This window comes from Nicotiana tabacum, chromosome 20, assembly GCF_000715075.1.
Source record: "Nicotiana tabacum cultivar K326 chromosome 20, ASM71507v2, whole genome shotgun sequence".
Classification (NCBI taxonomy): Eukaryota; Viridiplantae; Streptophyta; class Magnoliopsida; order Solanales; family Solanaceae; genus Nicotiana; species Nicotiana tabacum.
Window position 1 is genome coordinate 150,944,150 of NC_134099.1, and position 72,089 is coordinate 151,016,238.

Consider the following 72,089-nt stretch of genomic DNA (forward strand, 5'->3'; position numbering starts at 1 on the left):
AGGATATTTTGGGTTGAGAATCATGTTTTACTATTGCCCAAGTGACTTGTGAGGATTTTGACTGGGTAAGGCCGAGGGCCTATGTTGTGAGGAAACAATTGATATTGATTATGAGGCAGAGGACCTGAGATATGTACACCACGAGGTGGCTTGTTGATATGAGGCTGAGAGCCTAGTGATGATGCCACGAGATGGCTTGATATATCGATTGGGCCGTAAAGGGCCCCTCCAGGAGTCTACACACCCCCAATGAATGCGGGTACCCATTGTGATGTGAGATATAGCCCGAGGGGCTGGTATTGTTCTGAGATATAGCCCGAGGAAGTAGTATTGTTCTGAGATATAGCCCGAGGGGCTGGTATTGTTATGAGATATTGCCCGAGGGGCTGGTATTGTTCTGAGATATTGCCCGATGGGCGGATTTATTGATACTGTGCCCGAGGGGCGAACCTTTATGTGTTTATTTTCCTTAATTGCCTGTCATTTACCTGCTTAAATTGTTGAAAAAGGTTTTCGTGAAGTTTAATTCGAGTTAAATGACTTTCACATATCTTTCACTGGTTTTACTGCTTCATTATAATCTGCAAATGTGCTTTACGTGATTTCCTACTTTCAGTCCTTATTTATGATTATTACTCACTGAGTTGGAGTACACGTTTTACTCCTTGCACCCCGTGTGTATATTTAGGCACATTTGGTCCCGCTCCCGAGTGCTGATCTTTCCAGCTCAGGCGGATCCGAGGAGTCTCTAGGTAGTTATCGGCGTTCGCAGCCCGGAGCTTCTTCTCTATCTTACTCTCCATGTTCTTAGTTACTGTATTAAACTCTATAGATTTCTCTGAGTATTTTGGATTGTTTAGATGCTCATGACTAGTGACACCCCGGTATCGAGCTATTTTGGGTTGTATTCCGTAAATTATGCTATTATCTGCTTAAACTTTGGATTATTTTATCATGCCTAGACTGTTTCTTACTATTTAACTATTAAATACCGAAATGGAAAGTGTCGGCTGGCCTTGTCTTCACGAGAAGTGCCATCACGACCGGGTCCGGGTTTAGGGTCGTGACAAAATGTGGGCTTAAATGGGTGGCCTGGTCAAGAACCACTCCAATGGGTCTGGACCTTCTTCTCATGGGCTGGGTCCGACTTCCGGGTTCAAATAATGCCAAGGTATTTTTTTCTGCTGAATGCAATTAATTGGGTTCTTGATCTTTCTGCCTAATTTTTGGAACCAAAAGCATGTTGTATGAAGTTGGGCCTGTTATTGACCTAGTCAAAGTTGTTGGACCGCCTGCTCTTTGCAATCTTATCTGGGCTCAATTTCGAGCCCATGTTCTATTTTTTCCTAAAAGATATTTTTCTTTATATAACAATTTGGGTCTGTCGCTGGCCCATCTCTTTTTAAACAGTTAAATGCTTAGTACATTGTTCAGCGCCTCCTTACAAGTTGCAACTAGTAATTTTAGAATTGAGCTTTAAATAGATTAAGCTGGTAAATCCATAGTTCACTTTAATTAAATATAGCTCTTTAAAATAAAGTGAGGTGAGCCATCCTAATTAAATCACTTATGGCCCTCATAAATGTCATAACTTAGGTGCTAAAGAATGAATATCATAGTTGTTTTAGGCGCGTTAATTAATTAATTATCATGGCTACGGGTATGGTTCTCATGAGGTAGTTGTGAGTTGTAATTACTAAAATCTGGGTGTACATTTCATGTGACCCGATTCTATCTCCAACAAGGTTAAGTAGAACATGTCATGAATCACGGGTGCATTTCATGTAGCGTGGCTTATGATGTGTTTTAAATAACCTTGAATTTTCCTAAAAATATTAAAAGCGGTTAGGAAGTTAAAAATGCACGTAGGTTTTAAAATGTGTAATTAATCAGATAATTAGGCCAATATTAATAGTTAAGCGACCGTGCTAAAACTACGGAACCCGGGAATGCCTAATACCTTCTCTCGGGTTAATAGAATTCCCTACCCGGATTTCTGTGTTCGCAGACCATAAATAAGAGTCAATTTCCTCGATTCGAGATTTTAAACCGGTGACTTGGAACACCATAAATTATCCCAAGTGGCAACTCTGATTTAATATAAATAATCTCGTTTCGATTGACACTTAAAATAAAAAAAACTCCCTTATACCTTTTTCGGGGGTAGAAAAAGGAGGTGTGACAGCTCTGGCGACTCTGTTGGGGAAAAGAACCCAGAACTTCTGGTTCAGGGTTTAGAATTCGAGCTTAGAATATTTGTTATAATTGGCTTTATTATCTGATTTTTTATATGTTTGAACCGACTCTGAATTTTAAATAAATAATCCCGCTTTGATATTGTTGAACTGTATATAAATTGTTACGAAACCCTCCTCTCACTTAGTCTTCTAAATCATCTGGGAAGGGTGCACTTCGTGTGACTTCTCTTCTGTTAGAGTCATATCCCAATTTTAGAACGAGGTTCGGACAAGTTGCAAAGCCGGTGAAGCTTCTGTATTCCCGGTACGCTGCCCTTCCTCGGCTCCAACTGTTCGCCCGGGTAAGCCAGGTATAGAACAAATAAAACCAGGTTTTAAACATAGTATAACATAGCCTCATGCCGGATCCCTAGTAGAAACGCTTGTTTGTATCACATGCATTTGACTTTGGGGACTAAACACAAGGGTTGAGTTCGTTTAGGACAGGTGTACCCGAAATCAAAAGACCATCCTGATGCATTTTACCTGCTACTTGTACATTTATTTGACTCGGATTGCATGTTGTCCGGCTTCTAGAATAGGTAAGAAAATTGAGAAAAACCAAATTGAGGTAAGAGAGGGGAAATTACCCGCCTGTGAAAAAACCAGGTGTCCAAATATCCCGAAACTTTGTCGAAAGTTTTGAAGAAAAAAAGGGGAAAAAGCTATTTCAATATGTTTATGTTTTCTGTTGCATCAAAATTGATCAAACTACACAAGTTTGATTCTCACCGGGTGTGTGATACATAGGCAATCCTCACCTGGTCCAACTCCATTTTTTGCAAAAATAACCCAAAAATATGAAGTGTTGTTATTTTGTCATAAATAAAATTAGGTAACGCCATTCTTGTCCAAAATAGCCAAAATGCCCCAAAAGGGCGCCAGAAGGCTGCTTTTGCAAGAATAGCCACCTAAGGTCCTCTCAAATTTTTGGTTGATTAGCAAACACAGGCCCAAAATCTTCTTTCCTGAGGTGCTGAAGGGCTGTATTCGCAAAGGTTTTTGTTTTAAATTGCAATTTTTGAAAATTGATAATTTTCTCTTGAGTCAAAATAAATCATGGTCTTTTAACCTATCACTTTAAATAAATGTGCAGGATAAGCACTATTGAAAATAAACCTTTCACAATCCTCGAGGAAATCCCGTTAGAACTCGATATGTGGTGGAATAATTTAGCAATAGTCAGTAGAGATACTGTGATAAAAGCTTTGGGCGGTCTTGTTGGTCTCTGAAGATTAAGCCGAGGATGGATATAATTGAGGCTTTGATACCCTTTTGGGACCCAGCGCATAATGTGTTCTGATTTTGAGCTAACCCTTACGCTTGAACAAATAGCGCGCTACGCTGGTTTTATTGGGAATATCATAAATCAATACTCAGTGGCACCTAGAACGGGGAATCCTCATAAGTTTCTGGATCTTTTAAGCATCAGTTGGGAAGTTAAAGATGGAAATTTGCTGAGGGATTCTGCACATTCTACTTCTTGTACCGACGTTATGAGGATCCCCATGGTTTTGAGACTCCAGATACCGGTCTAACTCATTCAGGGAACAAAGGTAAATGGGAAGTTCGGCGGGGACTAGCTTTTATAGTGGCATTCCTGGGCGTCTTAATTTTCCCAAGAAAGGATGGAAACATAGAGTTGGGGCTTGTGGGAATAGCCAACTTCATGACTAAAAAGGCTAATGGCACCATTGCACCGATGATCCTAGCGGAGATTTATCAAGATCTAACTGTTTGCCGAGAAGGAGGAAAGTTTTTTGAGGGATGCAATACACTTCTACAACTCTGGATGGAGGAACACCTTTGCCACCGTCCGGGGTACATGAACTGTGGTATGACTGATCTTAAATGCATTGAAGAACATGAAAACCGGGTGGAGGGCCATGAGTTTCCGGAAGGTACGGAAGCATGGTTCGCACATTTGATCCCCCTAACTGCAAGCAAAATTGAGTGGACATTCGGGTGGCTCCCGGTCAGTGAAGTCATTTACATGTCGATCGAAGTATGTTTTCTTCTACTAATGGGTCTCCGGAGCATTTAGCCTTATGCCACACATAGGGTTCTACGCCAGCTAGGTAGGTACCAGACTATCCGGCATGATGAGGATTTGAGTCGACAGGTCATCGAACTAGGACCAAAAGCTGCTTTCCTAGAAGAAAAGGTGCGCCGAATTTAGCATCAATGTAGGTTCCTAGAGCAAAAGACTCAGATACGGGATCTGTCCAAAGGCAAGTTGGAGCCTAGTTACACAACTTGGTATGGTAAAAGGTATCAAGTCCATCAAGAGCCCGAACAGCCCGCCAAAAGGCCCCATGTCCAACAATTCACTGATGGGGCACATGAACAATGGGATTGGTTGGCAAAAGAGACAAGCTACAGAGCCACAATAAGCAAATTGGAGGGGCAAATCCGAGATCTTAAATTTGACAAAAGTGTACAGGCCACTGCTGATGAAGGGGAGAAGAAGAAATTGGCCCAAGAAAACAAGGCCCTTCGAGCCCAGATCCAAAAAATGAAGATAGCTGTTGAGAATCAGGAAAGGAGCCGAAAGGATGAAAGACTCATAAATGGTCTTAGGAGAAAAATAGATGAGTATGAGGATGATTTGGAAAAATTCAAGGGTAATCTTGCGAGAGCCCGGTCACAATTAGTGAAGAACGCAGAGGGACGGGCAGAGTTTGTCTGGCAATTAAAAAGGAAATATGAGGGATAAGCCACCAACTTGAAGAAAAAACTAACTACCATCGAGAACGAGATGGCCAAACAAACAAAGAGATTCAAAGCAGAAAGAAAACACTACTACGCCTTAATGTCGCAGCTAGAAAAAGACCTGCAGCAGCTTCAAGAGCAAAATCATACAGCCGAACAAGTTTTGGGGGCCAGATCTCAGCAGATCAGATGGTTGTTATAAGAGAAGGGTATTATCAGAGAAGGGGTTAGGAGGATTGCGGACTACATTGTGATGAAGTGCAACGAATGTGAAGACATGACCAGGTCCATGTTCTTTGCTTCCGTTATGATTTTTGTCCGACAAATCATGGATGACCTATTTTGCCTTCAAGAAGATATGGCACATAGGCCCGCGGCGAGACCGACTGATGTCCCTAGGGCCCCTAGAACAGTAATTGAGGCACTTATGTATTCATGATTTTTATTCGAGTCTGTATTTTCATCTTTATTCCGGAGTTTGTTAGTCCATTTTCGAGTTTGTATTTTCATTTTTCTTTTGGAGTCTGTTAGTCCACCTTTCGAATCTGTTAGTTTTTATGATTAATTATGTAGGAGAAGTCGTTGTAATCAGGATGTTTTGCTTTTATTTTATTTTATGAAAAATTGAAAACCCAAAAAATGTATCTTTCTTTTATTTTACACTTATCCCCTGAAATACGTAATGATCTGATTCATGCGGCTCTATGATACGTAGGGAATCCCCATAGGATTTGACCATAACCATAAAATGAAAAAAAGAGGGAAAAGAAGAGAGAAAGAAAAATCAAGTGGAAAGGAAATAATGGCAAAACAAGAGAGAAAAATGAGTGCAAAATAAAAGGGAGGCAACAAAAACAAGTGGAAAAGGGCAATAGTGATTAAAGAGGGTTTGGAGTGAAAAGAGAAAGGAGAGAGAAGAGAAAGCGCAAAATGCGAAGAGTTAGTTAAAAGCTAGGATGATGCATACAGCCGTTCAAATGCACGATAGAAGCTTTAATTGTCTAGGTGCATTGCATCCCAAATGTGCGGTTGTTTATCTGTTAAATCTTTAACACTGACAAGTTCGCTGTTGTCATTGAGTACAGGAAGGTGGTTAGTTTGTGTGGCATTCTGGTAGCTCACCCGTACAATACCAGGTCCAAAGACAAGTTGATCATAACTGGCCAAGAATTGGATGCAAGCATTATTGATCCACCGAGGGAGGTGGAGGAAATTGAATCTGGTCTGAAAGAGAAGTTGCATAAGTTGAAACACCAAATGGCAGAGATGTACCAGGCATGGATGAAAAGGCATCCCCCAACATCATACCCCGCCAACCCTGCTTTCATCCCACCGCTAGCTCAGTCCCAAGAACCTCTCACTATAGATTCATCCCCACAACATGCACAAAACTTCACCCCATACCACCACTACCATGGCACCACCTCCCAAACTATACAAGCTCTACCAGCCAAAATAACTACATACCCTTCTCCACCAGCTACTCCTGTTTTCGTAGCACCTCCACCGGCTACACTCTATCGATCTTCCAGTTAGCCATTATTCCAGACCCAAGATAATCGGTACTACCCCCCCAGAGCCTACTTTCAAGGCCCCAGATCATTACTCATACACTCCTCATTTTGACCTCCTTGTTGAGACTGAGAAACCACTTAAAAACTTGGAACAAGAGGATATGTTTAGGAAGATGAGAAGCCTGGAACAATCGCTCCGAAACATGCAAGGGTTGAGAGGTCAAGTAAGTGTATTCTACAAAGATTTGTGTTTGTTCCCTGACGTACAGCTACCTGTTGGGTTCAAAATGCCCAAATTTGATTTGTATGACGGGCACGGAGATCTCGTGGCCCACTTAAGGGGATTCTACAGTAAAATGAGAGGAGCCAGTGGGAAAGATGAGTTGTTAATGGCATACTTTAGCCAGAGTCTGAGTGGCGCGGCATTGGAGTGGTACACTCGTCAGGATCATAGCAGATGGTATACCTGGGATGATTTGGCCCAAGCATTTGCTCGTCATTTCCAATACAACATCAAGATTATTCTAGATCATTTGTCTTTGACTAATATTGAGAACAAGCCTTTTGAAAGTTTCAGGGAATATGGATTCCGTTGGAGAGAACAGGCAGCAAGGGTTAACCCTCCAATGGAGGAGAACAAAATGGTGGAATACTTTCTTCAGGCCTTGGAGCCTACTTACTTTGGTCATCTGATTTCGACCATAGGTAAGTCTTTTAACAAAGTAGTAAAAATGGGAGGAATGATAGATAAAGGGCTCAAATCAAGCAAGATCATGAGCTACTCCGCCATCAAAGCAACTACGCAGGCAATCCAAAATGACACCGGAGGCGTGCTTGGGAAAAAGAAGAAAGAGGATGTCGCTATGGTCGTTTCAGGATCATGGCACGGACCAGGGGATTCTCCTACCCACTACACCCAACCTCGACCCCAGTTTCAAGACTATACCTCAACTCCATATAGTCCACCCCAGCATTACTTCCTACCACCAGAGCCTCAATACTCAGTCAGGCCACCCCAATATCATGTCCATCATGCACAGTCATATGCTCAACCCCCTCCTCACCCGCAATAGCGTGCACCAGCCCCACGAAACCCTTACCCACCACCACAAACATACCGAAGCCCCACTGGTCCAACTTTTCGAGCCAAGCCAGAATTCAGGAATGAAAGTTTGCAATGGAAGAAAACCTTCACCCCGCTTGAGGAATCTTATACCAGCTTATTTCAAAGATTGAGGCAATTGGATGTTCTGAGGCCAATTGAATTAAAACTACTAAACCCCCCTCCAAAGAACCTAGATTATTCTCTCAGGTGTGCGTATTGTTCTGATACTCCGAGGCATGACACAGAAAAATGTTAGCATCTGAAGAACGCCATCCAAAAGCTCATTGATAGGAACCAGATCGTAGGCTAGAGCGCCGAAGAACCCAATATCAACCAGAACCCATTTCTAGCCCATGCTGAAACGCACATGATTGAGATATACATAAAGATGGGAAGCCCAAGAAACATTCACAATCTGTCATGATGATCCGGTCTAGTGAAAGCAAGTCGGTCAAGGACTCGGTTGTCATAAAAGGAACCTCTTTGATAGCTGAAGAATCGATGGACAAGTTGAGCATGCCAAATGATAAGCCAGTTGTGGTAGTTGAAAAGAGGTCCACAAGTGATGTTGCAACAAAGCAAGAAAAGCCAAAGGTTATCGTGTCAGGGGTTGCAAGTAAACCAGTCATAATTGTGGAGGGTGCTCGCACAGACCCTATCATTATCAAACCTGTGACCCAACTGTCGGTAGCTGACACCAAGACTGTTCTATGGAACGATGAGCGAGTGATAGTGACCTATAAGGGAAAGGAAGTGAAAGAGGAAGTTAACGAGGCCTAAGGATTAACTCGTTCGAGGAGATGCTTTACCCCGGAAGAGTTAAGGAAAGCTAAAACACTTAGAAACAATCCAGTTATAGTGAAGAAACCGGTCACTAAAGAAAAAACGGAGGAGTTTTTGAGAAAAATAAAGGTACAAAATTACTCCATCATAGAATAGTTGAGAAAGACTCCTGCTCAGATTTCCCTGTTATCATTGTTGATTCATTCAGATGAGCATCGTCGGGCCCTGATGAAGATTCTGAACGAAGCTCATGTCCCCGACAAAATCACTGTGAACCATCTGGAGAAGATTGCTAATAAGATATTTGAGTCAATCGGTTCACATTCTCTGATGATGATTTGCCTCTGGAGGGTACGGAACACACTCGAGCCCTCTATCTCATAGTGAAATACGAAGAGACTATGGTCACCAGGGTGTTAGTTGACAATGGTTCCAGTGCAAACATCTGCCCTCTCTTTACTCTGAACAAGTTAAAAGTTGATGATGAGAGGATTCACAAGAACAACATATGCGTCCGAGGTTTTGACGGAGGAGGAAAAGACTCTATTGGCGACATCATTCTCGAGTTGACAATAGGACCAGTCGAACTCACCATGGAGTTCTAGGTACTGGAGGTGGCTGTTTCTTACAATTTACTATTGGTTAGGCCTTGGATACATGTTGCCAAGGTAGTTTCGTCCTCTTTACATCAGATGGTGAAGTTCGAATGGGATAAACAAGAAATCGCCATGCATGGCGATGAGAATTTATGTGCTTTCAATGATACCTCCGTCCCGTTTATTGAAGCTGAAGAGGATAAAGGGACATAGGTCTATCAAGTGTCTGAGACGTTATCAGTTGAAAAGGTTCCGGAAGGGGAATACATCCCAGGTCCAAAGTTAGCGTCTACAATCGTCATGGTAGCAACCGAGATGTTGAAAAATGGTTTTATGTCGGGCAAGGGTCTAGGTGCATCTCTGCAAGGTATCGTGTAGCCAGTGTCCTTGCGTGAAAATCTGGGCACATTTGGTCTGGGGTTCAAGCCTACAGGGGATGATGTAAAGTAGTCTCGAAAGCTGAAAAAGAAGGCATGGTCGCTCCCTAAGCCAGTCCCATGTCTCTCCAGGTCTTTCATCAAGGCAGGGGTGGTGAAGCATCCAATTATAATAGTTCCAAGGCTTGTGGTTGATTTTGATGAGGAATTGGTTAAAAGGTTCCAGAATCTGTTTGATGAAGTAAACATGATAGAAACTAGGGAAGGTTCTAGCAAGGCGGATGTGCAGTTTGTTAGGCCAAAAGTGAAGATTAACAATAACACTCCTCTCCCTACCCGGAAGGAGTTTTGGTAGTCTGCTTTGTTTTCCTTTCAGTTTATCTGGATTATTCTAGGGTTGTAATTAAGATTTTATTTTTCGTATATTTTTGATGTACAAACCCTTCTATCCTTTATTTTAATGAAATGCAATTTCTCTTTTCCATTACTCCTGATAGTATCATTTTCTTTTCTTTCTTTGTACAGTTCTTTTTATGTTGGTTTCAATGACATGACATGCATGAGGAATCTTCAACCCAGTCTTAAAAGCCAATCTAACTCTAAAATAATAATCCAAGAAATAGAGTGTGATGACGAAATATAATATTATGAAGATGAAGTATTTGAAGAAATTAGTAAAGAGCTAAGTCACTTTGAAGAGAAACCCAAGCTTAATTTGAATGAAACTGAGGTAATCAATTTAGGGGATCTGGATAATATCAGGGAAACCAAGATAAGTGTACACTTGGAACCACAAATCAGGGAGGAAATAATCAAAGCACTGTTTGAATATAAAGATATTTTTGCATGGTCATACGATGACATGTCGGGTCTAAGTACTGACTTGGTGGTTCATAAATTGCACACTGACCCGGCATTCCCTCCTGTTAACCAAAAGTTGAGAAAGTTCAAAACTGACATGAGTGTGAATATCAAGGAGGAAATCACAAAGCAATTAAGCGCAAAGGTCATTCGAGTCACGCGATACCCCATTTGGTTAGCTAATGTTGTGCCAGTGCCAAAAAAGGACGGTAAGACCAGGGTGTGTGTTGATTACCGCAATCTCAACAAAGCAAGCCCAAAGGATAATTTTCCATTGCAAAATATCCACATCTTGATTGACAACGGTTCCAAGCATGAGATTGGTTCTTTTATGGATTGCTATGCGGGGTACCACCAGATCTTGATGGATGAGGAGGATGTAGAAAAGACAACATTCATCACACCATGGGGGACTTATTGCTACCGGGTAATGCCATTTGGTTTGAAAAATGATGGGACAACTTACACGAGGGCAATGACTACTGTGTTCCATGACATGATACACAAGGAAATTGAGGTTTATGTGGATGACGTGATTGTAAAGTCAAAGCAATAGGTCGACCATGTCGGAGATTTGAGGAAGTTTTTCCAAAGGCTCCACAGGTACAATCTTAAGCTTAACCTTGCCAAGTGTGTATTTGGTGTTCCATCTGGAAAACTGTTGGGATTCATAGTTAGTTGTCGAGGCATTGAGTTGAACCCATCAAAGATCAAAGCTATCCAAGAATTGCCACCTCCAAGGAACAAGACTGAGGTGATGAGTTTGCTCGGGCGATTGAACTACATCAGCAGGTTTATTGCTCAACTGAGGACAACTTGTAAGCCCATCTTTAAGTTGCTGAAGAAGGATGCTGCAGTCAAATGGACTAATGAGTGACAGGAGGCATTTGATAAGATCAAGGGGTACTTGTCAAACCCACATGTGTTGGTCCCACCAAAACCAGGGAGGCCTTTAATTCTTTATCTGGTGGTCCTGGATAATTCATTCGGTTGTGTGTTGGGTCAACATAACATCACTGGTAGGAAGGAGCAAGCCATCTATTATCTCAGCAAGAAGTTCACATCATATGAGGTTAAGTATACTCCCCTTGAAAGGACATGTTGCGCACTGACTTGGGTGGCACAGAAGTTGAAGCATTATCTGTTGTCCTACACTAATTACCTCATTTCTCGTCTGGACCCTCTAAAGTAAAATGTTTAGAAGCCTATGCCCACTGGAAGACTTGCAAAGTGGCTGATTTTGCTCATAGAGTTTGACATTATCTATGTGACTCTGACCGCGATGAAAGCCCAAGCATTGGCCGATCATTTGGCTGACAATCCAGTGGATGAAGAGTATGAACCATTAAGAACATATTTTCCTAATGAAGAGGTGATGCATATTAATGAGTTGGATCAGGTTGAAAAACCGGGTTGGAAACTCTTCTTCGATGGAGCCGCTAACATGAAAGGTGTCGGAATAGGGTTCGTGCTTATTTCTGAAACATGACATCACTTCCTTGTTACGGCCCAGCTTCGTTTCTATTGTACCAACAACATGGCTGAGTACGAGGCATGCATTTTGGGATTGAGGCTAGCTGTATATATGGGAGTTCTGGAAGTCTTGGTCTTGGGAGACTCGGATCTTTTGGTGCACCAGATTCAAGGAGAATGGGAGACTCGGGATTTAAAGTTCATACCGTATCGGCAATGTTTACATGATCTTTGTCAACGGTTCCAATCAATAGAATTCAGGCATATTCCAAGGATCCATAATGAGGTTGCCGATGCTTTGGCTACCTTGGCATCAATGTTGCACCATCCGGACAAAGCTTATGTTGACCCTCTGCATATACAAGTTCGTGATCAGCATGCCTATTGTAATGTGGTTGAGGAAGAACTTGATGATGAACCTTGGTCCCATGATATCAGGGAATACATCAGGATGGGGGTATATCTGGTACAAGCCACAGGTGATCAAAAGAGAACAATTCGACGTTTGGCTAGTGGATTTTTTTTGAGTATGAGAGTTTTGTACAAAAGAACTCTAGATCTTGGGCAACTGAGGTGCATAGATGCTAAACAAGCCACGACTATCATGACAGAAGTGCATTTCGGGGTTTGCGAGTCACATATGAGTGGTTATGTTCTGGCAAAGAAAGTTCTTCGTATAGGGTATTATTGGCTCACCATGGAACGAGATTACATTATCTTTGTGCGCAAGTGTCATCAATGCCAGGTACACGGAGACTTGATTCATTCTCCGCCATCTGAGTTGCATACAATGTCCGCACAATGGCCCTTTGTTGCTTGGGGCATGGATGTCATTGGACCAATCGAGCCCGTGGCATCAAACTAGCACAGGTTCATTCTGGTGGCCATCGATTATTTCACTAAGTGGGTTGAAGCTAAGACTTTCAAATCTGTAACCAAGAAGGCGATGGTCGATTTTGTTCATTCAAATATCATTTGTCGGTTCGGAATCCCAGAGGTGATCATCACAGATAATGGTGCTAATCTTAACAGTCATCTGATGAAAGAAGTATGCCAACAATTTAAGATTAAACATCAAAATTCTACCCCGTACCGCCCCAAGGCGAACGGAGCAGTCGAGGCAGCCAACAAGAACATAAAGAAGATACTTCGGAAAATGGTGCAAGGTTCCAGGCAATGGCATGAAAAGCTGCCTTTTGCTTTGCTGGGTTATCGCACTATTGTTCGCACTTCAGTAGGTGCAACTACTTATTTGTTGGTATATGGCACTGAAGCAGTGATACCCGCGGAAGTTGAAATTCCATCCCTTCGGATTGTTGCTGAAGCCGAAATTGATGATGATGAGTGGGTCAAAACCCGTTTGGAGCAATTGAGTCTGATTGACGAGAAAAGACTGGCAGCAGTGTGCATGACCAGTTGTATCAAAATAGAATGGCAAGAGCATACAACAAGAAGGTGCGTCCCATAAATTTGAAGTGGATCAACAAGTATTGAAATGCATCCTTCCACATTAGGCTGAAGCAAAAGGCAAGTTCGCCCCAAATTGGCAAGGGTCGTTCATCGTGACGAGATGTTGTCCAATGGTGCTTTGTATTTAATAGATATAGAAAGCAAATGTGTAGATATGGCTATCAATTCTGATGCAGTCAAAAGATATTACGTATGATTTCTTTGGTTTAAATTGTGTTGTTTGTACTTGGCATGTTTTGAAGATTGTAATGACGAAGGCATTTTATTCTGCTACTTTATCCTTTGTTACCCCTTTGAGCCTTATTTATTTTCTTTCATACCCCTCTTTTGGAATCAGTAGCAAAGTTCAGAAACACGGACAAAAAAGGTAAATAAAGAAGGAAAAGAGGAAAAGAGGAAAAGATAAGAGGAAAAGATAAGAGAAAAAGAGAAAGAAAAAAATGAAAAGAGTGAAAAGAATGAAAAAAAGGAAAAAAAAGAAAGAAAGAGAAAAGTAACAACAACAAAGCAATTCCTATGACATGAACTACGTTCGACCTGATTCCTTTTAAGGATATGTAGACAGCCTCACGGTTCGGTCCCATCAAAATAAAAATTCAAAAGTCCCCAGGCAAAGAAATTGGGGTAGAAATTGTGGTTACGCAAAAGATTTGATTTCAAAAGTTGTAATTGTGAACCCACTCAAGTTGTTTTGAGCCTTTATCCTTTCTTTCTAACTCCATCCAAAAGCCCACATTACAGTCCAAAGAAAGACCTTCCGACCAATATTTGAGGGTGCCAAGTTGAGCGACATAGAGGTATGATTCGCATCAGAGGCAACACTCCGTGCTGCACAAGGGAAAATGAATAAATGAGAGAGTCCTATTAGTGAAAACCTCCACGGGCACTGTAGGGCAATGGAAAGATGAGAGAAATTAAAATGAGAGAGTCTTATAGGTGAAAACCTTCACGGGCACCGTAAGGTGACAATGGGTTTAGAGATGAACAAATGAGAGAGGTTTGTTGGTGAAAACCCTCTAGGGCACCGCAAGCCAAACAAGGTTAGTGACTTGGCAAAGAAATTGGGTTATGGAGATCCCGGGGCACAAAGTATGACAACTGAGAGGTGTTTGGTCGAATAGGTTAGGCTGGTCAATCCGAAATGCATGTCATGATCATTGGCACCAGCTGGCCTCACTTAGATAAGTTTCTTTTCCTTTTCTCCCTCTAACAGTCATCTTGTTTCAAGTTTTCTTCTTTATTTCTTTACCCTCGAAGTCATTGCATTTCATTTCTTTTGGGTTTATTTCTCTAAGGTTTTTCCAATGTCAACCTTGTTAAGCAAGTAAGAAGGGATTTCAAAGCTTAATACCAACTTCTAAATTGCACAAAGCAAAGTGCAGCCAAAACATACCAGAAATAGCATGATACAAAGTGGAAAATAAGGTGTTAGTAAAAGTTCCATTGGTCGAGTGGTTTGGGAATTTTGTGGAGGATATAGAGGTTCAAGTATGAAGGACAAAAATGTAAAATAGCGGGTTGAGTGTAGAGCACTCGGGTCATTCAAGGTTCTGTGGTTGAAATTCAGTCAGAAAGGCAAACAATTTTTGGCCAGTTCAAGGCAGCCAGTCAGAGCAAAGCACGGCAGTGAAAAGGTCACCTTTAGCAAGAATGCCGCAAACTAACCACCACATTTTTAAAATTGATAAAATTTTCTTTGATTAAAACAGGGGCAGGAAGTTTCGTTTATTGCGGAGAAATCCTCCGTGGGGAAAGCATGCACCGGACAGGTTCAACCGTAAATCTTCAGGACCCTCCTAGATAATGAGATTTAGTTTAAAATTTCCAGGACCCTCCTAGATAATGGATGTAGTTTAAAAATTTTCAGGGCCCTCCTGGATAATGGGATTTAATCTAAAAGTTCTCAGGACCTTCCTGGATAATGGGACTTAGTTGAACTCCATGACCTTCATAGATAACAAGATTTAGCGTAAGTTCTACCTTAAGGAAATGTAGTTTAGCTTTAAAGTTGTCACTCTTAAGATGATATTTAATTTGAAGTTTTCAGGGCCCGCCTAGATATTGAGATTTAACTTTTGAGTTCTTATAGCTCTTTTGATAACAAGATTCGATTAACACTCACAGATGTTCCCAGTACCAAACTAGGGCAGAAAAGTTTATTTTGTTTTGTTTGTTTTGTTGTAATGGCAGACGCCCTCATGGAGAACAAGGGAATACAGTTCAAGTTTTGGCAATCAGGCGCCCACCTGGAGAACAAGGGAATACAGTTCGAGTTTTGGCAATCAGGCGCCCACCTGGAGAACAAGGGAATACAGTTCAAGTTTTGGCAATCAGGCGCCCACCTGGAGAACAAGGGAATAAAGTTCGTGTTTTGGCAATCAGGCGCCCACCTGGAGAACAAGGGAATACAATTCAAGTTTTGGTAATAAGGTGCCCACCTGGAGAACAAGGGGATACATTTCAAGTTTTGGTAATCAGGCGCCCACCTGGAGAACAAGGGAATACAGTTTAAGTTTTGGCAACCAAGCGCCCACCTGGAGAACAAGGGTATCCAAGTTTTGGCAATCAGGCGCCCACCTGGAGAATAAGGGAATACAATTCGAGTTTTGGCAATCATGCGCCCACCTGGAGAACAAGGGAATATAGTTCAAGTTTTAGCAATCAGGCGCCCACCTGGAGAATAAGGGAATACAGTTCGAGTTTTGGCAATCAGGCGCCCACCTGGAGAACAAGGGTATACAGCTCAAGTTTTAGCAATCAGGCACCTACCTGGAGAACAAGAGAATACAACTCAAGTTTTGTCAATCAGGCGCCCACCTAGAGAACAAGGGAATACAACTCAAGTTTTGGCAATCAGGCGCCCACCTGGAGAACAAGGGAATACAGTTTCAAGTTTTGGTAATCAGGCGCCCACACGGAGAATAAGGGAATATAATTCAAGTTTTGGTAATCAGGCGCCCACAGAGAGAACAAGGGAATACAACTTCAAGTTTTGGTAATCAGGCGCCCACTTGGAGAACAAGGGAATACAATTCAAGTTTTGGTAATCATGCGCTCACTTGGAGAAAAAGGGAATACAGTTTCAAGTTTTGGTAATTAGGCGCCCACTTGGAGAACAAGAGAATACAATTCAAGTTTTGGTAATCAGGCACCCACCTGGAGAACAAGGGGATACAGTTCAAGTTTTGGCAATCAGGCACCCACCTGGAAAACAAAGGAATACAATTCAAGTTTTGGCAACCAGGCGCCCACCTGGAGAACAAGGGAATACAGTTCAAGTTTCGGCAATCAGGCGCCTCACCTGGAGAATAAGGGAATATAGTTCAAGTTTTTGTAATCAGGCGCCCACCTGGAGAACAAGGGAATATATTCAAGTTTTTAGCAATCAGGCGCCCACCTGGAGAACAAGGGAACTCATTTCAGAATTCAATTCGAGTTAAAAACAACATAAATTCGCCTTGAGAGTGTAGATCAACAGTTCAAGATGCGCAACAGAGCCGCAGAAACTGCAAGATCAAGTTTGAAGATATGTACATAGGATTTTTATAATTCATAGATCATAGTTTAGTCTAGCTTCTTTTATTTTGTCTTGGTGTAATAAGGAGTTTAGCAAGCAGTAGCAGCAGCAACAGCAGTGAAATCACAGCTTCCCGGTAGTCCCAGCTACCAAAATTTCCCGAACTACACTGACCTGATTCTTTTATATCCAAGGATATGTAGGCAACCTCGGAAGCAAGGTACGGTCAAATCTTTAAAAATTCTTCCCACGGAGTATTCAAACGAGCAAAAAAATCGCTCGTATCCGCTCACTTTATCTTTGCACGAAAACTCTTCGTGTTTCCGAGCAAAGAGGGGCAGCTGTCAGCACGTGATTTTTGCCATATGTGAAATACTCCTACAAATTAAAGAAAAAATTCTTTTTTTCAATTATTTGCAATTTTATAGGATATTTGAAGGAATTTGTATTAATTGTTTGTATTTTCTGTGCATATTTACTTTTATTAAAATCATCAAAAATACCATACATTGCATTTAGATTTTATTTTCATGTTGTTAGGATTAATTAATTAATTAATCACTTTATTAAAAAAAATGAAAATCACAAAAAATGGTTCATTTTTGCATTCTTAGCTTTTAATTTTGGATTATTAATTTTTCTTTTTTAATTTAGGATCAATTGAGTTTTTGTAATTTGATAATTAGCTTAATTTCACAATTTAGATTAATGTACGATTTTAATTTAGAATTTTTAATTAAATAAAAAAAAAAAGAAAAACAAAAAGGAAACAAAAGAAAAAAAAAATAGAATTGAAAGGAAGCTTTGTCTTGAATATTATTGGGTCAAATAATGCTGGAGCCCAAACATTTTACCCCAAACCTACCCCAAAATCTCCTCCAATCTAAGCCCAAGTCGGAACACCCGGTCCAGCCTTACCTCACACCAAACGACACCGTTTTGGAGCCCTTATCATTACAGTCGTTGATCTTATGTGATCCAACAGTTTCGAACTAGGCATCAGTGTTATATTTAACTGTCCAAACACAATCCCCCCAAACCCTAACTCACAACCCACTTCGTCTCTCTCTCATCTCGTTGAACTCTAGCCGCTCCTAAAACCTCCATCAACCAACCATCGTTCCAACCCCACCAAATGACTTCCAAATCCATTTAAATCCACACCCCATACTATTCACACCCACCTCACTGCCGAGCCACCATTAAACTCCTGAAAAATCAAACCAAGTGCTCTTAATTTTAGATCTAGGGATTCCAGGTTTAGCCCTATTTTTTTCCCTTTTCGATTTTCTTCATAAATCCGATTTGTTTTGACTAAAAACTTACGTTAGTAGATTGCTATCTACAAGAGCAATCGATTGACGGTAGTTGTTAGTCATTTCGAGACTACCGGATTTGGATTAGGCTCGTCAGATTCCGGTCAGAATTCATCATCTGTATTTTCTTGGGGCAGGTTCGGGGTAAGATCTCTCACTGTTCGTCTTTTTATCATCACCTTGACTTGCATGATTCTGATTTTTAGATTAATTTAAGATTGATTGATTGAAAATCTTCTAACTCCGGATTTGTTCCTTCATGATTTTCGTTAGCTTCCTGGTTAATTTTTCCTTTTCGTATTTGTTTTCTTTATTTAGTTTGCATGTTTAGTTTAGATTAATTTTAGTGTCTGTATTTATGTTTATTAGATTTCTGTCAGGTCTTTGATCTTAGTAAACAGTTTCAATAAGTTTAAACAATTTTCGTTTGAGACTCATTTTGGTTTTAGGTGAATGTTTCTGTTTTCGTTTCTTTTCTGAGTTGGATCTTGTTAAAATGTATTTAGGGTTAGCTTAAAGGTCCAATGGCTTGATGATTTTGTTCTTTTGATCTATGTTTCGTATTGTTCTTTGCCTGATGTATTAGTCCTGGTTTGGGAATAGCAAAAACTTATGAGGGGTTAATGGAACAATTGGGAAAACTTAAGGGGGTTTGGGAAGGGTATGAAATAAGTTTTAGATAAGGCTAGTATAGGAAGTTTTTAGAACCCGGGGCAGCTATCCCCATTTGGTTAGCACAAAATGCTGAGCAAATAAAGGACAACCAGTTGTCCATATGATTAAAAAAGATGTCTTTTCAAGCTGAGAGAATTATTCCCTAATTCTATTTTCAGCACATGGCCTTAGAGGTCTATAAATAGTGTCTTTCTTTCACTCTAAATTCAGACTTTTCAACATTATTCTCTGCACAAAAATCCTGAAAAATCCATCAGATTGATACCCTAAAAATACAAAAAAGGGTTTTTTGCATCTATCAAGTTGGCTAAAATTGCTTTCTGAGTTGTCTTTTAGAATTGAAAGGTTTTCTTATGAAAAATGGTTGGTTTTCCATGCTGAAAATAGTTGGTCATTGAAGCTGTTTGTTTTTTATTCTCACTGCTGATGTTCATTCTGCTGGTTTAAGTTGCAATTTTGAAGTCCAGGCTGCTCCTGGTTTCCCTGTTGCTATCTTTCTCTACAAGTAGGTGTACTTATCAATCTGGTTAGTCTCTATTTGGTTTATAAATGAAATTAGATTGTTTATGCTATATTCGTGTAATGTTTTATCATCATTTCAGCATGCGTTCAATTTGAATATGTTTTGGTTTCATCTTTGTTAATCTGGACAATTGTTGGAGTGTTAAGATTATGTGGATGCTTTGCTGAAGGTCAATAGTTGACTGAACAGTTTTGAGTGCCAGTATGTTCCTTTGTTTTCTTTTGCTTTCTTTCTTTTTTGGAGTATGTGTGAGTTCCCTTAGGTTTACTTCATGGTAAAGTGGTCTGGGAATTTGGTTCATAAAATGGCTTTCGTTTCTGGTTGTGTAATTCTTAAGCTGAAGTTTTTGTAGCAATTCATAGGTTAGCAAAGTTTGATTCAAGTTTGCCTACATGCCTTGTGACTTAACTATGATGTCTTGAATGGTTGTTGGCTATTGATGCTTGTCAATATAGATTCAAGTTCGGTTTCTTTGAAATAACAATTGAAAGAAGTTTAGAAGGCCTTTTTCTCATGTTTTGAAAGTCATGAAAGGCCGTAATAGTCCTGATTGCTTGTTCTTGTATTTTCAACTGTAACATGTTGGATGCAGATTTGCAAGATAGCTCTGTAGCTATCTGTGTAAATGCAAATGTTGTTCCTTTTATCAAGTTACATAATCTGGAGTCATTACGCCTTTGCAGAAGATGGGAATGCTTTGGAGAAGCTTTCAATGATAGCTAGTTAGACCTTAGGACTGCTGAGTTATTATTAAAATTTCTTACAAATTCATTTATAATGATCCTATTTGTACAACTTAATTTAATTAATTTTGTTCATTAACTAGTCAGAAGTTCATTTCCATGATTTATGTGATTATCATTGAGTACTTTCGTTAAAGTCAGTTGGTTTTAGTAATAACTGGGCCAAATGTGGACCTAAATGAGTAGCCTGGTCAGGAACCACTCCAATGGGTCTGGACCTTCTCCTCATGGGCTGGGTTCGACTTCAGGGTTCAAATAATGCCAGCGTATTTTTGTTTTTTTTGTTTTTGATAAATGCGATCAATTGGGTTCTTGATCTTTCTGCCTAATTTCTGGAACCAAAAGCATGTTGTATGAAGTTGGGCCTGTTATTGGCCTAGTCAAAGTTGTTGGACCGCCTGCTCTTTGCAATCTCATATGGGCTCCATTTCGAGCCCAGGTTCTATTTTTTCCTAAAAAATATTTTTCTTTATATAACAATTTGGGTCTGTCGTTGGCCAATCTCTTTTTAAACAGTTAAATGCTTAGTATATTATTCAATGCCTACTTACAAGTTGCAACTAGTAATTTTAGAATTGAGCTTTAAATAGATTAAGCTGGTAAATCCATAGTTCACTTTAATTAAATATAGTGAGGTGAGTCATCCTAATTAAATTACTTATGGCCCTCACTAATGTCATAACTTAGGTGCTAAAGAATGAATTTCGTAGTTGCTTTAGGTACGTTAATTAATTAATTATCATGGCTACGGGTATGGTTCCCATGACGTAGTTGTGAGTTGTAATTACTAAAATCCGGGTGTACATTTCATGTGACCCGATTCTAATCTCCAACAAGGTTAAGTAGAACGTGTCGTGAATTATGAGTGCATTTACGATGTGTTTTAAATAACCTTGAATTTTCCTAAAAACATTAAAAATGGTTAGGAAGTTTAAAATGCACGTAGGTTTTAAAATGTGTAATTAATCAGATAATTAGGCCAATATTATTAGTTAAGCGACCGTGCTAAAACCACGGAACCTGGGAATGTCTAACACCTTCTCCCGGGTTAACAAAATTCCTTACCCGGATTTCTGTGTTCACAGACCATAAATAAGTATCAATTTCCTCGATTCGGAATTTTAAACCGGTAACTTGGGACACCATAAATTATCCCAAGTGGCGACTTTGATTTAATATAAATAATCTCGTTTCGATTGTCACTTAAATTGATAAAAACTCCCTTATATCCTTTTCGAGGGTAGAAAAAGGAGGTGTGACAGGTATTGTATAATAGTTTTTATCTAGTCTAAATGTTATGTTAAAATATTTTTAAACAAGTATTTTTCATAATTAGTTAGTTTTGGTATATTGAATGAAGACTACTCTTTATAGGGCATGGGGAAATTACCTTGTATTTCTTATTTGAAAGTCTTTTTGATTCTTAGGTAAGCATTTCATTTGTGATTTTAATCTCTTGGCCCTTGATTTGATTTCTAATTGTTGAATTTTAATTAATATGCCTAAGTTTGCTTTTAGGCGAATTAATTGTAGCTTTTATTAGATTCTAGTATTTCTTTTTTTAATTTTTCAATATCTTATTTTATATTTAAAATTTGGTTTTGTTTGATTTTTATTTTTGCGGTGGTATCAAATTGGTATCAATCTAGAGGGAAGAAGCATAACGTGAAACGCTGATAAAGATAAGAAATTTAAAATAAAACATTTGGTGATCCTTAACCAATTACCAATTAGAAAAATGTGTACTTGCTAACTATCTCAGTTCTCAAAGTCAACAAAAGAAATAAGTTAGTGGGAGTAATTAATAAGATATTCAACAATCTAATCTTACTAACTATTTGAGTAGCGGAGGGACATAATTCACTAGAAAATGGTAAAACCCTAATCTCATAAATGCTAAAGACTCATTGCAACAAAAAATAATAATTAGAAATACTAAATTTTTTTATCAATTCATTCTTTAAAAGTTTGAAACTACAATTTTGAACAGCAGAATGAAAATAAAATATTCATAATAGTAAAACTTACCCTAAGGAGTAAGGAATAAAGATGAAAGTGAGGACCAAAATAATTAAGAGAATGAGGGAATGAAGCCACAAGATAGCTTTATATACCTAAAGGTAAATTATACTTTTGATAAAGCTTATGGGTTTTACGGTCAAAATCGTTAGTAAAATTGGACAAAATGAGATCCGAATTGATAACCTAATAGTCAAATAACATTAAATTATTATAGAACCATTAACCCAATAATCCGATATCAATAACTCAATAATATGTTTTTGATTCAAATTATTGATTTTAGCCGATATAGCGCAACCCTAGACGAAGGGTAAAAGCTCTCTTAAACAAAATCCATAATTTGTTTACTTATAATTTTTTTAGCTATTCGATAATTGCATTGTCACCCTTATTTTTATAATCTTCTTTGCAAATTTGAAAGCATAATTACATAAATGACGTGGCCGCCTTTATTTACTGTAGGTCCACACAAAGGTCACCCATTTGAATGAGCTTGTTTTAAGTGACTTTTAAGCCAAAAGCCATAAGTTAAAAATTTTAATTTTTGATTTTTGGCTTATTTTTATCATTTTAGCTTAAAAATAAGTCTTGAAATACTTACACAAATATCCCAAATAAGTCTCAACTTATCAACTTCTAGCCATTAGTCATAGACTTACCAAAACTAGCCAAACACTTATAAAGATTGAAAAAAAACAAATAAATAGGATTCGTTCTCTCAAAGAATCATATGCACAAATCTCCTTCCATATTTTTAATCGTGATTAGCAACATTAGATGCAAGACGGAAAATAAACTTCATGGATGAGGTAGCAAATAAGGTGATGAAATACAAAAAAAAATACAATATTCCAAAAATCTAAGCAAAAAAGGAACTTTTTCAATGGGTATAGTTAAAATTTACAGAAAACATATAGATAAGTCAATATACAAAATTTGAGAAAGATTTGAGGTGATTTGGACTGGTTTTGTATCAAAATTCATAATTAAATTGAGTTTAAAATATTCTTATGTGGCACATGTATCAAACATGTATCACACATGGATCAAACATGTATCACATGTATCTCATGCACAAGTATACATGGATATACATGTGATACACAATTGATACAAATATGATACATATGTGATACACAAATGATACATAGTGTGATTTACATATTGTTTTTTCAAGTTCAGTTTTTAATTCACACCACCTCAAAACTTTACCAAATCATTCCAAAACTGAGATTCAAGCTCCTTAAGATGTACCTAATCTACTCTAATAACATCCACTTAAAAGAAAGCAAAAATTTAATATTTTTTTTAAAAATAGCTAATTGGCTAATAATAATAGTATTTAGCTAATATTAGTAATATTTTGTGAATTGACCAATTTTTGTAATGAGCTACTTATAAATGTACATAGCTGGTAGTTTCTCATAAGTGCTTAAAAGTACTTTTTGACTTTATCCAAACACTACAAAATGACTTACAAAAATGTTGGCTTAAAAGCACTTAAAATAAGCCAATCCAAAGGGACTCAAACTCAAACTACGAGCCCGTTTGGACATAAAAAAAGTTTACTTTTTTTCGAAAAATTTTCACTTTTTTCGAAATCAGTGTTTGACCATAAAATTTCCAATTTTCACTTGAAGATGGATTTTGAAATTTTTCAAAAATTTGAAAAACTCCAAAAAGTTATTTTTCAAAATTTTCACTCACAAAACTTTAAAAACAACCCAAAATAATATTTATATCCAAACACAACTCTAATTTTCAAAGACCATTTTCACTTGGAATTTCTTTTCGCTTTTTTTTTTTGGAATTTTACAATTCCTATGTCCAAACGCCCACTACAATTGTATAGGGCCAAATTAACAATTTGACCCGACACACAACCCGGTTTCCCGTCAAAAGCCCAGCTAAAGCCCTCGCGACTTGTATAGAGAATTTCACTGAAGCAGCAAACAATCAATGTCCGAATTCGAATCACTGAATCATGTACGGCGGTGGCGAGTACCAGTTACTTCCTTTCTCGAGTGTTAAATACTTCTATTTACGGCTTTAACATTTTTCTTAGTATAAGCACAAGAATTCAGCGCGTTTTTTTGTTTGCATTTTTATTTTTTGGGTCTACAGATGAAGTATCAGCAATTGTGATAGATTTGGGTAGCCATACTTGCAAAGCTGGTTACGCTGGTGAAGATGCTCCCAAAGCCGTTTTCCCTTCTGTAAGTTATAAAGTTTTTGTCCTTTTTAGGTTGCAAATTAATAATGCAGCTTTCAGTAAGATGTTCCAAATCGTTCTTTCGGTCCAAAGTTCAAATTTTTTGAAAGCATAATTACAAAACAGTAGCTTTTTATAGTTACGTGTACCAGCATTTTAAACGTTATATACATTATCAGGTTATTTAATAGACAATTACAGGTAACTTTCATCTGTCTATAGCAAGTTTGAGGTGGTAACCTCGAAAAGAAAGTACATAGCTTGTTACAACTGGTGAAATTGTGGAAATAATGTAAAAGAATTTTACACTGATAGAGTGATAGTTTAAATCCATGGAATTTTGGGAAATGCAAGCCTGAACACCAGATTTGACTGCTAAAGATGAAGCTTCTAAAGTTTAGAACTTTGGTCATAGGCAGCAACTTTGAACTTTCATGGCATTTAAGATGCAATTGAGGTGTATAGGGTAGTAGTAAATATGGATTGACATGGCTTTAGCACGCTACTATTTGCCTGGCATTCAATTTTTATTATTATTTTGGGGATTAATGATTTTAATATAGATCATGAACTTTTTTTAATTATTTTTTTATTTTTCTTGAAGAAATTAGAATATTTAGAAATGAAACTCATTAACTAGAATACCAAAAGACTGAAATTGGGAGATTCCACCAACTTTCCCTTCAGCATTTATAAAATTTATCAGGTATAATTTGAGAAAATAGGAAACTTTACATTGTTTTCTCATCTACATGGTGGAGAAACTTGAGGACTATTAGACTCAAAGGCTAGAGAATCCCATAGCCCATGTGATGTTTTTTCCCCTGGAGTGCATCAACGCGTGGATTATTTGTTATCAAATAAATTCTTACGGTAGCTGTATGCTCTTTGTCAGGTCCTCAAGAACAATCCCTTCAAACAAATTTATACCTTCTTTTAGGTTGAATAGTTGTTGAATATGATTTGGGAATGTGATACTTGTAATGGATTTACATGGGAACTTTTACCACATTTAAATGCCAACTCTATGTTATTACCATGAGACCGCTATTATAGATTATCCTGCAAGGTGTTGTAGCTCTAACATCTAAGTAGCTTCTATGCTTGGGGATTTAATACAAGACTTACACATCTCAATCCGTTATGTTTTTTTTTTGGGTCATGGGGAAGCAATCTTGTAATTTGTAAATGCTTGCCCTTAATCTATGTCAAGTGTTTCCTTGGGATAAAAGTCAAGCTGCTACCAGAAGGTTTTGGTTCCTTGACTTGAAATATTTGGCTATCCATTGAAAGAGAGGAATCCATTTGCCATCTATAGCTATTTAATTGCGGCATGTGGTTGATATGAATGTTATGGCCACTTGTGCTGCTATTGTCATATTTTTCCAGCTAAGCGGCTACTAGTAATATTGCAATGTGTTCTATTTACAACAAATGACTTATTATTCTTTTACTAAAAATGGATCTCAGTGTTCTACGTTTTGCTGTATGCATCCCATGTCAAGGTTTCTTTCTTTATTCCAAAGCCTGCTAATGGCTTTCTTCTTTTCAACTCATACACGAACAAATATCAAAGGAACCAAGTACAGGTTGTCCATTCTCTATCAATCTTATTATAAAGAAATGATGCAGTTCATCACATAGTTAATGGAGGTAAAATTAGTTAAGAAAACTAATGGTGCAGTAGATGAATACTGAGAAATACTTTTTTTTTGTTTTTTTGATGAAGTAAGGTGTTCCATTAAAAAAGCATCAAGAAGATGCATAGTTACATAGTTACAGGAGGCCTAGTTACAAAGGCAAAAACAAAAAGGAGAAGTTAGGCCCTATACAAAGTGTCAATCTAGGACAAGAGTACTAACAAAGTCCAAAAAATGAGTAGTACTAATTACAGGGGACAATTTTGTCCAGCAAAAAAGTTCAAATAGGCATTTTGCCTTGAGAGAGTGATTTGAAGTTGAGATGCCATCAAAACATCTTCTATTTCTCTTTGTCCAAAAATAGCTGCAGGAATTATCAACAAGATTTTCTTGATGGCCTTATCAACTTTTCACAAACTCCAACTAATGTGTGCATGTCTCATATTTTGAGGCATAACCCAGCTCAGACCAAAAATACTGTAGAACATATTCCATATATCAGTGGCAACTGGGCAGTGCAGGAACAAATGACTGACAGTTTCCTGATTCCTCCTACAAAGGTAGCATCCGTTGACCAGCTGGAATCCTCTCCTGTTAAGGTTGTAGGTTGTCTTGTGTTAAACAAGTTTCATATAATGCAATCCAATTGAAGCATATAACCTTAATAGGTAATTTGGTCCTTTATATCAATTTCCATGGCCAGGCATCAAGCATCTGATTTTGAGTGCAGTTTGCTTGTAACACTCTTTGACTGTGAAGATACCCTTGCTGCCCCAACACATAGTGTTTGAAAGATCTTCATCAATGTTGTAGCTTTCCACTCTTGCTAGCATTTCCATCAAACTTTCCATTTCCCAATCTTGAACAGACCTTCTCAGATGCACATTCCAGTTGTTGTTGCTCCTGTTCTGAGCAATTGAGGAGTTCTTGTCAATGGCAATTTGGAAAATGCTAGGATAATCATCCATAAGGGCCGTGTTATTCAGCCAAATGTCCTTCCAAAATCTGATGTGCTCTCCATTACCCGGTTTGAAGTGGATCTTCTGGAAAAAATCATTGTTCAATTTGCTAATAAACTTCCAGGGACCAACACCATAAGGGGCATTTGCAATTTTAGTGCTCCAGTTGTCTCTTTTCCCATGTTTTGCATAAATCACCTTCTTCCAGAGACTTGGCTCACTTGTACCATACCTCCATAGCCACTTCATCAGCATACTTTTGTTGTGGATTGCTAAATCTTTGACCCCCAGTCCTCCATTGCTTTTCGGTTGTATGACTTTATCCTATTTTATCAAATGAAATTTGTGAGAGCTGTTATTCCTTTCCCAAAGGAAATCTCTTCTGATTTTATCCAATTGCTTTAATACCTTTTTAGGGATAGGGAACAAAGACATATAATAGATAGGTATGCTGTCAAGCACACTGCTGATAAGAGTTAATCTACCTCCCATAGATATATATTACATTTGCCAAGTGGCCAACCTCTTTTCAAATTTTTCTACAACACCATTCCAAATTTCACAATTCTTGAATTTGGCTCTCAATGGGAGGCCCAGGTAGGTGGAAGGAAGTGCCCCAATGTTGCAACCCATCGTTCCTGCCAACTCTACTATGTTGTTCACATTGTTGACCGGATAGATAATGCTTTTCAGCTTGTTGATATGTAATCCTGACAAGGCTTCAAAGAGTAGGAGGTGTGAGATTCAGGTATAGGAGCTGTGCTTTTTCTGCCTCACAAAAAATCAGAGTATCATCAGCATACAGTAAATGAGATATAGTAATTGTATTCCCAACATTGGTGCCAACTCTGAAGCCTTGAATCCACTACATTTGTCTGGCCTTTTCCAACATCTTACTTAGACCTTCCATAGCTAATACGAACAAAAATGGGGAGAGTGGATCACCTTGTCTGATCCCTTTTTGGGGGGAGAAGAAACCCACAGGGGATCTGTTAATTAAAATTGAATATTTAACCGTAGAGATGCAATACCTTATCCATTTTAACCACTTTTCACCAAAGCCCATCTTCCTCAAGATAGATATTAGGTATGGCCAATTCAATTTATCAAAAGCCTTCTCTATATCCAGCTTGCACATAACTCCAGGTTCTCCAGTTTTAATCCTCCAATCCAAAACCTCATTAGCTATGAGAGCTGCATCAGTTATCTGCCTTTGTTTGATAAAGGCATTTTGATAGCTAGAGACTAGCTTCCCAACAACCAACTTCAATCTCTCTGCTAGAACCTTGGCAACTATCTTGTAAACACTTCCAATAAGGCTAATTAGCCTGAAATCCTTGAGTTCAACAACACCCTTCTTTTTAGGTACTAAAGCAATGAAAGATGCACTGCAAGACCTCACCATGTAGCAATGCTGGTGGAAGTAGTTGAGGGCCCCCATGACCTCTGCCTTAATGAAACCCCAAGATTTTTGGAAGAATGCCATCGTAAAACCATCTGGCCCTGGGGCCTTATCAGGAGCACATGATTGAATGACGCTAAGCACTTCATCTTCTTCAAACCCTTTTTCTAGCAACTCTCTGTCTGCCTTTGTGAGTTTGGCTACTTCCTCAAAGCTGGCAGTAGGCCTCCACTCTTCACTTTCTTTGTAGAGATTCTGGTAGTAATTCAAGATCTCCTCATTGATCACTTCCTTGTCTTCTGTGATCTTATTATCAATTTTGAGCTTGTCAATTGAGTTGTATCTTCTATGAGAGTTGGCCTTTGTTTGGAGGTATCTTGTATTCCTGTCCCCTTATTTTAGCCATAGACATCTTGATTTTTGTCTCCATGAAGTTTCTTCAGCTTTAGCAATTTCCATTAGCTCCAATTTCATATTAAGTAAACTTTGTTTTTCAGGCTGAGTAGGAGTTCTGTTCTCTGTTGCCTGTTCTAAAGCTAAAAGCTCCTCTAGAACTCTGCTTCTTCTTGTCTCTAGCTTTCCATAGACTACCTTGTTCCATTTAGAGATGTCTTTCTTCAGGTTTCTCAGCTTCTGAACAAGTATAAAATCCGGGCTGTCACTAATCAATAACCTTGCCACCACTCCTTCACCATGTCCATAAACCCCGCTTGCTGGAGCCACATATTTTCAAACTTGAAGTAGGATGGAGCTAAAGACCAGTCACCACTTTCTAGCATTAGAGGCTTGTGATCTGAAATAGGTCTTGTCATTGCCAACTGTTTGATAGACTTAAAGCTCTCATTCCATTCTATAGAGATAAGGAACCTATCAATTCTTGAGGCCCGTGAATTGTTTTCCCCCTTGACCATGTGTATTGTGCCCCGTGTAAAGGTAGGTCGATTAGCTGAAGATCTGAGATTATTTCAGAGAAGTTTCTCATAGCTTTGGTTCTTCTGTTGCAATTGTATCTCTCAGCCTAAAATCTGCACACATTGAAATCCCCTCCTATAACCCATTGATCATTCCAGATACCCCTTATTGCTCCCAACTCTTGCCAGAAGTCATTCCTGTTTGTGTTGTTGTGTGGGCTGTAAACTCCTGTAAAACCCCACCTGAAATCCTCTTGCAGACTCTCAAGGATGCATGTAATTGAAAAACAACCTTGGTGAGAGTCAATAGACCTCCACAATCTCTTGTCCCATAAGATAATAATACCTCAACTCTTGCCGTTTGCCCCAACTCTACCCAATCAGCCCACCTATTCCCCCATATCTGAAAAATCATACTTGATGGTATGCCATCCATTTTGGTTTCTTGTAAACATAAGATATCAGCTTTCCACCTTCTGACTAGTGAAGCTAGAGTGCTTCTTTTATTCTTATCATTTAGCCCCCGAATGTTCCAACTGAGAATTTTGACCTTCATCTGGACAGTATCTTGCAATGCCGGCCCCGATCACTTTTCTTCCTCCCATCATAGTTGATGCCGCAAATTAGATTCTGAACTTCAGTTTCCCCTTTCTTTCTCCCCTTTCCTTTCTTACTGGAAGTAGAAGGAGATCCTATTTTTTGTAATTGAACATGTCTCTTCTGGTCCATTCTTAGAATTAAGTCTAGAATTTCATGTTTAAAGCCGGCTATATTGATCCCAAAATCCTTGCATGCCTTTCCCATAACTAGTTTTGTCCATTTAGAAGTCTCTATTGTTGTTGGTTGCTGAATTACTTGGTGAATTTCTTGTAGCTCCAATGCCTCGCCGTCATGCCAAGAGAGGGGAAGAGATTCACTGTGAGAATCAGTGTCAGAATATACCAGAGCAGTAGACGCATATTCTGACCAATTCAACCTCAGTGAAAGACCTTTGAGATTGTTGATGAAAGTTTCAGCTTCATCAGCATCATCATCGGCTTCTGAGAGGGGGATAACTGTTGAGACCTGCGTAGTTGATTCCATAATGACTGGGTTGACATGGGTCTGCTGAAGATCACCAGATGAGAGAGGCACATCGTTACTGTGAAGAAGACGGGGGTCTGGTAAAATTCTGATGGCACGCCAAGACTGTGAGCTAATGGGTTTATTTGTCTTTGACTTAAAATAGGCCTTCTTGTGTGGGCCTTTTAAATAAAAGTTTATATTTTGCTGGTACTCTACTAATGTCTGAGTTGTTGGCTTCATTGGGCCTGATTATAAAATTCCCTTGCTTGGCCCGTGAATTAATGAGACCGGGTAGAGGGCCCGATATTTTTGAATTAAAGTGCCCTATGTCCAGCTGTCTGTCTAATGCAGCTTTTGAATTAATGTGCCCTTCCACGTGCTGTGATTTGACCAGACTGTCGACACCATTACCCAAATTCACCGTTGCTTTGATTGATGAAATCCCCAACCCTTCTTCTCCGGCCTTTCGAACTGGTTTTGGTGTTGCTGCCACATCCTTCAAAATTGAGATTTCATGTCTCCAATAGTCCACTTCGAGCTCTATCTTATCTGGGCATTTAGCACCACTGTTGCTAACACAAATTCTTGCCCAAAGATAGTGGCTCCGATGCTTCGTGCCCTCATAAATACCTATGAAACCACCGCAAAGATCTCCAATGATTCTGAATGTATCAAGTTTCCATGCGTGGACGGGGATTCCAAAAGCTTTAATCCATTTCTGGTCAGATTTCTGGCAAGCAATTTCAGTGCAAGCCACCGCCGACCACCACTGTAAAGAGAGACGCCGTCCATTCCAGAACCAATCCCCTGCATGGACTCTCACAACTTCTTGCCTTGAAGGAAGTTCGAACAGGAACTGATTATGAGACATCGGAGTCACTCTCATACCAGCACAGATCCTCCATCTATTCACAAACCATTTCTGGATAACTTCTTGATTTGGACTGTAATTGAACGGATCATTGAAGGTACCCACCAAGCATCTAGCAAGAAAATGATGACTCTCACCACCTGAGTCAACTGAAGTAGCATTGTCCACCTCCCTCGTTGTAGCCTTTGTTAACACCGTCCACTGAGCAATCTTAGCCGTGTCAACATATGACTTTGTCTGTTGAGTATAAGTTGGTCTATATCTGTTTGTGGACCGCTTTCCCAGAAAGTGGATGATTTTATCGGCTATATCTCCCCAACCCATGTTGAAAACAGCTTTAAGGATGATTACAAATTTCTTATTGTCCCCCAACCATGTTTCAATGTGAATGAACCGCCCATAGTAGTTGAAATTAACAAAAACTCTGTAATAGTATGTTGTGATTTCCACCCCCATCGTCTGTAATAATTCCCTGCCCTTTTAGATGCTTGCTTGAGTGCTTCACATACCCTCCGGAGGTTCTCCTCATCTATTCTGATTTTGCATGAAAATATTTTGCCCCTTTCGATCCAATCAAACCACCCCTCGCCCGAGTTGATAAGCTCAAAAGATTTAACGCCTGAAATAAAAAAGATCTTGTCCTCCGTGATGAAAAAGTAAAGAAGCTTGAAAAAAGTGAGAAAGATCTTGTTCTCATTACTGAGAAATACTTCTCTTACGTACTTATTGAAAAAAGAAGAAGAAAAACTTCTCTTACACATCTCAGAACTGGAAAGTATAAATGAAGCTGGCCCGCATATATGTGCTACCATTTCCACTTTTAACCTTAAGAAAAGAGAAAACATAGATGCCCCCAAGGATAAGTTCAAGTGACAAATGTTGTAGGGCTCGTTGCTTAAGTCAAAGGTTCAAGTTGTTTACTCAATATTTAGAGTTGAAAAACAGAAACCCTAAGATGCTCTCAGGCACTACTCCCGAGGCATCTCTGTACCATGAATCCTAGGATTCTATCACCACCCACAGATAGCCACCCCCATCACGACCAAATCCCAGAAAAATCTCCGACAGACATCCTCCCACGCGCGGCCCACTTCCGGCGACCTTTATGCCATGCGCCGGTGCGTGAGGCAATTTCCGGCCAGATCTCGTCTGGTCGCCTTCGGACAGCCTCCTCACGAGGCTATTCCGAGCCTACCCATCTAAGTTTCTCCAAAATCCGACGACTTTCACTATTTTCCGGTGACGGGGGAGGTTTTTTCCACCAGATTTCAAATTTTCTTCTTCATTCAGCCTTCTAGAAATGATGGACTCTACAGAGAGAAACTCCTACTTCTCTCTAGAATCTAGAAAACTAGAAAAAATGTCTTTTATCAAAGCTTCCTCTTGGCCAACTCTAGAACTTGAGGGAAGATGTCATCGAAAGCTTGACGTAGGGCAGGAACCGCACTTCTCGCTGTTTGAGGAGCACACTCTTAGGCGCAAGGGTTTCTTGAAATCTTGGCTGATTGGATCTTTCTCCAAATGGGTTGGTTCTCCAGAGGCTGTTAGGAATTGAGCAGCAGATGCATGAAACGTCAATGACAGGCTGAAAATAACGCAACTGGGGGATACACAATATCTTTTTCGATTTCTCGACGAGTCTCAAGCTTCAGAAATTCTTGATAGAGGAAACATATGGTTTGATGGAACTTTTTACATCTAGACAGATGGGTGGAGCACGATGGGTGTCTTGACCATCATTTTACCGGCGAAACATTGGTGGTCAACATGGTCGATCTCCCGGTTTGGTAGATTGGGAAAATCTGTGGGGGCTTTATTGATGTCACTTGCAGCCTACATGATCTATCGCGAGTGAGGATTGTGGTAAGGAAAGGGGGCAGAATCCCTATCTCCACTGTGGTGGAAGATGGCTACTTGAGTTATAGGGTGTGGTTGAGCCCTGAATTTCGCCCTATCTTTATGCTTGTGATAGTGGCGGAAGAAAAGGGAAGGTCAAATAGAAGGGTGGGGAGGGGTAATCAGTCTCTGAGGGGAGGGGATGGCTCACCTGATCAGTGGTCTAAGCCAAAATCAGATGTTAGATCGAGAAGAGTCGAGAGGTTTGAATTTGGGAAAAGAAGACAAAACTTCAACAGGAGGGAAAGACATGAATGAGTTAGTGATGCGGGCTGGAAAGGTAGAATGGGCCGGTCATCTTCTAATTATCCTAGGGCCAGACAAGTTTTCAGCAAGTATAGGCCTAGACCTCCTTACATGGGCCCAACAACTTTTCCCAATTCTATTAGAATTGATCCTAAGGGGCCCAAATTATTTCAAGCCGCTTCTGTTAAGGCTCCTAAGCATATGGGAACAATCGTTCTTCCTTCTTCTACCAATGGTGCTACACACAGTGGCATTTCTGCACCAAGCTCTAGTGACCTTCGCCCTTCTTCGATGGTCGCTGCTTCAAGGGCGACACCGGCTATAGATGGTGCTGTTATTCCACGACCTCCCGCCTCTGATGGACCCAGCTCCATCGCCCCCTCATATGCTCTAGGGCTTAGTTGTGTTGAGGCTACACTTCAAGCTTCTTCTACTTCGGGGGAAGATCGTTGAGCATGCCCCATCGGGGGAAGAGCATACTCTCCTCTTTCCTGCTACCCTACTGGTGTTCTTGGTCATTCATGTAGCAGCAGGGTGCTAATTTCAAAGATTGATACCCCTCAAGGAAATGGCGAGATCCTTTCGGCACCTAAAGTTCCTATTGCTAGCAATGCTATGGTTTTGTATTCCTCCAGTAGGGGCAAGGAAAGGGTTCATATAGCAGATGCCTGTCCAATTTCATCACGGATTGGAGGAGGGGATACGTCTTTCTGGATGGAGGATAAACTATTAAACTTTGGGAAGTTCCTTGGTGTTTCTTTTGAAGGGAAGGAAGATAGGGTGTTAGAACTGTTGAGGGAGATTAAGCAACAATCTTGTTATGATAGTGCAAGGAGGAAGTTGGGTCAAGGTGTTAAGCAAAATAATTTAGAGGATGTAGTGGTATACCAGAGAAGGGGTTGGGTGTGTGACAGGGAGGAAGGGAGCTCGGTTAGAGGGGGTGGGGAGAAGGGGGATATCATTTTTTATGGAAGTTAAGATTCTTTTATGGAATGTGAGGGGGATGAATGACCCAAACAAAAGGGCCATCATCGAAGTGGGAGTTAGAGAGTGGGGTACTAACCTAGTTTACTTTCAGGAGACAAAAATGGAAGATTTGTCGGATGTGATTGTGAGGAGTGTCTGGGGAGGTAGTTGGGTAAAATATGACTGGGTTCCAGCAGTGGGAAGTGCCGCGGGCATTCTTCTAATATGGGATGATAGAAGCTTGGAGGTAAAGGAGATTAAGAAGAGAGTTTTTTTTAGCAGCTCTTGTCAAAGATAGAGTGAGTGGGGTGGAATGGGGATTTTGGGGATTGTACGGACTGGTAGGAGAAGGGTCCAAGGTGTTTTTTTGGGAGGAACTGGCCAATATGATGGGGAATGGGATATTCCATGGGTTCTGGGGGAGACTTTAACACTATTAGATTCTCGGAGGAGAGATTAGGGTGTAGTATGATTTCGAGGGTCATGGAGGAGTTTTTTGACTTCATCAATGATCACTTTCTCATTGATCTTCCTCTGTTAGGGGAAAGGTTTACTTGGGCCAGGGCGGAGGATTTCAACTCAAGGTCTAGACTTGATAGATTTCTAATATCGCCCTCCTGGGATGAGCTGGTGCCGAATGTGCTGCAGATTCCTTTACCTAGGTTGACTTCGGATCATTTGCCTATCTTGCTAGATGGATGTTGAGGGAGGGGGTGCGTGCTCCCTTCCGATTCGAGAACATGTGGTTGAAGGTGCTAGGATTTCGATGACAAGGTGAAAGAATGGTGGACAAGCTACGGGGTATCAGGGACACCTTCATTCCATCTTTCGAAGAAACTTAAATTGCTCAAGGGAGATATTATTAGGTGGAATAAGGAGGTTTTTGGGAGGGTAGAGGTTAAAATGAGGGAGCTTATGCATGAATTAGGGGATCTAGAGAGAGGGGAATGGGCGAGGGAGTTAGATGAATCTGAGAAAGAGAGATTGGGGGAGGTTAAGAGGGATATAGTCGAGTTAGCAATAGCTCAGGAGACCAGTTGGTGGCAAAAATCGAGGGCGCTATGGTTAAAGGAAGGGGATTCGAATACCAAATTTTTCCACAGGGTGGCAGTTGCAAATCGAAGGAGAAACTTCATAGAGTCCTTAGTTGTGGATGGGGTGAGGATTGAGCGAGAGGAGGAGGTAAAAGGGGCGATAGTGGGTTTTTATGAGAACTTATACAAAGAGGAAGTTAGTTGGAGGCCGACTTTGGGGGGAATAGAGTTCAACCACATAGGGGAGGGAGACAGTAAGTGGCTAGAAAGGGCTTTCGAGGAGGAGGAAGTGCACGAGGCTGTGTCGAGTTGTGCTGGTGATAAGGTCCCCCGGCCTTGATGGTTTCTCCTTGGCCTTCTTCCAGCTCTGTTGGGACACCATCAAGGGGAAGGGGGAGTTGATGGAAGCCATTGAATACTTTCATGTGAATGGTGTTTTCGAGAGAAGTATCAATGCTTTTTTTATTACTATTGTGCCTAAGAAAGAAGGTGCATCTTCTATGAGTGACTACATGCCTATTAGTCTTGTGGGGAGCATTTACAAGATTATTTCTAAAGTGCTTTCCAATAGACTCAAGAAGGTTCTTGATGTGTCTGTTTCGTCCTCCCAGAATGCGTTTGTGGAAGGTAGACAGATCCTGGATGCCGCTTTGGTGGCAAATGAACTTGTAGACTCCAGAAGGAAAAATAGAGATCCCGGCTTACTATGCAAGTTGGACCTTGAGAAGGCTTTCGACCATGTCAATTGAGAGTTCATGGATTTCATTATGATGCGGATGGGGTTTGGGGCAAGATGCAGGGGATGGATCAAGTTCTGCATTTCCTCAGTCAGATTCTATGTCCTGGTTAATGGTAGCCCGTGTGGTTTCTTTAGTAGCTCTAGGGGTCTCAGGCAAGGAGATCCCCTATTCCCCAGGTTATTCATTCTAGTGATGGATGCTTTGAGTAAAAGGATGGATCGAGTGGCTGGCGGAGGCTTCTTGAGAGGATTCTCTGCTCCGATCGGGGTGCCTAGTGCCCGAAGAGTCTCTCATTTGCTTTTTGCGGATGACACCCTAGTTTTCTGTGATGCCGATATGGATTAGTTGACCTACTTGAAGCAGGTCTTGCAGTGGTTTTAGATAGTATCAGGTCTCAAAATTCAACCTCGACAAGTGTGAGATTTTCCCGGTGGGTGAGGTTGCTAACATCGATGCTTTGTCTTATGTTCTCAGATGTAAGGTGGGCTCCCTTCCCACTACTTACCTGGGTCTCCCATTGGGCGCTTCGCATAAGGATACTATGGTTTGTAATCCAGTGATCGAAAATGTTGAAAAAAGATTAGCAGGTTGGCAGAAACGGTACTTGTCAAAAGGCAGAAAGGAAGTGCTCATTAAAAACACTTTATCGAGTATGGCCACCTATTACTTGTCCCTGTTGCAAGCTCCTGTGAGCATCACAGAAAAACTGGAGCGAATTCAAAGGAATTTTCTTTGGGATGTAGCGGATGGAACTAGAAAGTATCATCTAGTGAATTGGCAGACAGTTACTTCCCCCAAACAAGTGGGGTGGACTTGGAGTAAAAGATCTTAGGGTATTCAACAGAGCTTTGTTGGGGAAATGACTGTGGAGATTCGGGGTAGAAGAGCATGCTCTATGGAGGGAGGTCATAGTAGAAAAATACGATTCTACGGGAGGGGGTTGGAGGACCAAGGCAATCACAACACCTTTCGGGTGTGGCATGTGGAGGAGCATCATGAAGAATTGGGAATCCTTCGGTGGCAACATCTCTTACAAGGTGGGAGATGGAAGGAGAATCAACTTTTGGAATCATAGGTGGGGTGGAGAGGATACTCTAAGGGTTTCCTTCCCCCACGTCTTCAGAGTTTCAAACTAGAAGGAATTGATGGTCCAACAGATTCGTAAGGAGCATGTAGGGGGGGTAGTATGAGACCTTTCATTTAGAAGGAACATGCAAGATTGGGAGATTGCGGAGCTCCAAGATTTATTGACATTGCTATATGGGCAAGACAGACCTCAACCATCTTGTGATTCTTGGAGATGGGGTTTGCGTGGCGATTGTCTGTTCACCGTAAAGTCCTTTTACCAGAGTATGTTGGTGAGAAAGGAGGCTTCTTTTCTATATTTCTCGATCTGGATTCCTAAGGCGCCCACGAAGGTGTGCTTTTTTGCATGGCTAGCGGCGAGGGGAGTGATTTTGACTGCTGAGAATCTGCGAAAGAGGGGAATTACACTTGTTAGTTGGTGCTATATGTGTAAAAGCTCAGGGGAAGAAGTTGATCATCTTTTGTTGCATTGCCCTGTGTCCTCGGCTTTGTGGAAGGCGATCCTGAACCTTTTTGGTGTGCAATGGGTGATGCCAAGCACGGTAAAGGAAATGCTATATAGCTGGGCCGGTTTTCGTAGAAGAAGAAAGCAAAAGGCGTGGAAGTTCGCCCCGTTAGCTCTCATGTGGATAGTTTCGGGGGAGAGAAATAAGAGAGCTTTTGATGGGATTGAGTCTCCTTTTTCACATATTAAGAATATTCTTTTATTTTTGATCGTTTTTTGGTGCACTCATATAACCCCTATTTGTATAGAAGATTGGGCGTCTTTTGTAGAGAATCATGTTCTGATGTAAATTCTCTACTTTTTAGTATACTTCTTGTATACGGGAGTTCTCTCCCTTTTGATTAATACAATTTACCTTATCAAAAAAAGTCACAGGTTCAATCTCTGCGCCATGCGAACTAAACCCTAGTATTAAGTGGAGAAGATTAGAGGGGTGGGCCCATTATCTCCGAGTTTCGAAGGCTGCAATTGGTCATGAGAGTTGGCCTCAGACGGATTTCTCGGTCATAAAAAAAAGACAAAATATAAATGGCTTATCTTATTATATTGCTCATACCCGCTTTTGGAGAATGTTGGTTCAATGAGAGAAGTCCCTAATTGCACTCAAGGATGTGGCCTGGTTGTTAATGAAGTTAAAATGAACCATGAGAGCATGGGGTTCAAATCACAGTAGTATGATAGAAGTCCCTGATTGCACTCAAGGATGTAGCATGGCGGATAATGAAAGTTAGGATGAACCATGAGAGACTGGGGTTAATATCACAGTAGAGGCAAAAAAGGTAGGTGATTTCCTTCCATCTGTTTATGCTTCGGTGGATAGTGTTACCCTACACCTTTGTTGGTGGGAGGTAGCAAGTAACCGGTAGATTAGTCGAGTTACATGCAAGATGGTTCCGACACTGCCATTACAAAAAAAGAGATTTCCTACTTAGTCTTGAACAATAAGATTTCTAGTGGAAGCAGCTCAAAATGTCCAGGAAACTTTATACATAAGATAGCTGCTGAGATAATCAGCAAGATCTCTCCTGTTATTTTCTTTTTATATAATCAATTATCTATATCTCTTGTTTTTTCAAGATTAGTTCAAATCTTTTCCTCATTATTGTTGGTGTCCTTTTGAATTCTTGAATATCCTTAGCAGGTTAGCCACTCACAAACTAACCCGCCTGGGTTGTGATGTCTATATCATTATTTATTTCCCTTCATATATGCTCATATTCAGATTCTCTTTCAACTAGTCACCTACATTGTATTATTTCTGTGTAAAGTTGTCTTGATTTTATCATCTTTTAAAGGTTGTTGGATCAGTTGATCAAGTGGAAGTTGATAATCCTGATAATCCGGAGGATAATTCGGGATCTGCTCCTGACTCTAAATCAAAGGGTAAGCGGAGATTGTATGTTGGATCTCAAGCCTTAGGATTTCGCCGATCTCATGGAGGTCAGTTTGCAAGTTTATATAGAATCGCCTTGTGATGCCATTTCCTTATCGCTGTCACTAAGATATTGCATTATCTTGGGCAGGTACTATCGCCCATCAAGGATGGGATGGTTGTGGACTGGGATATTGTAGAGAACATATGGGACCATGCTTTCAGGTAATTGGCCCTTCCTCTCATTGATATGTTGAGACAATTTCCCATGTAACATTAGGGCAACAATGTTACTCTAAATTTTTTCAACTTAGCTAAGTGGGGATTTTCAACTTGAAGCAATATGACACAATTGCATGAGTATGCAGTATTATATTTCTCTGTCTCCAAATCTTATCCAAAAAAAAAAGGCAGAAGAAGTCTACTACCCAGTTGCCATGGATATTTGCAGCACAATATAGTTCGTGGATTTTCTTTCAGACTGCAAAGTGACTGTTTATATACAGCGGCCAGTATGTAGTGGCATACGCTTTGCTTATTGTTGCATGGTCGTTCTGTGTATGTCACATCCTCCCCTCCTAGTCTGGGAGTGCCCTGGAGACCCTCACTGAGGGATCTTACCACCGTAAGGTGATATACCGCTGATCTTGTTGCTCTGGCACGTTTGCTTTTGATTACCGAGTGCTATGAAACATATTGTACAATTATTATGTGAGACAGACAAATTCTAAATAATTTCCTTTTAATCTCATTTAGTTTAGTTGATATTGGCCTATTTCACAATTTTCCTAATAGCTGAAAGGATAGTTTTAGGCAATTAATAATATCTAGGACATTGTAGAGTTTGTTGCAGGGTGGTTTTAAGAAATTATTCCTAATGGCCCCCAGAACACCATTAACTTTCAAGATTGGACTTCATTACTTTTTTCCCCTTCTTTTAGTTTTACTACTTGGATTACTGGCACTGTCCTCTTTTATACTATGCTGCTCGGAGCCTTCAATTATCGACGGCACTGGAGTCGGCACGACAGGGCAGACCGGTACAGTTACAGGGTTCGTACTGGGTTCTGTCAACATTCGGTGGATACTTATACAAAGGAAAGGTGAACTTAGAACCAAGAAGACAGAGATGAAGCACCAAGGAGAAGAGGAAAAAAACAGAAAAGAACAGTTGGAGACATCATTTGAAGCCACCATTCAACTCAAACAGAGGAGTGCATGCTAGGGTTACTGTCTGCTGAAGCCTCCACTGAACTCAAAGGAGGAAATGCCCTAGGAGGGTATCTTTGCCAATTACTGGTGGACTGGGCCTTTACAAAAACACCTGGAAAAATGTATTCCACAAAAATACTGTGATTTAACTGGGTCACAAACTCAGTTCATTGTATATTCATAGACAAGATCCATAAGAACAACATTAATTGGGCTAACTTTGATCATTTAACACTACTTACAAATTATTATTCAACATAACTTAAATTTAATTATACAAAAATGGATTTTGGCGAAAATTTATCTAAAAGTTGAGTTATTTTTGTATGTTCTAAATAACTAGTAATTGTTATGCATATTATATTTAAACATTTATTAGCTGTATCCCAGTATATACACCCCTACTGTTATCCATATCCGGAATATTAGAATTTATGAGATGACAATCTGACCTCTAAATCCATACATGTGTCAGACACTTGCACCCGTATCCGGGCAATATAGCTTCTGTATTAATGTAAATAAAGCTGTATTAGTGATTCATCCCCAAAACAGAACATGCTTATTCTACAGACACCGGCACTGTATTTTTGTAGATGGGGCTGCATTGTTTTTCACTTTCTTTGATCACTGAAAATACCTGCTTTATATAAAGATGATGTTGTATTTACTTATCAAAAAAATAAAAATAAAATAAGGATGATGTTATATTACTTGTTCATTTTGTAGAAAGGTAAAAACTGTCTTCTTTATATGCTTTTCCTGCAACATCTTTTTTGCTTTTTCCCGTCCTTTGTCATTTGGTTAAGTTGATGCGGCTCTTAGACTGTTGAAAGAAACCTTTTCCCCTGTCTACTTACATTCACTTACAGGGAATGCTTACTGATCGATCCAAAGGAGCATCCAATGTTACTTGCAGAGCCCTGTTCGAACACTCAGCAGCAGAGGGAAAAGTGAGCAATCCAATCCGTCTTTTAGCAGTCTCATTACCTTACATTATTCTAAGAATCATGCCTTTTGTCTTTTGGGCCTTGTATAATTATTAGGTACAAGATTTCAAGCCTTTATTTTTGCTGAATATGCTGATCATTTTTTTTAATGAAACTCTTGATCTTTTTAAAATATTTTTGCTGGCATATCTATTTTTGCGTCCTATGTTAATTCTGTTTTCCAGTGATAAAGTTTTATTAGGAAGACTAGGAAAATACAAGGGCGAAGCATGCTTTTAAGTAAAAATTACGTATTTATTAATCCTGAGGCCCTACGTCTTTGCTACTTCAAAGGGCAAACAATGAGCACTGCAACAGCTTCCTGTCATATTAAAGTCATAAGCACCAAAAGCTTATTATAATTTAATGAGAAAACAATATATATCCCATGAAACAATCTAATCTTGTCCTCAGCTAAAAACAAAGAGAATAATTTAGCAGTCTGTGACTATACTGCATTTCTACGAGAAGGCACAGCTAGCAGTGAGTGAAGGGAGGAAGAACAGCAAAACACTGTAAGAGGATTAGTTATTAGAAGGTCATGGATATTCAATGGATGAATAAGAACCCGAGCGGCTGATACCAGTGATGTAGCACCAGCAAGGGAGTAAGGTGAAAGAGAAGGGGAAAATATGAGAAAGGAGAGAAGAATAAAGAGAGGAGAGAAAAACTGAAAGAGAGAAAGAAGAATTGAAGAATCCGCAAAAGAGAGATTTTACAAGTAGTTCATCTGTAAAATCTCTTTAGAGTGATTCTTGTGGCGTTGATTGAGCATTTTGACCTCTCAAAATAGCCCTCTGAGCTTTCTGCACAGTTAAAGAACAAATTTGGGTCAAGTTTTTGGTCAAAGCTAGGTCCTTCCACCTTGACCTTTTCTGTGAGGTCATTTTAGTCCTCATAGCTATGCCTGAAATTCCTATCATGGTTGTCTCTTAAGTGAGGATTGTCAAGTAATGGCTGGTTTACTGATGAACTGCACATTTGCCGCTGAATGGATCCCAAGTCTCAAGATAGAAGCCTTACCTTGTTTAATGTGTAATACCTTGTGAAATTACTCTATTTGAAATGTTTCTTCCCCTTAATGAGAAGAGTCTACTGTGAAAGACGTTGTCCATCGTGAACTGGAATAAAGTAAAGAAGTTATTGTTCAAAGCTAAAAATGAAGTTTAACTATTGAGGGAACATTATCATTTAGATGTTTTCTCTTAAGGCAATCTGGTGCCTGCATTATCATGTCATCTGAATGCAAACTGAAAATTACAGTGGACTGATAATTTAATTGACAGGGCTGCAGAGATAATGTTTGAAAAGTACCAAGTTCCTGCATTGTTTTTGGCCAAAAATGTTGTAAGTGCCTTTCTCAATTCTTGAAATTTTAATTTTTAGCATCTTAACAGAACCTTCATTGTGCTGTTCAGTAATGAAACTTTCACTTTTACCTGATTACGAAAAAGAAAAATACTGTATCTTCATAATGTTACAAGATCATTCCACTCTAGTTGCTAATTATCTCAGGATACTGTTACTGCTAGGTTCTCACATCTTTTGCATCAGGACGTGCGACTTCTTTGGTCGTTGACAGGTAGGAGCTTATTTACTAACTGGCTATCAGCCTTGAATTGCTTCTTTGACTTGTCTTGTCAATAAAGTTCTTTTGCGGAGATATTTAACCTCCCAGCGATAATAGCATTCATATTATCTGCATTGCGTGCTTCTGTACCTTCCCTTTTAGTGAATATAAATTATTGGAAAGATTTCATGATTTCTGGTGCATGATGGCATATTAGTTTCAGTTTCTCTTCATCTTGAATTGTTAAGTTTCTACACATTTACATCAGTAGCAGTCTGGTTTGATTCATAACTGTATGATGAGCGAATGATGAAAAATTAGATCTCTTCAAGTAGGTTAGCATCTTAACTTTTAAGAATCTTGCAAGAAATATTTTTTCGAATATGGAGATATGATATCAAACTTTATAATTATATTAAGGATATGTGAGAATTGTAGTAATGATATAAAACTTTCGCTTAGATTAGGTAGATGGTATTCTGTATTTTTTATTCTTTTTCAATCTACTATTGCATAGTACACCCGTAGTACTCTTCCATTTCAATCATCCTTATTTAATTTTTTGTTATATCCCAACAACAACAAAAAACCCAGCTTAATCCCATACGTGGGGTCTGGGGAGGGTAGTGTGTACGTAGCCTTACCCGTACCCTATAAAGGCAGAGAGACTGTTTCAAATCGACCCTCGGCTTAAGGAACAATAAAAATAAAACAAGCAATAGAAGCAGTAATGTAATACGGTAATGGAAGCGAGTGACATAACAAGTAATATAGAACCAGGAATAAAAGAATACAAGAATAGTACTAGTACTACTGGTAAACCTAGGAGAAACTCACAACTACCTGTCAACCTACCACCTTAATTCTCGACCTCCACACATTCCTATCGCTGAGTCATGTCCTCGGTAAGGTGAAACAATGACATGTCCTGCCTAATCACCTCTCCCCAATACTTCTTTGGCCTACCCCTGTCCTTACTCAAGCCCACCATGGTCAATCTCTCGCACCTTCTGACTAGAGCATCTGTGTCTCTCCTCTTCACATGCCCAAACCATCACAGCCTCGATTCCCGCAACTTGTCCTCCACAGAGGTCACTCCCACCTTGTCCCTAATAACTTCATTCCTAATCTTGTCTTTCCTGGTATGTCCACACATCCATCTCAACATCCTCATTTCAGCTAGTTTCATCTTCTGGGGACTTCTTGACGGGCCAACGCTAAGCTCCATACAACACAGTCGGTCTAACCACCACCCTGTAGAACTTGCCCTTAAGTCTAGGCGGCACATTCTTATCGCATAAAACCCCCAAAGCTAGCCTCCATCTCATCCACCTCGCTCCAATGCGACGAGTAACATCCTCGTCAATCTCCCCGTTGCCTTGGATTATAGACCCAAGGTACAAACTATCTCTTTTGGGAATGACTTGAGTATCAATCTTCACTTCCACTTCTGCTTAATACATCTTTTCTTAATAGTAACTTTTGCTACACTCACAAAGTTAGATACACAAGAGTATAACAGGAAAGCTATGAGGGTTAGACAGATCTCAATAGAGTTTTGGAAGTGCCTTGTAAGGGTTGTAGAGGTTGGTTTAGTATGATGTATCATTATCAAATTGTCCAATGTTGTATTAAGGAGTAGAAAGATACCAAAATAGACGTCATAAATAAAGAGTTGGAGGAAATTGCAAAAGCTGAAGAGATTTCGTGGAGACAAAAATCTAGGTGTATTTGGCTTAAGCAAGGTGATAGAAATACTAAATTCTTTCATAAACAAGCCAATGCACACAAGAGGTATAATACTATCGATAGAATTCGAATTCATGGTAATTTGGTGGGGGGAGGAAGATGTAATCAGAGATCATATTCTCAATTTTTATAAAGAACTTTTCGCTGAGACAGAAAAGTGGAGATCAAAATGGAGTGATGAAGAGTTGATTAAAATTTCAGAGGAGGAAAAGATCTGGCTTGAAGAACCTTTCACTAGTGAAGAAGTGGAAGCTGTAGTTAAGATGTTTGAAGGAGATAAAGCCCCAGGCCCTGATGGTTTCAACATGTATTTCTTTCAAGAATGTTGGAACACTGTCAAGGAAGATGTGATGAAAACAGTTGAGACATTTTGGCAAGAAGGCACCTTTGTGAGTAGTCTAAATGCCACATTCATTACTCTTATTCCCAAAAAGAAAGGTGCAGAGGAAATCAAAGATTTCAGGCCTATTACTCTTTTGGGTAGTGTATATAACATCATAATTGTTGGCTGAAAGGCTAAAAAAAGGTGATAGGGAAACTGATCTCAGAAAACCAAAATGCCTTTTAAAAGGGAGACAGATTTCAAATGTTGCTTTGGTAGCTAATGATGCATCGACCATCATCTTAGAAAAGGAAAGGTTGGAGTGGTATGTAAACTAGATTTGGAGAAGGCCTATGATCATGTTAACAGGAATTGTTTGTTGAATTTGTTGCAGTTGATGAATTTGGGGAATAAATGGATAGAGTGGATCAAGTCATGCATCTCTACTGCCAGGTTCTTGGTGTGGATTAATGGCAGTCCTAAGGGTTACTTCAAGTCACAGAGGGGCTTAAGGCAAGGAGATCCCCTGTCTCCATATTTGTTTGTAATTGTGATGGAAATTCTTAGTCTAATGATCAAAAGAGCGGAAAGTTTGGGGTGGATTAAAGGTTTTAAGATTGAAGGAAGAAACAATAGGGAGATAGTCATCTCACTCATATTATATGCTGATGACACTTTGATTCTTTGTGAAGCAGATAGAGAGCAACTTCTTCATCTTCGGGGGATTTTCTAGCTTTTGAGGCAGTTTTTGGCCTAAAAGTGAATCTGGCAAAAAGTTGCATATACAATGTTAATTCAGATAGCTCTATAAATGAATTGGCAGAACTAATGGGATGTAATATTGAGGAGTTCCCTACTGTTTATTTAGGGCTTCCTCTGGATGCTAAAGTCAGGGATAAAAGGATCTGGCAATGTGTATTAGATAAATGTACTAAAAAATTGGTCCCTTGGAAAAAAAAAATACCTATCGCTTGGTGGGAGGCTTACTTTAATTAATAGCGTGCTAGATGGAATGCCTACTTATTTGATGTCCCTTTTTCCCATCCCTGGCAGTGTAGAAAAGAAGTTGAATTCCATGAGAAGCAAGTTCCTCTGGGAAGGGAATTCTGAAAAGAAAAAAGTTCACCTGGTGAAGTGGCAGGAGGTTATTAAAGATAGAGAAGTTGGTGGCTTGGGAGTGAAAAATTTAAAAATTCACAATAAAAGTCTGTTGTGCAAATGATTGTGGAGATACAATGACAATAGAGAGGAGTTATGGAGATATAGTGGTACGCTAGATATGGTAGAAATGAGTTCTGAACACCTGGTGCAATTTCTGCGCCTTCACGAATTGGAGTATGGACGCAAATAATCAAGTTGTGGCCTGAATTTCAGAAGTTCATTGCATTGAAAGTTGGTGATGGTAGTAGAATCTGGACAGACGTTTGGTTGGGAGAAGAGAAGCTGATGAATAGATTTCCTACACTGTATAGTTTAATAAGTAACAAAAATTGTACAATAGCAGACTGTTATTTCAGAAGAAACTTCAACGATTGGGAGGTTGATGAAATTGGTCAGCTTTTATATTTTTTGGAACCTGTGATCCTCGATGTTAACAACATGGATTCCCAAATTTGGATTGATGGTAAGGATGGCAGATTTTCAGTAAAGAGTTGCTATAGACTACTGCAGAAGCAAATAGGCCACTGGGATTTAAATTGGCCATGAAAAATGTTGTGGAGGTCTTTAGCACCTCTTTAAGTTGCTTGTTTTGGATGGATTGTAGCTAGGCAGGCATGTTTAACTCGAGAGATGTTACAGAGAAGAGGAGTACCTTTGTGCAACAGATGTTTTTTATGTGAAAGGTCCCAAGAATCGTTGGAACATCTTTTTTTGCATTGTGAGCACGTGATTTTTGCTTCACGAGAACTACTCCAAAAGAAATCGAAAAATAAAACAAATTGCCTTTGGGTACAATTTTGAGAATTTTGCGTGACCTTTTGGATAATTATTTGTCTGTGAATGTTTATCTTGTTTAATTAATTGGAAAATACCAAAATACATGTTGTATGCATATTTAGGATTTAATTGTGCATTTTTGAATTAATTAAACCATGTCCTATTTTTAAGAATGAAAATCACAAAAATATGAATTTTGGTAGCTTTGTCATTTTTTTGTTTAATTGTGTGATTTTATTTTTGTTTGATCTTGTGTGTTAATTATTGTTAAGGGTTAATTAATATCTTTTTTAAAATAAGCTTGGTTTTACAATTTAATTTAGGAATTTTGGTTTTTAGGAATTAAAAGAAAAGAGTGAAAATTGGTTTTTAGAAAGGAGTGAAAATTGGACCAGATCGGAACTGGGCCGTCTTGATTTTGACCAAAACCAGGCCCAAATTTCACCCCTATACCCGGTCCAGTCAATCTGGCAAAACGACCGCTCAAACGGCGTCGTTTCTGTCACGTTCAATCTGGACCGGTGATTTGTTTTGATCGAACGGTCCAGACCACTCCTCCCTTACCCATTTTTGACCCAACCCGGACCGCCCCGGTACAACTCCAAACGACACCGTGCCTATTAGCAAAATAATCCAGGCCATTGATCGTGCTTGATCCAACGGCCAGGATTAAACCACCCCCTCCGTATATAAATCCAACCTCACCTCGTACCCCCCTAAGCCATACCCCCTGTTCATCGTCTCTTTCAAAGACAAACCAAACGACCCTCGAAACCCTAGCCGCCCTGAAACCCTTTCGCCTGAAAGCCGGCGGCAACAATGCCGATGACCACGAAACTAACACCCCTAGAGCACCTAACCACCCTCTCCACGAATCCCTTACCCGTTTTGCTCGAATCAGCCTGTAGCTTCTCGAATCTTCAATCGAAGATTCGAGCAAAACTTGAAACCCACCCCAACCAGTCCCAAACTCACACCAAGGTACCCCCTGACCACCCTCGTTACGGATCTGTCGACCGCTTGCCTCGAATCAACCTCCAGCTTCTCGAATCTTCAATCGAAGATTCGAGCAAAACCTAAACCTTCCCCAACCGGCCCCAAACTCATACCAGACATCTCCCTGACTTCCCTCGTCACCAAATCACCGTTGGTTTGGTTCGAATCAGACCAGAACCGTTCGAACCCCAAATCGAACCCCCAAGAACCCTAGAAAACCAAAGGTTGAAGTTTGTCCGAAGAAAAGGAATTTGGGTGTCCAGTGGACCTTAGTCGAAGTGTTCTCAGTTGAGAACACTCGATTAAGGTCCGTTCGACCTCAAAAGGGTCCGAGTCAGAGTCCAAGTCAGGATCGTCTAGTGTCCGAGTTCTTGAGGTATTTTTCCTGTCCTGTTGGTTCCGTTTTGTATGTGTTTATATCTGTTTATTTGTTTAGTTTCGTTTTATTGATTTTTCAATTCTTTTTGTCGATTGATTCTGTCCTTCTTCAATGACCTTTTATTTGGTCGAACTTTTTCTGGTCATGGTCAATGTATATGATAAACTATATAATCGATTTGAATGAGTGTCGTCGATTAGTTAAGTTTTATTATGAATCCCTGTTTCTATCAATACGATTCAAATCACCTGTGTGTCTGTTCGATTCTGATTATTTGCTATTGATTGTATGTGTTGTAATTCGTGTAGTCGATTGAATAAGTGTCGTCGATTAGTTTTACATGCTTCAATTCTGATTGAATAACCTGATAATAATTTGATTCGTACTGCTTCAATTCTGATCGAATCATTGTTTGAATTTGATTGTGAATTGGTTATAGCTGTAGTACTTTAGTGATCAGTTAAAAATCAGTTATTAGGTTTGTAACTTAGAAAACAGATCGATGAAGCTTAGGGCATGACAGTAATACACAGGGGTTAAGGGGGTATTTTGGGATTTAAAAGGCTTGAAATGTTTAGTGTTAGTGGTCTGACCGTAAGGGTACTTAATTGACCATTAAACTAATACTTTGTCTAGTAGTAGTGGCTTGGGAAATATAACAGCATGGGAGATTAATTGAATATTATAAGCTGCTCATGCCTTTGGACACAAGACACTTGATAATGGGCTGTAAGAGAATATTATGGGCAAAAAGATGGTGGTGGTATTAGTTTAAGTGTTTCAAGAGGGCCGGGAAGGGGGCCAGTTTTGGTGGCATAAATAAAAGCATTGAGGACAGATTATGGGGGGGGGGGGTGGAGGTCTTAAAATCAGTTTAAAGATAGAATTAGAAGAACTAACAAATAAAAGAAAAGAGTCTTTCAGGGAGTATTGAGAAAGAGTTGAGGTTCAGTTTTAAAACGATAAACTTCAAGTGATAGCTGTTGGTACCTGTTGTTTGGTATTTGTAGTGGTTGTTTGCTGTATTGTATTGCTACTGCTGCTGCTGATCCTCTTCTTCCTCTTCTTGTATCGTCAATACCAGGTACACTTCGAGACTTTGATGTAGCATCTCGTATCGGATGTGAAATAGAAATGAAGCAAGTTTCCTGCTGCGGAATTATAGTGAAAAACTTCTGTTACATATATGGATAATTTGCTTATGATGCGTGTATTTGTCCACTGTAGTTAAGTATTCTGAACTCCAATGGACTGTGATGGACTGTTTGTTTTAACTTGTGGACTGTGGAGGACTGTTATAATAGATTCTAGAATTTAGAACATCAATCTGATTTAGTTAAACTAATTAGATGTGTATTCCTGGAAGCATAAGAGTTCTATAGCTAACAATCTGATTTAACTTGTGTTGATTAATGGAATCTCAGTTTGCTATCATATATATTCCACTAAATTATTTTTCTAGGATATAGTTGACTTTGAAATCAGTATGACAGCCACTTTAAGTTTGATGGCCCGGAATTCATTGTTATAGTATAAGTGTTGGTAATTCTGGATTAATAGTTCATAGCAGTAGTTAATCGAATTGAACATGCCTTATTAATAAGACTGCTTTGAATCTGCTCATGGATGTTAGTAGAATCAAATAATTGAGCTGTTTAGTCCAAAACTCGATCCCTCATTAGGAATCGCCATTAGTTAAACAGGTGGAGTAAGCTGAATTTAAATATGAGATTCAAATGATCAATTGTTCCTTAGTTTGAGTAGATAAACGTGATTCTCCCTTCTCATAATTTGTTGAGTGCACGTTAAATAACTTGAAGTTGTTCCAGTGATTCTGCGTTCAACTAGAATTGAAGCTGAGGTTAGTGGTCCACTTTGGACATTTTGGGCTTCGGTACTGTCACAAACGGCCCAGGTCTAGCTCTGATTGCATGTTCATTTGGACCTGGGCCCAGATCTATAGTTGGTTTGCTCTTTGTACACACTTAGATAAGGGTCTATTTATACGGACTGCATTCAGAACCTAAAGCGAATAAAAATTTGATTTCGTATGAGTTCAATAGGCCCAGGTCTTCTAATTCTTAAATAATGCAAAACTAATTAGGATCTTCTTCTTTGTTTTAGAGGCAAATAAAATAGAAAATTATAGATTGCTTTAGGATTGGGCCTTTAAATAAAAATGATGAGACGAGCCTCGCCGAGTAAAAATGCAAGTTGTGGGGCCCTCAATGAATGGTTAAAATAAAACATTTAGAAATCGGGACGGGCTATTTAGCAAATTTTACGGCCTTCCCCAAAATAATAACGCGTTAGTCTCTTTAGGCATGTATTTTAATAACATTACCTCCCTAAACTCGGGTGCACATTTATGTGACCAAAATCCAAATCTCAACGAAAGTCGAAACGTGTCGCTAATCACGGGTACATTGATTGTGACGTGGTTCGAGATGCATTTCCACGACGTTGCAAATTCCTTTTAAAAAATAATGAATGAGACGAGCCTCGACAAGCAAAAGTACACAAGATGCGGAGCCCTCTATACGTGTTGGTAAAATTACTTAGACTTCGGGATGGGCCGTTTAGCAAAATTTCACGGCCCTACCCAAAATAATGATACGCTAGTCGCTTTAGGCGCGCCTTTAATAATTTACTTTCTTAAACTCGGGTGCACACTTATATGACCCAAATCCAAATCTCAACAGAGTTGAAATGTGTCACTAACCACGGGTGCATTGATGTGACGTGGTTCGAGATGTATTTTCACGACGTTGCAATTCTCGTTAAAAAGTTAAAATTTGCAAAGTTTCAGCATGTATTAAAACCAGATAAATAAGCCGAATATGACAGTTGAGCGACCGTGCTAGAACCACGGAACTCGGGAATGCCTAACACCTTCTCCCGGGTTAACAGAATTCCTTATCCGGATTTCTGATTCACGGACTGTAATACAGAGTCAATTTTTCCTCGATTCGGGATTCAACCGGTGACTTGGGACACCATAAATCTCCCAAGTGGCGACTCTGAATTAAATAATAAATCCCGTTTCGATTGTCCTTTAATTGGAAAAACTCCCTTTGCGCCTTTGCGGGGCGCGGGTAAAAAGGAGGTGTGACATGCATTGTAACCAAATACAACAAATTTGGAATCTTTTCTGAACATGAGTGGAGTTCATTGAGTGATGCCAAGGAATGTGAAAGACCTACTGCTATGTTGGCAATACCAGAAAGTCAGGAAAGATCTGAAGAAAATCTGGAAGACTATACCCCTCCGCATCTTTTGGACCATTTGGTTGGAATGGAATAAGAGATGTTTTGAGAATCAAAGAAATCACCTAGCTTTTGTAAAGAATAGTTGCCTTCAAAATTTGTATTTCTGGTGTAAAGGAAATATAGTTGAAAACTTAGATCAGTTTATAGATTTTATAGGTATTTTGGGAATGTAACTGATGTAGATATGTTGTAACTTGTAATTTTTTGGGTACCTTCTTGGTACTCCTTTAATGAAACCTTTACCTTATCAAAAAAAAAAAAAGATACCAAAATAGTGTTGAAGTTAAATTGGCTATTGGTTAGACACCAAGAGCACAAATGAAATTCTTCAATAATTAAGAAGCTAAATTCGCTATTATTGTTGAAATGTGTGCACCACCTTATCTAAGAGTGTATGGTGTTAAAGAAGGCACACTCTATTTGTTTATCTCTACAACTATTTTCCCAAGCAAAGAGAGCTATACAAAGATGTTCTCTGGAATGCTCATCCATGCAATCAACTATACATCAAAAGTCATCCAATCATTTATACAAAATTGAAGCTCAAGTTACCAGTTCTGGAGTATTTTGTTTTATCTTATTGAAGTTGGTGAAGGAGTGGTTTGCATTTTTCTCTGTCCTCGGATCTGCTGACTATTTTCTTTTCAAGTTATAGCTGTTTCTATTTAGGAGACTGAATGCATGTGTGCTCTTTTTGTTACTCTACCTTTTTAACTGTTATGAATCTAGCAGTTTCTGCTTGCATCTTTTCTCTATTGCTCATTGGATATTGCTGAAAGAGCTGTTCTTGAACTAATACAGTGGTGGAGGATCGACTACTGTTGCTCCTGTTCATGATGGATATGTTCTTCAAAAGGTATCCCTCAACAAAGAACAACTGCCTAGTTTTTTCCGTTTTTTTTCCCTGATGACTGTAGTGTCTTCACTTAATTAAGAGTTTAACATATGATCACTTTTACCTATTTAGTTGAGCTATCTATTGTAAAATATACTACTTCCAGTTTGAAATATGACCTCTTTTCCTTTTCTTTCTTATGGAATTCTTTTGTTCAATTCCTAGCATTAGCAGAGCTCCTACTTAACAAACAGAGATCTCCATTAATGTTTGTACTTCTGACATGCGTCTGGGAATTGTTTAATTGCACTGAAGCAAATGAATTTGTTCCCGAATCTGCTAACCTCCTCTTCTCACTCTCAAAAATAAAATTAAAATAAAAAAGAAGTAATATCTATTATCTTGTTGTACTTCCCTCATGGTAAACTGAGGGCCTCAAATTGTATCTCGCTAGAATTTCTTTAAGAAAAATCATATAATGGTTTGGCTGGCATGTTTCCGTCGAGTAGATGTGTTAACTGACTATTCATTCATAGAATATTCCTTGCTGTTTTCTAAATTGTAAGCCAGAGTGAAGAAGAAATCAAGTCCAGGATATGGATTTTAAGGTGGAAAAGCTAATTAATCAATGCAGGATTGATCATGTACTTTAGATGTTGAAGATGGCAGGCACTCAAGATGAAAATTTTAGATGTTTATTTTGTCTATGGGAGGTGGAAGGAGGAAAAGGATTTCATGTTTAGTTGCATCATCCCTCCTCGTTGCATGGGGAGACAGGGTCTAAGTTGCTGGCGCACTTGTACAATCTTTCTTTTATATTTTGAAGGATGGGAAAATATTAGTGGCTATGGATGTTAAATCTTCAACACATGGTCTGTGCATTGTTGTCCAACTTCTCAAAGTTCTGTTTTTGGTTTCGTTGAACATATATTCTATGTTTCTTTATTTTGATAACAGGCGGTTGCTACATCTCCTATTGGGGGAGAAATTCTTACCGATTGCTTGATAAAAAGTTTGGAACAGAAAGGCATTACGGTTAGTTATTTATTGTCAGTTTCCCCCCTTAAGACATGATTTCATACACAATGATCTGCCTTATCTTGAAACAAACTTTTTTCCCCCCTTTTTCTCATTATTCTTCTAGATAAACCTCGGTACTCATTCAAGCGGAAGGAGATCCGTCCAGGAGAATTTCAGGTAACACACCCTTGTTTTTTAGTGCCATAACCAATCTGATTGTTTAATCCTCACCTAAATATAATTTTAAGTATCTTGGTTTATATTTCTTCATTACTATCTTTTTAAGCTTTGTTCACCATTAATCTTCTGATGTTTTGTCGAATTTCTTGATCACATTTATGCTTTGTTTCACAGACAGTAGACCTTGACTTCCCTGATACAACAGAGAGTTACAAACTGTATTGCCAGGTTAATCATTATTAGCATTTCCTTTCTTCAGTTGTTATTTCTCTTAGCTGCTCAGTCTTGTTCTGTTTTTGCAGAGAGCGATTGCAAGTGACATAAAAGAATGCGTCTCGCGAGCCCCAGATACTCCATATGATGGTTTGTTTCTCCTCTTAACTATTATATTCTTATACTCCTTTTGACTCATGGACTCTGTTGTTTATTATCCCTAAAAGATACAAATGTATCTAAATATGAGAAGGCAGTTCTCCAAATAACTTGCTTCCACTCCCAATTGAATGCCCACTTTTATTTTTTGAGGTTCAATTTTGGAAACAGTTACTTTGTCCTGCGAAATTTAATTGAGATACTATAAAAACTTATCATAAACTTTTAAAATGCAATTGGTAAAAAAAAAACTGTTTTGACTCTGAAACAGGAAAATGAGTTACTTTAGTTGGGTCAAGGTACTATTATGAACCAAAGCAGCTTCTATCATAGATCCTTATCTAGCATAGGTATTAAATATATGTTGTTTCCTCTTCCCTCATCCAACTCTGCCCTGAAAAACTATGAATCATCTAAAATCCAATGCAGGAGATATTTACAGGGAATTGAATCTTGACCTAAGTGTAGTGAAAGGATATTAACTCTGAAGATATTGCCAACATTCTATTATGTCTTGACAGAAATGACAGTTGTTTCTTTTGTATTCCCTCAGCTATAATGTACCCTTATCTAAAAGGAAACAGAAGAAGGGAAAGGGAGCAAAAGTAACTATCCTCATCCAACAAAATGTCACTGATATATTTTGGCCATAGTCTTCGACCTTTTAGTATATATTGCTGCTTACGTTGGCAGTTGACAGAAGAAGGAAAAAGGAAAAAATTAATCTTCCTCATCTAACAAAATGTCACCGATATCTTTGGCAATAGTCTTAGACCTTTTATTATATATACTATGCTCATTATGGCAGTTTTGATTGCTTCAAGTTCCAGTGATACTATATTCTTGTATGTTTTCATATGCTTTTTTTCTTTGGTGTTTTTCTGTATGTAGTATTTTCCTTTTTTGAAGTTTGAAAGTAATATGCTGCTACTCTATTTCTTGCAGATAGTTCATATTCAAACATTCCAACGACGTCTTATGAGCTACCTGACGGGCAGTAAGTGTTGTAGTCTTCCTCTGTTTCATTGGAGAATGAGTGATTGAGTTTCCTTAGATCTTTGGTTGAAGATCTAAATGCAAAAATCGGACCCCTTTTATTTCTTGGTTTGTAGTTTTACTCTTTCTTGGTATAACTAGAAGCCCCATGGTAGTGGTTTTCGGTCCCAGATTATTAGGCTTCAGCCGTTCAGAGTTGCTGCCTATAACCTATTTTGATTAACCTATGCCTTCTCAAAAACATGCGAGTCTCTTTCCTTAATTGGCTGAGTCCATCATTTAAACAATGTCAAGCTGAAGATAACATTCTGTATAAGTTTATATTAATTGAATTTGATGTGACATCTTTATACTTTTTCATACGACTCAAATATCTAGCGATGTCAAATATAGTAACTCATTCAATTCTCTCTCTCTCTCTCTCTGCAAAAAATCAATTAAGTCAATAAGATTGGAATTGGGGAATATTCCTTTGTATGGTTAAAATTAAGTTTCATATGCCTTCTATTTTTTTGTTTTGCATGATGAAACAGAACGATAGAAGTCGGAGCGGATAGATTCAAGATTCCTGATATTATTTTCAATCCATCATTAGTTCAGGTTGGTATTGCTTACCGTCCTAATTTTCGGGTTTCTTGTGTTGTTCTCTTATCTTGTGGGAGGCATGGTCTCATGGATGTATGTGAGCAGTTGTTTGTGCGCGACTTTCATCTTCTTCTGTGCATGATTCTGTATTTTAATAATCTTAAGATGTTGAATCTGTAATGCTTCTTGCCCTGCCTCCCCGCTGTCGTATTTTTCACTTTTTATGTATTGATCCTTCAGAAGTGGGGTATACTTATAGCTGAAGCACTCCTTGGTATGATCTGCAAGGTCCTATCTTTGCATTGCAATGATTAGAACTATATTTCAAGAATTATTTTGATGGTTAATGAGGATAGTGGACCTGGCTGTGCTAATTTACACACCTCCAGTACTGCTCACACAATTTGGTTCGATATTACCTTTTTAACTTTGCATCTCATTTCCTTGCATTTGAAGGTTCAACAAAGTTTATAGTATTTCAGGTCACAAAATAGTGGGATGTTTCTGGGGTGACAGTTTATTGTGCCATGATCTCTACCTTTGAGATTCAGATTTAGTTGTTGAATTGTCAAAGATATGTATTATTTGAGATATCAGTCTCTAATGATTTTTAATAAAGTATTTTTTCGGTGTTGTTTCTGTATAAGCATACCTATTATCTGGAGAATCTGTCATCTTGCCTTCTCAATCTAGCCGCTTCAGATTTTCTGGTTTATCTAGTCTTTTACTTTGGTGTTTTTCTTTCTGGTGCGTCACAGACTATCCCCGGTATGGAAAGTTTTGCTGAGACTGTTGCTTCTCTTCGCGGTCTACCACAAATGGTTGGTCCTTTCTCCCTTTGCTCAAATAGATAATATCAGTTGAAATTCGTCCTTCAAATTTTGTTCCTCTTTCGCATTTCCTTTGTCGTTTGGTGTAGTAATTTACTCAAAACTTTCAGGTTATCGAGAGCATTAACAAGTGCGATGTGGATATCCGAAGAGAACTTTTTAGTAGTATATTGGTAAAGCCATCAATGCTTCTTGTAATCTCTTTAAATATGAGGCTGAAGTTTCCTTTTTGCGCACTTCCCCTAATTTTTGTAGTTGCTTTTAACATTTAAATACTTGTGAAGATCATTTTATAAAAGTCAATTCTTTTAAATTCCCATTTTCACATTGTAAGCACTAAAACTGAGAGGACGCTTTCCTTCTGGAGAAAAAAAAAAAAATAGAAATTGCATGACAAAATAATTATAATTTTTCTAACTGGATGATACTCTTTATGACTTTGTAGATAAAAATTAGTATATAAAGAACAATATGAAAATTCAATGGCAGATTAGAGCCAGTGCTTTTCAAATTTATCATTGGATTAAGTCCCACACCTACGTACCACAAGCATATGGATTTCCGAAGACTGCTTTTATTTTGCTTGTTTGAATATGAAACTTTGGATGAGATTTTAGTTTGATTCACTGCTTAATACAGCTTGCTTGGGGAACAGCATCGATGCAGCAACTCAAAGAACGTCTGGAAAAGGATTTGCTAGAGGTGCCATTTCCCATTTAACTCTAACTATGCCCCTCTCACCTTTTATGCACTTGTTCAAATTCAAGGATAGCAGTCTTATCTTATCTCCTTAGCTTGAATACCTAATTTCATATCTCTGTCTGCGCTTTCTTCCAGGAGTCTCCTCAAGCAGCGAGAGTCAAAGTACTGGCCAGTGGAAATGCTACAGAAAGGAGATTCAGGTTAAACTATTACTCTGTAGTTCTCATTTCAGTCTTTCTCAGCCTCTCTTCATGGTAATAGTTCCTTTAGGTGTTGAGTGTATAAAGTAAAGGTTGAAGCTTTCAACTGTCTAGTTTGTTTTCTGGACTTTTTTCGTCTGGATGCAACATTCACGGATTGGTTTGGATTTCTCCCGATATTTGCTACTTCTAAGTTTAAAGCTGACAGCATATAACTGAAGCATTTTGCTTAGTAAAATTTCAAGTACTATTGGCATATCCTTTTTCCCCTTTCCCTTACCGTATATGTGCAGATTTGAGAAAACGGTAAACACACTCTTTTTTATTACTGCTTTTAGTAAAATCTTGAAATGCTAGTTTGAAGAGGATATATCTGTTGTTCCATAAATAATGGTTTGCACTTAGCAATTGGAGGCTTTCTTCACACAGTTCTGATCTAACAAAGGCGTTGTGCAGTGTTTGGATAGGGGGCAGCATATTGGCATCTCTTGGTTCCTTTCAACAAATGTGGTTTTCAAAGTCCGAGTAAGTTCTGCATGTTTCTTTGAAACCAATGCTACTTTTCAGTTTTGACAAGCAACAGTACTCCTAATTTTTGTTTCCTTTAAAACAGCTCTTCCTACGCCGCATAATTACAGTGGGTTTTAATGAGTACACCTTTTCATTATGCTGATGACAGGTACGAAGAGCATGGGGCATCTTACGTTCAAAGAAAATGTCCGTAAGATGATTTCTTGCCGTTCTGTTATATTTTGGTGGAAAGCACTGTATTTATTTGACTAGCATCAAGCAAAGATATTTTTCCAAGTGGACTTGCTCTGCTCAAGTCTTGTACCATTAGGAATCTGTATCACTTTATACCATTGTTCTGTAATGCACTGGTAGTACCAAGGTACATCCATATCGGACTTGCACCGATGACTGACATAGTAGGAATCTGAGTGACTTGCTATTTGTGTTAGGCTGTTAGCTGTACCACTACTGCAGCTGTTCAATGGAAATGCTAGATTAAACACCTTGTGCTAATTGCTAAGACCTTGTTCGACAACTAAGTGGACAAAGACCCCTTTGTAACAATTGGAAGTTTACCGAGGCAACACTGGCGATGGGTCAATCACGCTGCATTCCATGTCTAAAGGTTGAAAACTGGCAACCTCAAGTGATGAAGCAAGAAGTTCTAGCAAATCCAATCGAGTGGTGAAATGATTGTATGATATCTCAGACAAAAGGTGGTCTCATTCGCTTTTCGAGGATGCAATGTGTATTGTGATAACTTGTTGGGTCGAACCTTCTCTAGAGGAAGAAACAGAAAACGTTAGGTGGTTTAGGCATGAGAGATCCCATAGCTAATATGATCATTATCTTGCTTAAAGACAATAAAAAAATTGGTTAAAAAGATTTTCGTTTATTCTCATTTTACTGTGTTGGGTGGGTCACAATCCAATTGATGCTGGGCTAAGATCACTTTTAATCAACGTTCGAAATTATTTATTTCTAATAGCCGCAAGTGTCTAAATTTATATATATATATATATATATATTGTATGTATATGTATTAGTTATTATTTGAGAGCGACTATGCAATATCATTATCTTGTTGAGCTTGTAGCATCTCCATTGATATGAAAATATTTCGCTAATATTCAACAAATTAAAAAGGATAACTTTGTTATATTACCAACCTTTATCGTTATTTGTGATCATTCGTCATTACTTAGGGAAAATCACAAACAAGAATCTCTTATATTAAACATATTTGTCATTTGTAGCCTTATGCTCATGCACTTCCAATCAATTTCAACATATAATTCTTTTTTCATACAGTTAAAGCGATAACTAGAAAAACTTACATGGCTAATGGTCTAAAAAATTGTACTCTGATTTGACTTATAATCTAGAGGAGCTTAGATGGTCAAATGAGCCGACTATTTTCCGGATTGTAATAGTGTAATTTAGTAGAAATAACACCATGTAGTCGCTTTGAGCAACACCATGTAGTAGCTTTGAGCTCCTATATATAAATCATATTCAGTAAAGATTACTCAATTTTGACAAATTTCATATCGGTAATGCTTCTCTTCTTTTTTTTTTTCTTCAATGCTTCGGTCAATATGAAGTTTCAATATTTAAGATTTATTCAATTTTGATAAACGTCAAATCATTACTCTCTTTTTTTCTCCTTAAAACCTTCACGTCAACTTTAAACTATCGAGTTTAAAGTTCATATAGTTAATTCTGAGGCGGTTAAAATTTAAAATATTTATAAACATGGACTTGTTATAAAATAAAGACTATAAAGTAAAGACAAGTATAGAGAGAAACTGATATATTATTCGAATTCAAACTGATGTACATAATGAACTGAAATCTCTTCTATTTATAGAAGAAAGGAAGCTGTTGTGTAAGTTGTTACTATACCAGATATGGATAATCTTCTACTGAGAGCAATGTTTATCCATAATGGAGTACTGAAAGGATAAGCTTATTATACCCGATATGGATAATCTTCTACCGGGGGTAATGTTTATCCATAACTGGGTACTGAAAGGATAAGCTTATTATACCCGGTATGGATAATCTTCTACCAGGGGTAATGTTTATCCATAACTGGGTACTGAAAGGATAAGCTTATTATACCCGGTATGGTTAATCTTCTACCGGAGGTAATGTTTATCCATAACTGGGTACTGAAAGGATAAGCTTATTATATTCGGTATGGATAATCTTCTACCGGGGGTAATGTTTATCCATAACCGGGTATCGAAGTGATAAGCTTCTTCAGGAAGCTTATTTCCAATAGAGTACTTAAATAGATAAACATATTTACGGTGGAGTCTCATATGGATAAGCTTCTTCAGGAAGTTTATTTACAACGGAGTACTAAATGAACATCCATAATATAATATATTTATAACACTCCCCCTTGGATGTTCATTAAAAGATAATGTGCCTCATTAAAACCTTACTAGGAAAAACCACGTGAAAAAAATCTCAGTGAAGGAAAAAGAGTACACATATTTAGTAATACGCATATCTGGCTGCCTCATTAAAAACCTTATAAGGAAAACCGTGTGGGAAAAACTTTAGTAAGGGAAAAAGAGTACAGCGCGCATTTTACTCCCCCTGAAGAAAACCTTATTTCAAATATTTGAGTCTCCGCATTCCAATCTTGTATACCATATTCTCAAAAATTGATGTTGGTAAAGACAATCTGCTGGATTGTCACTTGAACTAATTTGATGCACATCAATGTCACAATTTTCCTGAAGATCATGTATGTAGAATAATTCTGGTAAAATGTTCTTCGTTCTATCTCCTTTTATAAATCCTCCCTTTAATAGTGCTATGCATAAAACATTGTCTCCGTATAATATTGTGGGTCTTTTATCACATTCCAACCCACATGTTTCTCGAATGAATCACTGATCTCAATCATATGCACTCCCTGCTTGCCGGTTTGAAATCGAGCTTTATGGGTATCGGATAAATAACCTGCATTATCAATACGATCTGCACCACTTTTGTTAGCATTAGCAAGATGAATAAATGCACTATCTACATCGAGATAGAGTATTTCAGGACCAAGGAGCTCCTCATCCTCTTCTAGAGGTTGGAACAGATCCTTATTCACTTCAAGTGATTGAATATTCATTAGTGTACTTAATGGGTACACTTTGTCCATGTAAAAGTATTTTTAAGATCCTCTTGGAGCTCTTCCGTAGTTCCAATAAGATTTATGTCACCAACATAAACAGCAAGTGTAACAAATTTTGATGACATTTTCTTTATAAAAATACACGGACAAATAACATAATTTATGTAACTTTCTTTCAGCAAATATTTACTGAGGCGATTATACCACACGCGCACATATTGCTTTAAACCGTACAAAGATCTTTATAATTTGATCGAGTACATTTCTCAAGACTTTGAATTATATGCTTCGGGCATTTTCAATCCTTCAAGGATCTTCATATAGATTTAGCCAAATAAGTCATATAGGTTAAGACTTGTATCTAAATGGTATGACATCTTCAACTGTCTGGACTGCTAGTCCGATCCTCACAATCTTTTACAATATTGTGCACTATATTGTATTAAATATCGTTGACGATCATTTTGTGTCAGTTCCGAAGCGACATAACTTGTGGAGATCTCATCACTTTCTATATTTTCAGATACCTAAACTTTTTCGGGAGTTTCATGAAATGTTATGTCGTGGGCTCTTCTAGAGCTTATTTCCTCCTCATTATGATCATTTTGATCATTAGTGTCACACCTCCTTTTTACCCGCGCCCGCAAGGGCGCAGAGGAGTTTTTTCCAATTAAAGGACAATCGAAACGGGATTTTATTTAAAGATTCAGAGTCGCCACTTGAGAGATTAATGATGTCCCAAGTCACCGGTTGAATCCCGAATTGAGGAAATGATTGACTCTGTATTACAGTTCGCGAACCAGAAATCCAAGTAAGGAATTCTGTTAACCCGGGAGAAGGTGTTAGGCATTCCCGAGTTCCGTGGTTCTAGCACGGTCGCTCAACTGTCATATTCGGCTTATTTATCTGATTTTAATACATGTTGAACCTATGTGTAAATTTTAACTGTTTACTATTTTTATTATTATTATTTTTAACGAGAATTGCAACGTCGTGAAAATACATCTCGAACCACGTCACATCAATGCACCCGTGATTATTGACACATTTCAACTCTATTGAGATTTGGATTTGGATCACATAAATGTGCACCCGAGTTTAAGAAAGTAAATTATTAAAGGCGCGCCTAAAGCGACTAGCGCATCATTATTTTGGGTAAGGCCGTGAAATTTTGCTAAACGGCCCATCCCGAAGTCTAAGTAATTTTACCAACACGTATAGAGGGCCCCACAGCTTGTGTATTTTTGTTTGTCGAGGCTCGTCTCATTCATTATTTTAAAAAAAAAATAATTTGCAACGTCGTGGAAATGCATCTCGCACCACGTCACAATCGATGTACCTGTGATTAGCGACACATTTCGACTTCGTTGAGATTTGGATTTGGGTCACATAAATGCGCACCCGAGTTTAGGGAGGTAATGTTATTAAAATACGCGCCTAAAGAGACTAACACGTTATTATTTTGAGGAAAGCCGTGAAATTCATTAGACGGTCCGTCCTGCAATCTAAGTGTTTTAATATATACATTTAACGGGGGCCCTGCGATCTTTGTATTTTTTATTTGGCGAGGCTCGTCTCGTTTTTATTATTTTAAAGGTCCATCCTAAAACAATCTATAATTTTCTATTTAATTCGTCTCTAAAATGAAAGCAGTCCTAGTTAATTAATGTACGTGAAAGATCCGAAATTACCTAACTCGATTTCAAACAGTTAATCCCCAGAGTTGAACAAAGAGAGCGGGACATTTCCAGTACACGACCAAAGTTTCATTTCACAGAAAATGGGCCGCCTGAGCCCGCAATGGTTCATACGCCTAGTATCCTATCAATTGAACTTCCATAGTCAGGGCAAGAATTATTTAGGCCTCAGGGATCATGACAGTCCAACTTGATCAAATGGTGTAGGGGGAAGCTAATTTACAGAATTAATCATACTCATAATTTCTAATTTTTTGCACTCGGGATTGACATTATTTCTAAGCTATTGTAGCACTGATTTTAACACATAGCTCAATTCTCATTTGGTTTAGCACATAACTCACAATTGTTTGCTCATCCCTATTAGAGTAGGAATGGTCTTACCTATAACTCACTCTAACGAATCACTTACCAATAATGACTTAAATCACACATGGAGTCATGGATAATTTCCAATTCGAAACTAAGCATACGTGACCTGGACCAACGTGAATATGCACCTATTTGCTGTGATTTGCCTTTGATTTTTGGTGTGGCGAGCATAACACGAACAGTAAAACTATTTGACACTATGGACTTGATTTCATCTAGAAATGAGTTACATATTAGAGTTCACAGTCCCTCACAATTCAAAACAACTCAAATCGGTTTAACAACCATCCTAATTATACAAATACCTATTGTCCACAAGTTACAAAACAGTACATAGCATGTTAATAATCCAACTAGTCCCTTACAGGCGCATTAATGCACAATCTATCATACAAATCTTAAAGCTAACTGTATCATAATAAACTAAAAAAATAGTAAAGCTTTAATGAATGTCAAACAACAATTGCCTTTCCATTCCACTGGAGAAATTACACCAAAACAGGTTCAAATGTGTACCTGGTATGTAAAACAGAAAAATGGGATAAGCAATAAGCAATAGCAAACAGCAAAATACAGCAGCAGAAAGCCCAACACAGTAGCTTCAACACCTCAATCCAGAAATCCCAGCAACACGGAGAAAACTAGTAAAAATGGAGAAGAAAAATAGTCCGGAAATCTCTCTTTGTTTTATCTTTCTAGATTTGAACTCTCTCTGGTGTTCTTTCGCTCTCAATATTTCAGAAAATTTGGTTCTATCTTTTTACTCTCTCCAAAATGAATTCTGCCCCTGTATATACATTGTATCCAGAGTGTATATCGAGTGTATACCTCTCTCTCCGCCCCTTCTTTTTTTCTTACCCTCTATTTTTTCCTCTTTTTTTGAACCCCATTCTTTCTAAATTTTCTGTTCTATTTATAGCAAAATTTTCGAAATTTTTCAGATTTTTTTTTAATTAAAAGAAATCTCACTTACAAATTGCTTTTATTTTTTTAGAAAAAGAAATCTCACCTTTATTTACTTTTATTTTTAAAATTCCAAATTTGATTACTTTTATCTTATTTAAAATCCCACTTTTTATTTTTTTAAAAGAGAATCTCACTTTATTTAACTTTTCTATAAAAAAACAAACCACTTTCTTTTAAAAATGCTACTTTCATTTACGTTAAATTTTTTAAATTTTCAGATACCTTTATATTTATTTTTTAATTCCAACCTTCTTTTACTTTTTAATTTTTAAAAATTTCCACAAAACTTTTTTTTTAATTTTCTACATTCTTTTACTTTTTTTTAAAGAGAATTCCACCTATTTTTACTTTTATATATTTTTTTATTCAATACTTCCCTTTTTCTTATTTTTTAAATCATTCCCGAAATTATTTTTTTTAAAAAAAATAATATTTTCGGATTTTTTTTATAAAAAAAACAAAAAATAAAAAAAATATTAATAGTGATAATTCACCTTTTATTTTTTTTAAATATTTTTATCCTATAATAAAAACTGTAATAAAGCTAAAATAATAGTAGGTTAAAACCCCCTAAAATATTTACATAAAAGAAGTGATAAACAATTAAATGTTGTCAAAAATTAGGTGTTCATAATTAGCTCCTACTATTTTTCAAGGATTGTTACCTTTGGAACCGATTAGTCTACCACGCTTCATGCGTACAGTAAACTCTATCCTTCAGGGACTTTAATTTTTATAAGAGCATTTGCAGCTGAAATATGAATTTAATTTTGGATCAGCAAATGCTTCTGGCATTCGACTTGAATTATCTTCTAAGTGAGGATCATGATAATTCGATTCATATAGCATATTTTTCAACTGTTTATTCCATCCCCCAAATGTTAGAAAAACTAACATATATCCCCAATCATCTTTGGGAAACATATCTTTGTGTATTATGGTAGAGAAATTAATCATATACCACACAACAAAAGATAGTAAAAATATTTGGTTTCTGATCCTAAACCAATTGTGAAGGGAGGACTTATCATATATTGTTGATCTGATGCATACAAGTGCTGCTATATGCAATTTAGAAAATCTTAGACCAACACATGAAGCTTTGTTCTCATAAGCAATGGTTTAGCCATTAATAGGAGGTATTCAATGCTAAACCATCTTGGATATAAACCAGCATTATCAAGATGAACTGTCTTGATTTCATAATCTGAAAATTATGCTCTTAATCGAGAAAAGCAATTCCAAATGCCAAACTGCAGGTTGACAATAATTACACATGTAACCATCTCATATATGCACCTATAAATGGTTCACATGATAGGTGAACGGGCCCATATTCACCTTTTATATATTTCAGAATCAGGGGTCTTAGTCCCAACTTTAGCTGGTATAATCAATTTATTCTAAGAACAAGCAACACATGAGAATTCCTGAAGAATTTTCTAGTTCTTTAGTATATGTTTATCTGAATTCTCAAATAGCTCATTTAAAAATGGCAAATGAAAACTTCAAGTTTATCATGTCATGCGCTATCTCTTAGTAAACTTCTGATTTGCTACGGTATAAACTTTTGCTTTAGTAAACTTCTGATTTACTGTGATACATGATATAATACAAATTAAAGAATAAGGTGGGTAACTTCTCACATACATATTAATTTACCCCCTATGATTGTGGAAACATGAAGATTATCAATCTTTCAATCATTTGTAGTCTCAATATGATAGCCATTTGTATTAGTAAACTTCAGGTTTACTACAACATAAGTTTTTTACCATAATCATATAATAAGAATGACATATTTGTATATAAGCTCTTCGAGAGCCTTCATTTATTATCTATAATCTAATATTTATCTGGCACTACTGGTGTCATGTATTCTTTAGGCAAACATTTAGCTCTTCAGAAGTTGTTGATACATTTTGTATTATTAAATATTGCTCAGACACTGCTGGTGTCATGAGAGAAAATCACAATCAAATAAACAATTGTTTAAGCACACAAAAACTCCTTTTCATAATATTTTTCCACTTCAGGAGGCAATTTCAATTGTGTTACTTCTTCAGAAGCAAATTTAAAATATGAAATATTGAGTATATATTCTCTCAATTATATTAACTCTTCTGGAGGTGAATTGTAATGTATTCACATCAAGAGCGCGTTCATATTTACCCGACTTATTAGTATTGTCACATTTACTTCAGTGAATGGATTAATATTATCAAAAGTTCTCATCCTTCAGGAAATCGAACATAATTATCTGAATGCGCATTAATCACATCAAATTGTGATGCCTCAACCTCTTTTAAAATATTTACTACTTCAGGAGCAAATCGAGGCGTGCATTTAATATAGAGAATATTTATGTAGCTTATCTTCAATTGTAACCATAGAAAGCCTAAATTATCACTTCTGGTGATCATAGGCATATACCACTTTTGGTAGTTAACAAAATATAATTACAATGAGATATACGAAATATAACCACTTCTTGTGGTTGTATATTTCTTGCAAACTCTGCTAGAGTTTAAGTTGATCTAATAATGTTATCCATATTCTTCAAAATGACATAAACAAGATATATTATAGTAAACATCATTATCAAATCATAATTTTTCTTTATGTACAACAATTACATAACCATACTATCTATTACAAATAACAAAAATTAAAATATTTACATTTCTACAGATTCACCACCGATTACATGACTTGTTTCTCCTTCTGGGAGTGCAAGGTAATCAGTTACATCCAAATGCATGAAGTCTAAATTATCTTCAGAAATAAAATTTGCTTCAGCATTTTTCTCTGTCTTCTTTAGGGAGGCTTGATAAAGCTCAACCAGGTGCTTTGGCGTACGACAGGTACGTGACCAGTGCCCTTTTTCTCCACATCTATAGCATGCATTTTCTGCATTTGGTGCTTGCACCGCTTCATGCTTTTGTTCCTTCCTTTTCCACTACTGGTGGTGAGGAGTGTTCTTTGGTGCATTATTATTACCATGATTAGAGTTTCTTTCCCGACCACGACCATGACCACGACTGGGGACACGACCTTTTCCACGTTTAGCCTGGTGGAAGTTCGTCTCATTCACTTCATGGAATGGACAAGAACCAGTAGGTCGACATTCATGATTTTTCATTAATAGCCCATTATATTGCTCGGCTATAAGAAGATGTGAGATAAGTTCAGAATACTTTTTAAATCCCATCTCTCGATATTGCTGCTGCAGGAGCATATTCGAGGCATGAAAAGTGGTGAAAGTTTTCTCCAACATATCATGATCAGTAATATTATCACCACATAACTTCAATTGGGAAATAATTCTGAACATAGCAGAATTATACTCACTGATAGATTTAAAATCTTGTAGCCTTAGATGAGTCCAATCATATCGTGCCTGTGGAAGAACGACCATCTTCAGGTGGTCATATCTATCTTTCAAATTATTCCACAGTATGTCTGGATCTTTAATAGTAAGATATTCCATTTTCAGGCCCTCATCAAGGTGATGGCGTAGGAATATCATTGCTTTGGCACGGTCTTGGTTTGATGCCTGATTTTTGTCTTTGATGGTGTCTGCCAGACCCATCGCATCAAGATGAATTTAAGCATCAAGCACCCAAGACATGTAGCTTTTGCCCGATATATCCAGGGCTACAAATTCAAGTTTAGAAAGATTTGACATTATTTAGGAAAAGAAAGTTCTTACCTCAGATACTTTCAAAATATTTGCTCGAGATGACAGAGTCTCGTGCTGATAACGTGTTATAAAATAAAGACTATAAAATAAAGACAAGTATAGAGAGAAACTAATATATTATTCAAATTCAAACTGATGTACATAATGAACTGAAATCTCTTCTATTTTTAGAAGAAAGGAAGCTGCTGTGTAAGCTGCTACTATATTAGATATGGATAATCTTCTACTGAGAGCAATGTTTATCCACAACGGAGTACTGAAAGGATAAGCTTATTATACCCGATATTGATAATCTTCTACCGGAGGTAATGTTTATCCATAACCACGGGTGCATTGATTGCGACGTGGTTCGAGATGCATTTTCACGACGTTGCAATTCTATTAAAAAATAATAATGGTAAAAGCGGTTTAAAGTTGATAAAAGCACATAAATTATAATATGTATTAAAATCAAATATTTAGCCATTACAACAATTTAAGCGACCGTGCTAGAACCACGGGATTCAGGGGTGCCTAACACCTTCCCTCGGGTCAACAGAATTCCTTACTTAGAATTTCTGGTTCGCAGACTTCATTTGGAAAGTCGAATATTTTCCTCGAATTGGGATTCAAGATGAACCGGTGACTTGGGACACCAAAAGCCAAACCTTTCCCAAGTGGCGACTCTGAATTAAATAAATAATTCCATTTCGAATATTATCACTTAAATTGGAAAAACTCGCTCACGCATTTTACCCTTCGGGGCGGGCGCGCAAAAAGGAGGTGTGACAGCTTTGGCGACTCCGCTGGGGAGGAGAACCCAGAATGTTAGTTCAGGGTTCAGAATTCGAGCTTAGAATAATTGTTATATTTGGCTTTATTATCTGATTTTTATTACATGTTTGGGCATAACGTGCTAAATGTTGTCTTTTACCGCTTTGATATTATCTGAACTGTATATAAACTGTGCCGAAACCCTTCTCTTCTTACCTCCAGGGAGGAGCTTGCTGGTCAAGACTCCCTATTCTGTTAGTGTCATACCCTGAAATAAGAAAGAGGTCGGACAAGTTACAAAGCCAGACGATCTCGCGGGTTCCCGATACGTAGCCCCCTCCTCGACTCGAGTTGTCCGCTCGGGTACACAGTCTAGAACATATACCCAGGATGAACCTAGTATAACAAAACCTCATGCCGGATCCCTAGTAGGAACGCTTATTTGCATCATGTTGCATTTGACATAGGAGACTCAACACAGGGGTTGGGTCCGTCTAGGACAAGCAACCTGAAATGAAAAGACCATCCTGCTGCATCCCGTTTGTTTTGCGCATTTATTTGCTTCAGATCTCCATGCTGACCGGTTTCTGAAATAAAAAAAAACAAACAAAAAAAAATTTAAGAAGAAAAGAAAATAGCAGCGTAGGGAGATAACTACTTATTTTTAGAAGAATAAAACCAATGTCCAAGTAGTGTCACAACCTCGCCGAAATTTTCTTTAAAAAAAAATGAAAACAAAATTGGTCTTTTAGTTAGAAAAAAAACATATATAATACAAAAAAAATATTTCCTTTAAATTACTCTCAAAATCCAAAAATATTTGTTTAAAAAATAATAAAAAAAAAAAGAAAATTCAAAATCCAAAAATATTTTTCTTTTGTAGTATCTCTTTCATAAATTCAGACTAATAGTCCAAATGCTTCCTTAGAAGATTTTTCGAAATTTCAAAAAATTGAAAAGGAGTTAAAATTCAAAGGAAAATATTTCTTTAGTCGTCTTTTCTTCTCAAAAAATAATTAAAAAAAAATCGAAATCAAAAAAAATATTTTCTCTTTTTCTTTGTAAGTGTTTTATTCAAAAAAAGGGTTTAGTTTATTTTCTCTATTCCTGATCAGACCGAACTACGCGGGTCTGATTCTCACCGGATGTGAGATACGTAGGCAAACCTCATTGGTTCCGACCCCGATTTTAAAAAAATCCAAAAATATTTTTTTTTAAGTTCCTTCTTTAGAAATCTTTCCTTAGAAAATGCAAATAAAAGGTTTTCTTAAAACTCAAGAAAAAAGGGGGGTAGTTTCTTTCTTTCAAAAGTCTTTCATACGGAAAGATGAAATAATGAAAAACCAAGGTCCAAAATACGGGCTTCCTCCATTTTCAAGTATTCTTCCCAAAAAATCCAAAAAATCAAAATCAGAAACTAAAATCCCAAAAAGATACTCTTTTGAAGTCTTTCTTTTGTAAATGTCCATAAAAGTTTTTGAAAAGTCCAAAAATATTTTGCTTTCTTTATAAGTACTTTTGTAAATAAAAAACAATAAAAAATAAAAAACTTTGAAATCCAAAATGTTTTCTTAAAAGTCCCTCTTTCGTAAATTAAGAGGCAACTTCCAAAACCCAAAATATTTTTTCTTTCTTCTTTAGAAAAACAGAAAACCAATGAAAATTCAAAAAAAAAATATTGTCCTTGTACTTTTAAAAATTCCCAGAGTTCAAATCAAAAGCAAATGATTTTTTTTTAAAAATATTTCTTTCAAAAAGCAAAACAAAATCAAAATCAAAATAAAAAATCAAAACTATTCCGTTTCTTATTTTAAAGCATTTCTTTCAAAAATTACAAAAAAAAGAGTTAGCTTATTTACTCCATTCTCAGTCTTCACGAACTACGCTTGGTCTGATTCGTGCGGGGTCGCGATACGTAGGCAATCCTTATCGGATTCGACCGTAACCTTAAGAGAAAAGCAAAAAAAAAGGGAAGCAAATAAAGGAAAAACAAAAGAAACAAAAGAGCGGAAGAAAATCAAAGAAAAAAAAAAGAAAAGCAGAAAATGAGAAAAAATAGAGGGAAAAAGAAAATGAAAAATAAAGCAAGGAAAACAAAAGAAAAGCCAGGATGACTCATGTAACCGTAGCACTTGTCTCAAACTAACTGTTTGTTGCTGTCAAATTCCAGCTTAAATTTTAGAAACGGTGGTTGGTTGTGGTACACTGGCATCGCATCAATACTTCACTAGATCGAAAGGCAGTTTGGAAATGTCTACAGAAATGACTTTGCCCGCAGTTACTACATCTGAAGATAGCCCCATCTCAGGGATCCCGGCCTCGGAGTCCTCTGCAGCGGAAGAGAATAGAATCTTGCGTCTGAGGGTGATGGAGATGTGGGATGCATGGACAAATGGAAAAGAACCCTCGAGCGCCATCCTTGAATTTCCTGAGTTATTCCCAAGGTCAACGGGTACTTCTAACGTTCCAATCAGTCACCCGAACGTCCCGTTGGGGAAGCCTACTATATCTGCTCACTATGTGGGAGGCACTTCTGAGGTTCGCCCCCAGACATTCATACCTGGGACAACTCCAAACATCTTCACTGCTCCACCATCTACTGCTACAACATAGCCCGCAGTCCCGAGGCCTGTGTTTGATCCATCGGCCTTCACTTACCAAACTCCTACTTACCAGCCAGAACTTCCGCAATACCCCACATATGCCTACCCTCATCCACCAACATATGAGTTTACACCAGGACAAGACAAAACCCCTAAAGTCACAGAGCAAGATGAGATGGGCAAGAAAATGAGAAGCCTTGAACAGAGCTTAAAGAACATGCAAGGTTTGAGCGGGAAAAAGAGTGTCTCCTATACAAATCTGTGTATGTTCCCACATGTACACTTGCTGTCAGGGTTCAAAACACCAAAGTTTGAAAAGTATGACGGGCACGACGACCCCATTGCTCATCTGAAGAAGTATTGCAATCAGTTACGGGGGGTCGGTGGCAAAGAAGAATTGTTGATGACATATTTTTGGGAGAGACTAATCGGCATCGCCTCAGAGTGGTATATGGATCAAGACATCTCACGTTGGCATATCTGGGATGATCTTGCCCAATACTTTGTTCGACAGTTTCAATACAACATAGACATTGCGCCAAATAGGAACTCTCTAACAAATCTAAAGAAGAAACCCTCAGAAAATTTCAGAGAATATGCAATTAAGTGGCGCAAACAAGCTTCAAGAGTGAAACCTCCAATGGATGAGATAGAAATGGTCACTGTCTTCCTGCAAGCCCAAGAGCCCGATTACTTTCAGAATATGATGTCGGCCATGGGAAAACCTTTTGCAGAGGCCATCAAAATTGGTGACATGGTAGAACACGGTTTGAAAACAGGTAGGATTTTGAGTCAGGCAGCCATCAGAGCAACCTCCCAAGCCATCCAAGGCGGGTCTGGAGGAATGGCAAATAATAGGACAAGAGAAGAAAAAACCATGGCAGCATCAGGGGGAAGAAGATACCGGGCCCGTAGACCTGTGTTCTCTGAAATAACCCCTCAACACTACAATCCTCATTCTGATATGGTCTATGCTCCACCACTTTATGCGGTTATGAATGCTCAACCTTTCAGTCGACCACAACCACAGGCTAACAGAAATCAGCCTCTATTCCAAAGAAACCAGCCTCCTCACCAAAACCACTATAATCCTCGACCTTCCCAGAATAACTTCCGTCCTCGGGAACCACCCAGGAGACCCAACTATACACCAATCGGTGAACCCTACTCCACCCTGTTCCCTAAGCTTGTCCAGATGAATTTGCTGCAGCCCATACCCCCAAACGGGCAAAACCCGGAATCACCATCATATCAGCGGGGTGTCAGGTGTGCATACCATTCATAGGTAGAAGGGCACGATACAAGCAACTATTGGACATTGAAACAAGCGGTAGAGAACTTGTTAGAGCAAGGGAAAATTGTGTTGA

The 72,089-nt window shown here is 38.3% G+C and overlaps 1 protein-coding gene across 1 annotated transcript; it reads left to right on the top strand.

Moving 5' to 3' along the window:
* Nucleotides 1–13,089: 13,089 nt before the first annotated feature.
* LOC107777825 (actin-related protein 4) lies at nt 13,090–57,833 on the top strand. The gene is made up of 28 exons (XM_075240423.1): nt 13,090–13,113; nt 14,838–14,897; nt 18,331–18,410; nt 18,548–18,622; nt 19,037–19,113; nt 19,239–19,328; nt 19,752–19,881; nt 20,534–20,537; nt 23,856–23,931; nt 24,049–24,140; nt 38,753–38,897; nt 38,979–39,054; nt 40,914–40,994; nt 42,317–42,377; nt 42,563–42,612; nt 52,055–52,109; nt 53,046–53,127; nt 53,233–53,285; nt 53,463–53,516; nt 53,591–53,651; nt 54,606–54,657; nt 55,190–55,256; nt 56,000–56,062; nt 56,182–56,244; nt 56,711–56,773; nt 56,909–56,973; nt 57,430–57,498; nt 57,653–57,833. The coding sequence occupies exons 1-28, from the start codon at nt 13,090–13,092 to the stop codon at nt 57,696–57,698; spliced, it is 1,914 nt and encodes a 637-aa protein (XP_075096524.1). The 3' UTR covers nt 57,699–57,833.
* Nucleotides 57,834–72,089: the final 14,256 nt, after the last annotated feature.

Coding starts and splice junctions, on each gene's coding strand:
- LOC107777825 (XM_075240423.1), top strand. CDS start 13,090: ATGGCAAGAGCATACAACAAGAAG. Junction 13,114..14,837: donor CAAGAGCATACAACAAGAAG/GTGCGTCCCATA, acceptor TGATTAAAACAG/GGGCAGGAAGTTTCGTTTAT. Junction 57,499..57,652: donor ATGTGGTTTTCAAAGTCCGA/GTAAGTTCTGCA, acceptor TGCTGATGACAG/GTACGAAGAGCATGGGGCAT.